Genomic DNA, 72,089 nt, shown 5'->3' with positions numbered 1-72,089 from the left:
CACTTAAGAGGAATTTAATAAACTCATTTTTAATCAACAAAATCCTTAATTCCCTCATAATCTTGATCATAATCAAATTTTAAAACCCCATTGTAGATCATCCTACTTGCTAATCTTCTCATTCTTGATAGTTAATCCACACCCACCATCTATTAGCTGCCCAAGATGTCACTTATGGTCCTTCAAAGTTTGATCAACCTCTCAATCTTTCCTTTGAAAATTAAAATGTTCTTCACCCTATTCCTCCACATGTCCACTCTTCGCCCCATCACACCACATCTTCATAAGTTTTGCTGCCTACTTCTAAGCATGTTAAATCCTTTCCCACTCCTCTAATGACATGGGTACTCAAAAAAGGACAAATTGAAGACCGTGAAAAAGGATGATGGATTTCTTACTAACATAAAGTTTCCTTGAAACCCATATGAAATTTATTTTATTTTTTGATACTAGTCTCTATAGGCACCTATTTTTTTCCTAATACAAACTTATTATTGTTGACATGGCTAAAATCGCAGAACTACGACTCTCTCTAGCCAACGTAGAATAGAATGCTAAGTATCCTATCCTCTTTTGAGATAAGGAAATCCCTAATGTTGTTTCAATTGATCAATGGGGACAACCTCAAGGTTTCGATTCTCAGGTCTTGACTGCAGGATTACTCAGTGATTGATATGATTTACTGGGAGCACAAGGGGTCTTACATTTTGCAACAAGCTAGTCTGTTGCAATTCTTGGACTACAAAATAAAATCAAAAGGGAAGGGTTCAGAAAACCTAAGGACAAGGATGATAATAGTTGATGCAACGGGTAGACAGGTTTTGATAAACCAGTTCTTGTTTTTGCCAGAGACACCCTCACAATTAGACAAGAACGATGCAAGCTCCAAGGGATGAAGTATTTTAAGACCGGAGACACTCGTTTTAGGCACCCAATTCTAACGCAGCCTAAGACAAACACCTGTAGTTGAACTAAGCACAGTTTGGGTTCAGACTAACCATTCACGGTGACCTACAATCAGCAGACCCCCAATGGTATGAACCAGAAATGCATCAAATACCCCTCCACACTTCACCATTAAAATACCTGCACTCTAAAATTAATGAGATGAAAGAAAACATGCAAACAGACTTAAAAAAAGACAACAAACACCATATTTCAATGTTCATATATTTTCTTCAACTACCATTACAATAATTTCTGCAGCATCTCTATGTTATTCCTAAAATCTAACCTATTCTAACTTCTAAAATGTAACTACAAAATTCTAACCCTTTACAAAAGAAAGGCCTCTACCCTTTTATAGATTTTACATGTCGAACTGGTGGCCAGGATTGACTGCATCCAAGGGCTACAATTTGCCTTCCAGAAGGTGGCAGTCTTAACCCATGCCCACTCAATTCTTAGCTATCAATTCAACCACCTTCTCAACTGCCTACAACTATTTGGCATTAATGTGGGTCTATCCAGTAGTTGAAAATAACTGACCTGTGTCCCTTTGTTTTAAAATACCTTGAGTGGGGCCCACAGGCAGTCTTACACTAAACAATTTTAGTTTTTAAAACTGAATTTCTGGAATTAATCCAACTGTGCATTATTCTAGAATGCATAATTGTTGCATTCTGAATGTTCTTCGGTCTTTGATCTTGCTGGTGGATTTCAACTTTGTCTTCCAGCAGCATGCTTCCCAATGCTCGGTTCCAATCCCGTGCTCCTGCATCTTTGCTCCTGGCTTTGATCGCAATCCTTCTTCGATTTGCATTTCAAGCTTTCTCTTGGTTCTTCTCGATGATGCCTTCGACCTGCAAACAATCAATTTCACTTTTAATCAATCAATTTGAAAAATTAATTAAATTAATTTGACAAATATTTTATTTTCCTTTAAATGTCCCCTTGTTGAAGAAAACTTTGCTTTATGAGCAAAAAATGCAAACTTTGCATCTTAATTTAAAATGCCCTGGTAGATTTCGGCCTTTGAAGGAACTTTGGAAACTCAGCTTCTTTTACGAAATGCACACCAAACTTTATGTTATTTTGATGCACCCCTAGCCTGATCAAATTCGTGACTTAGAGGAAAATGGTCAATTTAATGCTTTGAATGTCTCCCTCTTTATTGGTAAAATTCGACCGTTGAAGGAAAAGTGCAAACCTTGTTTATCTTGCCAAACTTCGGGCTTTTAAAGGAAATGCGAGAATCACTCCTTTTGCACAAAATATGCGATTTTGTTCCTCTTGGCCTTAAGCCTCCAAATTTCAGGCTAGAAGGAGATTTGGCGAACTTAACATCCTTTGGAGTTCTTGGCTTATTGGACCCTTTGGCAAGTTTATCTTATTTGACATTTTGGCCTTCTAGGTCGAATTTGTCTTGATGTCTCTTATGTCTTCAACTTTGGGCTTGGTTCACTTTGTGAGTTTTAGGAATTTTCGGCCTGAATGCCGATTTCACGAGTTTTTCTTATTTTTGGCTATAAAGCCTATTCTACACGATTCTGAACACCATTTTTCAGTTTCAAGCGATTTAACTTTGCAATGAATATGTGCTTATATCATTTTTTGGCCCACTTAGCCAATTTATGAGTTTGAAGTGGTTTTCGGCCTGAATGGCCTTACTGTGAGTTTTGTTCATTTGTCATTTTCGGGCTATTTGATTATTTGGTTGCATCGCCTTCTTTGCAAATTTTGGGTGATTTAGCTATTTTGTGAGATTTGCATTGAAGAGTGATGTTACAAACTGTAATTGCTTTCTTCCTTTTCGGCTTGAAAGCAGACTTTGAGAACTCGGGCGATCTTGTATTTCAATCTTAGAGGCCGATTTGAGGGTCTTCTATCATTTCGGCCAAATGACCCAAAATGTGACTTGGTTTGCAGCCAATTTCAGCCTGGAAGGTGACTTTGAGAGGCTTAAGTTTATTCGGCCTATTGGGTGCTTTTGCATGATATTAGACTCCTAAAGTTTTCACAAATTTGAAGACTTTGAACTTTTCTCCTTACTCGCACGATTTAGTCTTCATGACAATATGGCGATTTTCCTCTTTGATGATTCTCATTTTAGATCATATATCGCGCGATTTAACCTTCTTTCATGACTCTCGGCTTGGAGGCCTCTTTTGCAAGTTTGGTTGTTACTTTTCAGGCCAAAAGGTGATTTTGATTGATTTTTAGAGGGCATGAAAAATTCAAAACTTTATCCTTTGCTCATTCCGCTAAGCGAAATTGGGTTTATAAGGCAACTCATGTGAGGTTTACTTCAAAGCATTGAATGCTTCATTCATTCCTCTCCTACTACACAGACATACCAAACTCCAAATGGGGGTCCTTGCCAATGATGGGGTGGGGTGTGCAATATGCACAACAAATGGCGAATCGACTGGGAAATGTTCCTAAACATTTCAAGGATGACCATCTGGATCGAACCCCAGAATCTCTAATATATACCCCACAAAACAACCCAAATGACAAAAAAATAGATTCAAAGAAAAATGAGGTCGCAAACTGAATCAAGTCACTCACCTTGAGAATCAAGTGTGTGTATTGAAATTTATTCCATCTTAAATAAAGTTGAGATATCATAGTTCAATCAAGACAAGTTATGTGGGACGAGTCTAACTTCAAAAGCAACCTAGATATTGCCTCGCTGCCAGCGAGCGTCCATATCCCCGACAAGGTTATCGCCTGTAAACTCAAAGATTGCTTTGTTTCTGATAAATTTTCTTTTTGAATACCGACAGAGGTGCCTGCATTCCCAAAGCCAAACAATTTGATATTTGTTTTCTTTTGATTTGCTTCTATTTTTTTTTTCTTTCTTTTCACTTTTTCACATTGGCTCGTAAGCAATGAAGCCTACGTGGGATTGAGCATTATAGTGGTCGCTGAAGTAGAGCTTCAAATTTTCACTTGCAATGACTTCTCTTTGATAAAACAACAAACTCGGGCGATTTTAAATGTTAAATGTGCAGTGATCACAATTTTGGCGACAAAATGCAATAAGCAACTAAATTTTTAGAATGACTAAGCCTTAAACCAAATGAGATGAATACGGAGGCAACCATCAATTAGGTGCTCTACCAAAGTCGACATCCAAGAAATGAGCCGAAAAAAATTCCTGACTTCGCACACCAAAGCTGAGAAAAGCAAATAGACCCCTACAAAAATGACAGGGAGACAACCCATTCCGAAAGGACACCTACACCACGGAAAGCAAACTAAACTAAAGCAGAAAAACATGAAAACTAAACTAAAAATAGAAAAAAAAACTACTACTCTAAAATAGAAAAGAAAAGCCTAAACTAACTATATACAAGAAGAGACCGATTGTACAAAATGTGGACCATATGAATGCGTTCCCGACCCAGGGTGATTTCTCAATATGTGCAGCAGTAACAGGGCAGTGGGAACAGTTCTCAGTTTGGCTTGTTTGTCTTTATATTATGAAAAGAAAATTTTTTAGTTGGCCACTATTGGATTTAACCAGGACATCAGGTAGAGTTATTAGTTGAGGAAGTTCATTTGGTCTGTGGTTAATCCATTTACAGGTTGTTTTCCCAAAATATTCAAAATTAAACTGAATTTTTTTCAAAATTAACAGCAGAAAGGAAAGAAACAACCTAGCAAGTTTCTGAGTCATACGGGGTGTTGTGTGGCGAGAGATCTTCAGAAGCCTCAGGAGGTCACAATTGGTGGTATAGCACCTCACTCGCGTCTGGTATGTGCAAATCATCAGTGAACTCCAGAGGTTACACGGGCTGAAAATTGATCTCAAAAGCGAATTCAAACTCAGGAAAGAGGGGTGCATCATCTATCGGTGTATATTCATATTGTGTGAACAATGTGGCCTTAGGAACCTCTGTCAGCATGTCTTCAAACAACAGGGACTCCTTGATAGCCTGATTCTCAAAAATGTCTTCAACGGGTTCCTGGACTGCATCCTCCATTGGTGGGGTTGCTGCAAATTGCTCTTTATCTTGAGGCTACTCCACGAAGTGCACTTCCATATCCTTTTGAGAAACATCCTCTTTAGGTGCAAGGATAACACGATCATCTTTTGTCACAGTTCAATTGACTGTTTCATCTTGTTCAACACTTGATAGCTCCATCTTAGCATTGTCAGAAGGTGTGGTGCTATGTTGATTTTGTGATCTTCGGTATTCATCTGCAGCAAGGTAGGCACTCCACACTTTGCCAGTGATGGGCTCTCTTGGTTCTTCTGGCAGTCCATATTGGGCTTTAACTTGATTGACTGTCCCCATACATAGCGAGCAGGTGAATTCTGAATGTGGGGTGCGGTGAATTATGCACCACCAAGGTGACAACACATTCTCCAAACACAACTCCTCTTTGAGACCAAAATGGTTCTCAATCCGATCCTTAAATCTTGTAAACTCATCAGTGCTGGATAGAGGATTGGGGATATCCAACTATGCTATTTCCTCTGGTTTGGGGATATCCGAGAAAAATATCTACCCCTGCAATGCCAACTAAACTCTTGACAGAAATGTCAAGCAACTCAACCCACCATGCTCAGTCGTGCCATGAATACTGTAATGCCCTACATATACAAATTTAGACAGTTGCTTGGGATATAGATGAAAACTCAGCCTTTGCTGGATTTGGAAAATGTCAAGTTGTAGACAGTTTTCATGAAGCGGCTGACTCAACATTTTGACTCTGAAATATTTTTGGTACTTTTTAGATTTTCTAATTTTTTTGGGGGGGGGTTTAACAACGATCTTGCATATCCCAAATATAGCATTTAAATTGGTCTATTAGATAAACTTACTACAAGGAACCTGACAAGGGGTACCTTCTTTTATTGAGCATGGAGAAGGGTAAAAAATCTATAAGGTTACTCTTCACAAATATGGATTGATATGATCTGGGTTTAGCTGTTCAAACATTCTCAAATCGTAGCGCCAATTCCGTTGACATGGCTAAAATTGCAGAACTACGACTCTCTCTGGCCAACACAGAATAGAATGCTAAGTATCCTATCCTCTCTCGAGATAAGGAAATCCCTAATGTTGTTTCAATTGATCAATGGGGATGACCTCAAGGTTTTGATTGCCAGGTCTTGACTACAGGATTACTCAATGATTGATGTGATTTGCTAGGGGCACAAGGGGTCTTACATTTTGCAACAAGCTGGTCTGCTATGATTCTCGGACTAAGAAATAAAATCAAAAGGGAAGGGTTCAGGAAACCTAAGGACAAGGATAATAATAGTTGATGCATCGGGTACACAGATTTTGATAAACCAATTCTTATTTTTGCCAAAGACACCCTCACAACTAGACAAGAACGGTGCAAGCTCCAAGGGATGAAGGATTTTCAGACCAAAGACACTCATTTTAGGCACCCAAATTTGGTGCAGTCTAAGACGAACACCTACAGTTGAACTTAGCACAGTTTGGGTTCAGACTAACCATGCACGGTGACCTACAATCAACAGACCCCCAATGGTATGAACATGAAATGCATCAAATACCCCTCCACACGTCACCATTAAAATCCTTACACTCTAAAATTAACAAGCTAAAAGAAAACATGCAAATAGACTAAAACAAAGACAACAAATGCCATATTTCAATGTTCATATATTTGCTTCAACTGTCGTTACAATAATTTTTGCAGCATCTCTATGCTATTCTTAAAATCTAACCTATTCTAACTTCTAAAATCTAACTACAAAATTCTAACCCTTTACAAAAGAAAGGCCTGTGCCTTTTATAGATTTTACATGTCAAACCAGTGGCCAGGATTGACTGCATCCAAGGGCTGCAATCTGCCTTCCAGAAGCTGGCAACCTTAACCCATTTCCACTCAATTTTGAGCTATATGTTCAACCACCTTCTCAACTGCCTACAACTGTTTGGCATTAATTTGGGTCTATCTGGTAGTTGAATATAACTGACCTGTGTCCCTTTGTTTTAAAATACCTTGAGTGGGGCCCATAGGCAGTCTTACACTAAACAATTTCAGTTTTTAAAATTGAATTGCTGGAATTAATCCAACTGTGCATCATTCTAGAATGCATAATTGTTGCATTCTGAATGTTCTTCGGTCTGTTATCTCGCAGGTGGATTTAAACTTTGTCTTCCAGCGGGATGCTTCCCAATACTCGGTTCCGATCTCGTGCTCCTACATCTTTAATCCTGGCTTTGATCGTGATCCTTCTTCAATTTGCATTTCAAGCTTTCTCCTGGTTCTTCTCAACGATGCCTTCGACCCACAAACAATCAATTTCACTTTTAATCAATCAATTTGACAAATATTTTATTTTTCTTTAAATGTTCTCTTGTTGAAGAAAACTTTTCTTTATGAGTGAAAATGCAAACTTTGCATCTTAATTTAAAATGCCCTGGCAGATTTCGGCCTTTGAAGGAACTTTGGAAACTTGGCTTCTTTTACGAAATGCACACCAAACTTTATGTTATTTTGACGCACCTCTAGCCTGATAAAATTTGTGACTTAAAGGAAAATGGTCAATTTAATGCTTTGAATGTCTCCCTCTTTGTTGGTAAAATTCAACCTTTGAAGGAAAAGTGTGAACCTTGTTTATCTTGCCAAACTTTGGGCTTTTGAAGGAAATGCGAGAATCGCTCCTTTTGCACAAAATACATGATTTTGTTCTTGTTGGACTTAAGCCTCCAAATTTCGGGCTAGAAGGAGATTTGGCAAACTTAACGTCCTTTGGAGTTCTCGGCTTATTGGGCCCTTTGGCGAGTTTATCTTATTTGACATTTTGGCCTTCTAGGCCAAATTTGTCTTGATATCTCTTATTTCTTACACTTCGGGCTTGGTTTACTTTGTGAGTTGTAAGAATTTTTGGCCTAAATGTCGATTTCATGAGTTTTGCTTTTTTTCGGCTATAAAGCCTATTCTGCACGATTCTGAACACCATTTTTCATTTTCGGGCGATTTAGCTTTGAAATGAATATGTGCTTTTATCATTTTTCGGCCCACTTAGCCGATTAATGAGCTTGAAGTGGTTTTCGGCCTGAGTGGCCTTTCTGTAAGTTTTGTTCATTTGTCATTTTCGGGCATATTGAAGGAAATGCATGATTTTTATTTTCATGCCCCCCCATTATAAAATTAGGGCTATTTGATTCTTTGGTTGCATCGCCTTCTTTGCAAATTTTGGGCGATTTAACTATTTTGCAAGATTTGCATTGAAGAGCGATGTTACAAACTGTAATTGCTTTCTTCCTTTTCGGCTTGAAAGCCGACTTTGAGAACTCAGGCAATCTTGTATTTCGGCCTTAGAGGCCAATTTGAGGGTCTTCTATCATTTTGGCCAAATGATCCGAAATGTGACTTGGTTTGCAACCAATTTCGGCCTGGATGGTGACTTTGAGAAGCTTAAGTTTATTCGACCTATTGGGTGCTTTCGCGCGATATTAGACTCCTGAAGTTTTCGCAAATTTGAAGACTTTGAACTTTTCTCCTTACTCGCACGATTTAGTCTTCATGACAATATGGCAATTTTCCTCTTTGATGATTCTCATTTTAGATCATATATCGTGCGATTTAACCTTCTTTCATGACTCTCGGCTTGGAGGCCTCTTTTGCAAGTTTGGTTCTTACTTTTCGGGCCAAAAGGTGATTTTGACTAATTTTTAGAGGGCACGAAACTTCTGAACTTTATCCGTTTCTCATTCTGCTAAGCGAAATTGGGTTTCTAAGGCAACTCATGCGAGGTTTACTTCAAAGCATTGAATGCTTCATTCATTCCTCTCCCACTACGCGGACAAACCAGACTCAAAACGGGGGTCCCTGTCAATGACAAGGTGGGGTGTGCAATATGCACAACAATTATGAATTAACTAAATGGTTGAAATATTTAATTAATATAACTCTCCTATCATGTGCCCTACCTAATTAAATAATCCTATTATTTAATCAACCATTTCTATCTCACTTATAATTGAATAATTTTATTATTTAAGTATATTGTTTTCTTCTTCACATGACTAAAATAATTAAATGTTTACTAATTAATTAAGGTTATATTCCCTCCACAATTTCCAAGAACAAAGGAGTCACTAAATGTATGTCTTCCATAATCGTATGGTTGAAATAAATTTATGATTTCTGTAAATGCAATCCAAGACTTTCATTTTCAAATAAACTCAATCATGATTCTTCATCCTCTCCTTAATCCTAGTAAAATCGTCTCATTCATTCTCCACCATTCATCTTCTAATATTATCTCCACCATACAACATTCCTCCTAAAAATATATAAATTAATAGAAGACAATCATGTAAACATGATCAAAGGGGCCTTGAAGACCCACACACAATATATGATCTAAGGGCCATAAATATGACGTGCCTAACATGACATAGACCTAATAAAAATGAATCCTATAGCCTGTGGTTAGTAGTTCATAGAGGTATGAAGGAATTTTAGGAAAACAAAAGGCATAAATATTATAGGGTTTCATGAGGTGAATAGTCATTAGGGATCAAAATCCAAAAAGGAGAAGACAAAATTTTGGCAAGATAGTTTGAAAAGGTAGTTATCAAGAGCATAGCACAGTCAAAATCTCACAAATGGGTAGAAAAAAAGACATTTAAAGAATACAATATCAATGGATAGTACCTTAGGGAGACACCAAAACCAAGTGCATGCTTATTGTAGTAATGTATGGTAAAAGTAGCCATGATCACTCAGATGTCAAGGACATAGACATGAAGCATGAGAAGGTATGCTTGTTTTGATAAGCTTAGGGAAAAAGATACAAAGGATCTTAGGGAGGCCATGGGCATATTAAGCGACAGGTCGAAGACATGAAAAAACACAATCCTTGATGTCCTCAATAAAAGTTCAAGCACAATTTGTAGAGAATGATAGAACTAGACATGAATGAAGTCGTCAAAAGACACATGGGCACAATCATGTTAGGCCTAAACACAACTAGATAATCCTTATGAAGGTGAATAGAAAACCATATGAAGGAAATTTTTATATGAACAAGAGAATGATTTTTCACTAAGATAGGTCAAGGAAAAAGGGATTTAAAGGTAGTCAAGTGGGTTGAAATGGTGAATAGTAAAAGTATAGTTTAGTGAACATGTTTAAGGATTACTGAGAGATGATGTGTTATAGGTTTTGAATAGGGAAATATTGATCAAATGATATTGCTTATGATAGTGTAAATAATAAGAAGTAATAGTAGTGTTGATAAGGTTCATATATGACCATGCTAGCCACTTGGTTTGAAGACATTCTATCAGGGTTTGAGGATATTTTGTCATGCATAAGAAGAATAAGAGAAATCATACCAACAAAAATTCATTTTGAGGGCATAAAATTAGTCATGGTAGGGAAATGAATGTAGAGACAAAGTAAAACGTGGATTAGAAAGAACACAAACACAATAGGCCTAATGACAAATTAGGAACCTAATGGCAGGTTGAGAGATGACAAAGGTAGCTACATGTCTTGTTATGATAATGTTTTATACTAGGCAAAAATATGAGTGAAACCTTAACAATTATAAACCCTAGAAGAATTCCTATGCTTTTCCTCTAGAAAAACATACCTTATAAACATGCAAGAGGGAGGTGTAATGGTGTAAATTAGGAATTAGGGTTTCACTAATTAAGATAGTAAAACCATTAAATAACCAAATTAACCCCAATACATTGAAAGAGGAGGGAACCCAATAGATCTAGCCTCAATCCAAATAAGGAAAGGGCTGAAATTCTATTTGGATTCACTATATTATCCTCTTTCTTAGTTGAATTTGGAATTGTTGTGAGATTAGGGCAAAATCAAGGATAATTGAAGTAAATTGATGAATGCTACAGATGTCCCATAGAGCCATAGCTTGTGATCTAGGAAAGAGAATAGATTCGAATCTTGTTCCCAGAAGTTTGAACTAATTTTTTGAGACCAAGTAGCACAGATTCGCCCTAACCCTCCAAATTTTCCTTCGTCAAAAGCTAAACCCGTTCATCACAATTGACTTTGTTGGAATTCCCGAGTACAACTCTTGCACCTATTTATTGCACATAGAAAGAGAGGGAAATATGTTGTGGATATGGATTTGACTAAGTCAAACCTTAGTTTAGAAATTAACCTCAAATGAAATAATGCAAATACTGAAATAAATGGTAAGGGGATATACCTCAAATTTGTATTTGTTGATAATGATGCAATGCTCTTTGAATGTAATCACAAATGTTGAATGTAATGGCACAACAAACACACGGACATGAAAACCCCTAATCGCACACACATGCTTGCATGAAGATTGATGTAACTTTGCTCCACAATGCTTGAATGATGAATATGCAGCCTTGAATTTTTTAAGATGCTTGATGATGAATGCTTCATGAATGCACAAATATTATACATAGGTTGTTGATGGAGTCTTAGATCTAAAATGAATTAATCTGATGACTTTATATAGGGTTCACCATGTAAATTACCTATTAGGCCTACCTCCAACAGTCATGTGTAGCCACAAGGATTGGAAGCTATTGGGGAGATAAAGGGCCTACCACATTTCAAATTAAGGCATGCTTGAGGGGGACCAAGGTATTTTGGGGCACCCTGGTCCATACCAAAGCACTTCATGCCTTGGTCCTCCTACAAAAAGGACCAACATAAAGGGAAATGTGGAAGATACCTCCAGGATGGTGTCTACTAGGTGGTGTTCATGATATCAGGGTTGGATAATAGAACCAAAATGGACCTAGAGAGGGGATGGAGATAGGACACGCTAAAGTAGGAGCATAAACATGAGGTATAAATTGGATCGGCTATTATTTAGGATGCTACATCTAGCCCCCACTTTAACGAGAGTATGATCCTATGCAATTACTTGTGGTAAAGTAGAGAGATGAGAGAGAGGAGCAACTAGGAGCAAGATCACAAGGAGATAAGACACCACTACTTACCAAGCCCCCAATACTAGGATCTTAACTCACATAATCATATGCAAGGACAAAAACAACAAGACAAAGATAAAAAGTCAAACAAAGACAAAAGAAACACAACACAAAAAGGCTCCAAGTCAACTAGTTGAAGAGACCTCAATAATCAAATTGTCTCAACCACTAATATCATTCTTGGAATGATATCACAAGAACACAAGTGATCACATAAAAATAGAAAGAGCATGCATAAAATGAACCATGATCCACAAATAGAAGAGCTATGAGCTCATGGGGAAGAGAAAAGAGAGGACATAGATGCCACAGGCTAGCAAGCTATGTTATGCTAGGTGATCCATATTGGGGAGGAGAGTCAAAATAGTCTAGTTGTGTTTTTTCTAGTTCCACTCATCATTTTGCATATGTTGTTGTCTGGTTTCAAGAGTTAAGCATCTCGTATAAGACTTGATGGTCTGGTTTCGAGCACGCAACAACCTATATAAGACATGAAATAAAATGTCTAGTTTTGGGAACATCTCCTATAAGACTTTGTTGATTTGGTTTCAAGAAATTATACAACGTATAAGAAAAATATATGTCTGGTTTCAGGAACATATCATATAAGACTTTATTAATATGGTTTCAATAATGTACACCATGTATAAGACATAAAAATGTTGTGTCTAGTTTCGGGCATGAAGCATCTCATATAAGACTTTGTTGGTCTGGTTTCAAGATTTACATCACGTATAAGACATGCAAAATATAGTACAAAGAGGACGATATGTAATGCCCCCCCTTTAAGATGTTAATGCGGTCCTATGTTGATGTCTTATGTAAGCTAGAGACAAGGATACACACCTTCAACACCAAGGCGATATCCTTTTAGGCAATCATGTTTGTAAGTCCAACATAAAGAGGAATTACTCTTACAATAAAGGACAAGATAGTTGAAAAAGAGATATCTTGCAACAAGTATAAAGGGAATCCTTGGAGGAGAAGATGTCTTTTATCAAAGACATCTACCTCCAAGAGGAGATTTTTGAAAAAAAAAAATATAATCGGCCAAAAGAGAGGAAGGAGAACAAGAATGCATACCTTCTCCCTATTGCTAAGTGAAAGGGATTATTGATGAATAATGACACACTTTTGACCAAAAGTGAAGGGTTTGTTTATAATAGACACACATGGCCAAGTGGAGAAGAGGTTTTAGACAGGGATACATAACTCTTGCATAAGAGAGAATCCTTGAGCAAACAAACAACTTCACACAAGGAATGCCATTGTATTGTAAGAAAAAACCACTCAACAAAGGAAAAGTGGATCCTTTGAAAGGATAAGAGAAATATCAATGTCCCCCAATCATTAGGTACAAAGAGAAGAATTACACAACCTCCAAAGAGAGATTATACATAGGAAGATGTAGCACTTCAAGCAAAGAAAAAGGTCCTAAAAAGGAACACACATGTACTCACATGAAGAACAATTACATGAGAGAAAATATATCTAGATATGCACATTGTAACTCAAAAGAAGAGGTGATCTTTGAAAAGGAGAGAGAGAATTTAATATACCATCCTTGCCCCACCAAGCGCGAAGACAAGGAAGAGTTATGTTGTTGCCCCAAGATGATTTTCATTGACAAGCATCACCAATCATGATAAAGAGCCCTCAATGAATTTAAAATACTAGTGTCATAGGGTGAGGAGCAACATGATAGGGTGAATGGAGTGCTAAGGCACTACCTCTTCACCAAGAAAAAGTGCAAGATCAATTGTAAGAGCTATGCAAGCTCGATTATATTAGTCTTGAACAAATGTTGTAAAGGCTTTACAATTTACAAGAGAATGAGAATAACAATTATGAAAAAAGGAAATTCTCACCACTTTCCTTATTCTTTTAATTGTAATCAAGTCTAATGAAGGGAAAAACAACATTCTTATCATACTTCAATCTCCAAAAGATTCTTGTAGCTATTTTTTGTTGACCTTTAGTAGGGGTTGGTTACCTCTCTTGACATGTAGGATAAGGTGTAATAATAGAAGGAGAAGTATTGTTTTCTATTATTTTGATAGTTTCATTATCAACGAGTCCTTGCATTCCCTTTTTAAAATCAAGACATTCATTGGCATGATGATCATGGGTTTGATGATATGAGAAAAAAAGATTATTTGAGGGAGAAGCACCTTTAGATGGACGATAGAGTTTGAGTTTTGCAAAATTATCCTTAATCTTTTGCACCCTAAGGAGATCATCCATGGGTAAATTATGAGGATGTCCGAGACCTTTTATACTAGCTTGTGAAGGAGGGTTTATAGGGACTTTGATTCGTTGTTCATATTTTTCCAAGTCCTTGTCCACTATAACTTTGTTTCAAGATTATGTTATAACCACTCCTATAAGAACTTTTTAATTGTGAAGAAGAAGGACCATTATCATGAATCTCTTTAAAATTTGTAGTGTAAGGGAACATGGAATGATCAAAGGGAGAATTAGAGGAATACCCTTTGTAGGAATATTCTCCTTTCTATCACCATTATGCATATCCTCTTTGATAGGTTGGGAAGGAGGGTCCTTATCCTCTAATGCTTCATCTTTTCTTAATTTTATGTGAGGAGATAGATCATGAATAAAATGCATAACATCATTTTCTCTACAAATATATTGATGATTAAGATAAGCTCTTAGAGAATAAGGAGGATCTAGAGAGATTGATACACCAATATTTTGATCTTGCCCCACTTTCACAAGGGTATGTGTATGAGAAGAAGATGGTGCTATGTTTTGTTGAAGTATGTGTTGATGTGGTTGTCATTGATGTCAAACTTCTTGTTCTAGATAGCTGTTGGTTTTAAATGTCTATGGTGCAGAGATATCTTGTTGTGTAGGGGTTGCAATTGCTCTATTGGTTGTTATAGAAGTGTTCGAGTCTAGAAAGTGTTGTTGATGTTTTTATGTTCTTTGGTTATGTTTTTGGCATTATGGATGAGTTAGTTTTGTGGTCCAAAAATATCTTTGTGTTCTCTGAAAGTTGTGGTATATTTCGTAGCAGGTTGTGATATTCTATGTTAAACCTATCTTTGGGTTTGGATATGATTTATGGAAGGTTATTTGATATGTTATGGGTCTCACCATAGCATGTGGAGATCCAGATGAGAGTAATTTGCATTGGAGAGTTTGTTTTGACTGTTAATTGTCTATATGGATGCATTGTGTGTTGGTATGATGAAGTTTTTGTTTTGGTAATTATGGATCGGTGGATTGATCTTTGGAAGATGTGTTTTGGTGTTCTCTTTCTCCTGGAGTGGATCAACATGCATATTTTTCATCTGGAAGGTGTATTATGCTTCAAGTCGACTTGGTTCAAGCTTTGATGATCTATCTTGTATATAAAGGATGTATGTGATTAAGTTGTACAAACATAGGAAAGTAAGAGGATGAGAGGAAGTATGTGATGTGAAGATAATCAATAAAATTCAGAGAAAAGAGGAAGAGTTGTGTTTGAATGATATGAGATTTGTTTGAGATTGTGGCAGAAGTATGAGACAAAGTGTTGGCAGATGAGGTTTGCATTGTGTGTGTTGATGTTGGCTTCATGATCAGGAGATCCTTCTTTTCGAATTATTTTTGTATCTTGCCATGTTGCAGTTGGCTTTAGGTTTGCAAGTCCTCTTTTGTATCTTGACCTAAGAGTAGTTAGCCTTGGTTTGCAAGTCCGAAGTAGTGATCTCATTCATTGTATATGTAGTGGATATATTTTATGGGCAAGTGCTCACCATGGTTTTTCCTTGTTTGGATTTTTCACATAGAAAATCTTGGTGTTCATGTGTTGGATATGTGTTGTAGATTAATTGTTTATGCACTGCATTGATTTTGTTTGTGTGTAATATTGAAACCTTAGAGAATGTGATTTCACCTATTTTGGTGGCAAACTCAGATGCCCACCTTGGAGATTCTTTGTCTATTGATTATTATTTTTATTAATTACTAGTGGCATGATGGTTTGGGAAGCTTTGAATAAGTTTTACTCTTATTGTTTTTCTATTGCCTATAAATAAGAGGTTTATGATGTTGTTATTCACCATAGGATCATATTGTACTTGATTATTTTGAGTGGATCTTGTTATAAGTATATCCATGTTTGAGTTTCTTGAAGAGGAAACCTTGAGCAACATGGAGTGGTACATATGGCTCTCATTGATTCTTTGATTTGTCTTATTAGAATAATAACAATGGTTTCTCGTTTCTATAGAAGAAGGCCACATATATTGCATGGTTTCCTCCTTAGGTAAGAGTGTTGGATTCCATGTTAAGGCTTAGATTTTGATATTTTATTATAATTATTTTATAGTTAGAAATACACTAGTTTTTTTACTTTGAGGACGGCATAAATTACTTGAAGGGGTTTTCCTAGGGTATGTTGCTCTCTCTCTCTACACACACACACACACAAAGATGTATATGCATATATATAGGCCAAGGAGATCCATGAAACTAATAACGGTTTTTCAAAACCATGAACAAAAAATAAGTCAAAGTGGTCCACTTTCAACCCATGCAACCTACCCCTATGAGTTATTCCTCCACAATTAGAATGCCACTTTTGATTGACTAGTTTCTCCTTTGTGACCAAGGGGTGATCCCACAATAATGGGTGACGCTTTTTGGCCAAACTTGACATTGAAATCAACATTTTGCGCTATAACTTCACTTTGTAACACTTATAACAACTAAACCATTAAGAATTTGAAGATGAAGTAAACTACTAATTTATGAGAAGTGATGTTTATGTCGTCATGCATAACATTTTTTATAGAAACAATAAAATTCTATCACACTAGTATCTAGTGTAAGAATATTTTTCTTTGTTGCATTTATATTTTTAGGTAATTTTTTAAGTCAAAGAAGTTGTAATTTGGAAAGAGGTGTATGCAATTTTTTTCATGCAATTGAATTAACTTCTTCTTTTTGTGTTGAAATGAGGATATCAATACTTGGAGGAAAAATATTTCTTACAATTTTTTCCCTAATTTTGTTATTCTACACATGCGTGAAACAATGACCTTAGTGTTCAATGAAAAACCTACATTCACAAGAAATTAAAAATAAATAATCAGTGAAATTAAATATATTTAAAATTATACTTTTTGGAAAGTTTATAATAAGGACTACAAGTCATATTTCTTCTTTACCGTCACACATGTTGAGATCTCCGAGTCACCGGTCAACACAGTTGACAATCAACAGACATTGAGATACTGACAGAAGCTGAAAAAGAACCAGAAAAGACACAATCTGAACCGACAGGGAATGCAAATAAGAATGAAAACAAGAATGAGAATAAGGAAGGAAAAGTGGATAAAGAAGAGGTTAAAGATGGAAGCAAGGATAAAGAAGTGGTTAAGGTAACTGGATAGGTATCTGGAGAAGAGAAGAAAATTATTGCAGTACCTAGCACTTCTCCCAGTACATCAACTGCAGATTATAGACTGACAAATGTCACTGATGTATTACTAGATTCAATTAAGAAGATAATTGAATGCAATGCCTTAGCATTTAAGGCTATTGATGATTCTTTACCAATTTTGCAGATGATTGCACTGACGTGCAAGGTTGATCACATTGTTAGGTCTATAGGTAAATTGGACACATTGTCCAAATTCATTTCTTCTAATATTCAAACTATAGATAAGATAAATGAGGAGACCATTTAGGAAAGGGTAAATAAGGAGAATGATAATTTCTTTGACAAAACAATAAAGGACTGTACATGACAGATTGATTCTTTTTTACTGGCACTTAATTCCACCGTTCTGGAATACAAGGAATTGTATAGGGAAGAATGCAAACCTCACCATCTAATAGAAGATATTGATGAACAAATAAGGGAAACACAGAAAGAGATTGATGACATTGCTGGAAATTTGATTGGTTCTTCAGAACTCACATCAGTTTTGGATCAAGAGATGGCAATTTATGAAGAGAAGATTGAGAAGTTGGAAAGAGAAAAGGCAAGGTTGCGAATGAAAACCTGAGAGTTAAAGAACAAACTTGGTCCTAAATTGGATAACTTGTTAACGCACTAGAATGAGCTATCTAAGGCATCTATTCAAGGAGAAAGACCACTAGAGCAACAAATGCATTATCTCACTGGGATGATTTGACAGACAGAGACTATAATTTCTGACAACACTAAGTTTCTGCAAGGTCTTAACTTAGTTTTGGCATAGATTTTCCAGATTGTACATAACCGGCTACATGATTCTAGGTAAATTTTGAATTTTTGACATCCTTTGTCATTGATGTCAAAGGGGGAGTTGGTGTAATGAGAAAAATATACAAAAGGAGATCATTTGCTCAGGGGGAGCACTCTCAGTTTTTGGATTTTTCTCATGAGTGTTGCCATCAATGCCAAAGGGGGAGATTGTTGACATTATACATTCGTATGAGAAAGGTTGATGTTGTCATTGATGGCAACCAACTAGTAACATGGTTCACTGGCTATACCGGCAATATATTTCACCTACCAGCACCGACAATTACAACAAGGGTTACTCACACCGACATCTACTTACACCAGCAACAGATCATACCGGCACTCTAAGCCGACACATAAATAATATTGTTTTGTATTGTAAATATATTTGTATAGCCAACATGATGTATTGTAAAGACTCATATATGTATGAGATCTTGTAGGTCATTTTGAAGTGTAATTAGGTAATGTAAAAAAGGCGATATATGAGATGTTATAGGTTATGATACCGGATAGTTGTTTATGCACTTTGATATATTTATTTTGAAAGTGGATAAGAGGCAAAGCAAGGTTTATGGCAGAGGTATTAGATAGAGCTTAAACCGATACTAAATCCAACATTGCATATGCTATTTTGAGCAGTACATTGTTATTGGATTTAACCATCCAATTGTGTAGTCAGTGTGACTCCATTTTTGTTGTCGAGCACTGAGCTCTAGGCAGTTGGCATTCCTGCATGTGTAGGCCCCTATTGTACTAAGTAATATTTATTCATATTGGCCAGTGAGTAAATATTGTGGGTCACAAATCCCACTAAGGCTTTTCCCCTACCTGGTTTCCTCGCTAAAAATATCTATGTTATGGTGTGCATTGATGCTTATTCTTTTGTTTCTCTTTACTGCATTATTATTTGCTTACTGGTATATTAATTTGGGTTATAAAGTTGCAAACAAGCTTAGTGTCTTTGGGACTAACCAAGTATCTAACAAACTACATACTCGCAAAACATAGCTTCTAAATAAATTCATTTAACTCCCCCAAAAGGTAAAGTAAAAGTGTTTTTTTTGTCAATATTTTGATAGGTGTAAAGGAGACTCCATTGCAGGTATGACTTAAGATTAGAGGGGTTCTATCTAAGGGGGTTTGATCTAACACTCTTCAATTAACTCCTTCAAATGAGACTTTACACATTACTTCCAATTACTCATTACACTTACAAACCTCTTATGCATGGCTAGATATAATTGGTCAAAGATGCTAGTCATAGTCCAACTAGTAATCCCTATTTAATGTCATTTATTACAACAACCATTGGACTAATAGAAAGGGTGGGGTGCCAAACATGCAATCTTAAGATTCCATCCAAGCGGGGTACTCTTATCCATGTTGGCACATTATATATAATATTATAAAATAGTAAATAATTACAACTAAACATATGATATGTAAGGTGTATAATAATGCCTAGTTTGTAGCGTAAATTAAATTCAACTATCTATTCCCTATTGATCTAGATATAGTCTTTAATCCTACTACATTAATTCCTAGGTTGAGACCACTTGGGCAACCTTGATCTTGAATTAAGATCTCCAAGGTATCCTTAACCTCGTTTTCCAGATATAAATTTAATCATGTGCTTGAGATACCTTCATCCCAACTAGCAATGACTTGCTAACTCACATGCAAAGCATTTGAGTTTGAATTTTAGTTAGTTATATAAAAAGGACAAAGCCTTAGAGCATTTGATTTGTGCATCCATCATCTATAAAAAAAATCACTAGAGAGCATATTGGTAGATCACAAGAACATTGCATCAACATCTAAATGCATAAAGACAAATATGTAAGCATTTTGCACTTTTCTTAGCATGTCTTTGATTGTATTCAAACATTTTTGAATTTATACACATGGCTTGCTTGTGAATAAGACAAGTTGTAGATTTCCCGACTTGGTAGCAAGTTTTATTGATGCTTTTAAGCACCATCCAATCGATATTTACATAGAGGAATACATTTATGAAGAATCAAGTCAAGGAATTCATGACAACCATTTAGGATCACAATTGCATAGAGGTTTAGGTTGTAAGTCTCAATATTTAGGCTGCTTGTATGCTTTTGACCCTTGGTTATGCATAACTTATATTTATTTTTTGAATCACAAAGTGTGTATTACAATAGAAAATTTCTCCTCTCATACAAAGCTAAGAAAATCTTTCCCTTTGATCAGTTTCAACATTTATCTTATGTATTTATTTATTTCTTGAATTTAATATTGCAATCAATTAATCTTTTCTCTCTTCCCACCCACCATGTCACCCTTCTTTGCGATTTTAACTTTTTATCTAAATAAATTAAAATACTTAATCAACTTTAATGTAAAATATAAAAAATATGATCTATTATTTTAAAACGAGACACCAATTTAACTTTTTATCCAAATTAATTAAAATACTTAATCAACTTTAATACAAAATATAAAAAATATGACTTATTATTTTCGAAGGAATCACCAATTTAATTATAAATCTTTAAAGACATGGTCCACATTAAACCTATAGAAACCCTTCACTATTATACCCACTTCACCCACTTGCACCATTAAGCCACTCAAATTACAGTCTTAAACTTTGATAATATCCAAAATAAAAAAAAGTTCGTTCTAAAGGTAAAGGTCACCAAACCAGTTTGCATAGTCTTCCCCAAAGTGTGGGGGAAGATCATGCAAAAAAAGACAACACAGCTTTAAGACATTCAAAAAAACAAGCTGACCGAAGAAATGATAATATAATTGTTTGGTTGGTTGTATAGTGGACTGAGAAGCCATAGCACGTGGGCTTCTTGAGATTCTGACTTCTCTCGCTTAACTAATTTAGATTATATTCAAATTCATGCTTTTCATTTATGTTTGATTTCACAGTCAAGCAACAGTGTTCAACGGATTTGAAATCGTAAATTGTAGCGAAATTTTGCAACCGTTCGTTTGGTCGAATTTAAATCAAAATTCCTTTACTTTGAGGAAATTCTGCTGACCCACTTATGGATTGGCACAAACTCAAGCATCTTTTCCGCTAGCATTCAATGCTATAGTCGAGTAATCGGATTGACTCGTCGGTAAGGTTGTTAGAAGATAAGTAACTTGTCGACTGTTTCTTACCAGAGGTAACAATGGGTGCCTCATTAATGGAGGTATGCATTTTTGTTGTTTGAAAATTTCTCTAATTTGTAGGTTTTATTCATATCATTTCAATTAAGGCATCAATCTTGCAGGCAAATATATATATGCTCGCATAAAAATATATATATAGGAAAATCTTATTTCCTTCTTTTTGGGTGTGCGCATGTTGTTATGTTCAGATTAGTTCCCAACAAAATTCAATCATTCATTTTGTATACTATATATGAGTTTCAGAACTCCACTTTTAGTTCTTTGATTTGTGTATAGAGATCCTGACTATGTGGGCCTGCATGTTGGTTTTCTGCAGGCGTTTACGAAGTCACTTGCTATGACAATTCTTTCAGAGATAGGGGACAAGACTTTTTTCGTGGCCGCAGTAAGTCTATAACCAAAAATTAGGTTGCACACATGAGGTCAATTTTACAGAGCAATTGGAATCGTTCTGTGCAGGAGTTTCAAGGATAGTTAACTGTTTGCTTGGATCTTTTTTGTTGTACCTGTAGGACTAACCCTTTTTTTTGTATTGTTATCATGCATAGTGTCTTTCCTTTGTGTTAATGTGAATACTTGATTTATTGTTTGGATATCAGTCTTCTTGTGCTCTTACAGTTTTCAATTGACCCTCTAGTGGGCAAAGAAAAAAACTGTTTGCTAAATACAATGAGGTACTATTTTTTTTTTTTTAAGGAAACATTCCATAATGTAAGGAATGCAATTTTTTGTGTGCCTAAGTCAATGAAACCTTTTGCGTTTGGAGATTGCATCTAGTTTTGTCCTGGAAATACGTCATCTTTTAATTCAATTATGTGAGTAAGTATCATTTGCCAATTTTGCAAAATTACAATGCAATTTTCTAGTCCTGATGAATTTTCTGGTTCATGCTAGGTTTTTTGATTGGATAATTCAAGGGGAACATTTCCAGCTTGATATTTTGATATGGCTGTGGTTGGTTCTGCAATTTACTTTTATACAGCAACTCAACTTTTTTGGTGCCGGAAACCTGTCATTTTATGGTTCTGATATGACCTGTTGATTTATGAGGATGCATTAGGGGCTAGTACTGAGCACTTTTATAATGGTGGATCTGGCAGGGGGGTATGTATACCTTATTTGTAGCACTTTTAGGTACCTCTTGCATGAAGTACGGGGTAGTCCCATGTTACTATAAGTTATCTGTAAATCCAAAAACAGATCGCCTTGTATTGTGGACTATAAAGGATCCATTTCCATAAGTCTGGAGGATTTTTTAATTATACAGCAATTTGACTTGTTTGGTACTCGAAACCCTTATGGTTCCATTATGTGCCGTTGATTTATGAGGATGCATTCACAGCCAGTATTTCAGTTTTTTCATGTTTCTCGAGGGATTTTCTGGTTTAGCTTGTAATTTCAATGGATGGTTCTAGGGAACTGCCAAATCTGAATGCAAGATGTATCTCCTGTTCTAACATTTGCTATAATCATGAAAAGAATATGCTTTAAAATTGCATCGTTCTTGATGTTCTCTTGTCATGATCAACCATTATTTTCCTCCTGCTTGCTATTTGGCTACATAAAACTGCAATCCGTATATGAATAGATGGGTATGTCTGATTTCAAACTCAGATAAGCTACAAACATGTTGCAAGGCTAAACCCAACATTAAATTTCGTGATTCTTTTTGCCTTTCAGATCTGTGGTTAGCTACCAGATCAGAGAAGATTGTGGCTAGAAACTCATTAAATCATATGGTTATTTCTTTTACATTTCTAATCTGAGATTAGCTATGCTACCACTCTAGATTTTGGCTGTGAGCTTGTAGTAGGATTGATGCTGTTTCCTTCCTTATTAAATTACCATTTATGTACTATTTGTTTTAGCCCAGAAGACTCCATTCTCACCCTTCATAGCTCACGTATTTTTGCCCTTTTTCACATTCACTTCAAATTGATGTGTCTGCTACTGAGGTTGGAACAAATCCCCACTGCCCTGTCCCTCTCTATTGATCTTTTCATTGTTCCAGCATGGGGACAAGCACCGTCAAAATGCTAGATAAGGTCACTGAGTAATTTTTTTTTGTTTGATAAAATTGTGATTGGAATAGAACAGACATCTCTAAAAGGAACAAAATCTGGCCAGATAAGGCACACAACGAAGACATGATGCTAAAAATTTCTAAACTTGATAGGTATTTGGGATCTCAGGCCAAACCCATATGCAGATAACTACCACAGAAACCAGCCCTCTCTTCAAACACATTGAAGGCCTTACTGCAAGTTTTCTGTCATATATTCTTGCACCAAAGGTGCTAAATAAAAAATTCTGCTCTATCCTAACATCAAATTGCCCTTAAAAGTCAAACACTGCAAACTTGGACGGTCAAATTCTATAAAGATTTCATCCAAGGAGCACAAAAAGCGAGCATTATACTGGGTTTCCATATAATTCAAGCCTCTGCTGGGGAAGGAGAGTGACTAACATCTTCATGCTAAATTTCAACATAATGAAAGCTGGGTTTTCAATGAAACATTTACCAGAAAACCACAGAGATTAGAAAGCAGATTTGCTCTCATAAATCCATTCAAGCTATATACATCTACATGGGGAGATCAGTTTGCTGCTTAGCCAACAACCCCTATCTGCAGGCATCAACAATAACATCGCACTATAAAGAGACCATGAACATCAACTCCCCCAAATTTTTTATTTCCACTGAAAACATAAGACTCCTCTGTATCGTTATATTTGTTTGGTATTAAGTCCGTAAACCAAACCATGAGTATGAGTAGGAAAAACTTGGGTTTAAATCAAGAGAACTTGGGACTAAATAAAAAAACCTTGAAAAAAAGTATATATAACAGCAAAAAACACCTGCCAGGCAATTTAAGTGCATTTTAATCACTTTTTGAGATTTGTGCTCAGTTTTGCAGAAAAAACCCTCAACCTGTATTCAAAGTGGATCAGCTTGCTGTCCAGTCAGTGGTTAATTGCAATTAATTTGTTATTTATGCTTCTGTGAGGGCATGGAATAAAATCAGAAAAGACTTTGCCTTTACAAAATCTTCCAGAGAATTAGAAGATAGTCCTGCACCTTCAACGCAAAGGGGCACAAACTTAAAAATTCAAAAGAGGGAGTTTTGTACATGTGGATTTGCTTAAAGATAGGAATTAGCCATGAAGCCGATGCCTATCCTCTATCAAATCCACTTATCAAATGAAATCCACATGGTGCGCTGTCATGGCTTCTGCTCTATTGTGAACCATTTAAATTTCCTCCTGCAAAGCACCAAATTCCTCTGTAATCAGTGATTTTGCATCAGTGTTGTATTGCAGCTCAGCCCGTGAAGGAAATTCTGGAGCTCTTGATATGTGTTTCATAGTCCAATAAAAGACAGTGTCATATTTGACTGTGCCCACTTGTTTACAGGTAAAATCCTCTTTAGTTGTCCATGAAGCAAATCCACAGCTATCATGGCCTCTAGTCTACTGTGCACTTTCTAATTTAAAAATTAACTCCTGCGAAGGAGTAACTTCCTTTCCAATTTCCGGTTACTTTAATCTTAGTGTTGTCTTGCAGCTCAGCCAATAAAGGAATTGTGGAGCCATAGTAAATCTATAAAGCACAGTGTCATTTTCGACCACACACGCTAGTTGGCCATGAAGCTGATATCTATCCTTAAGCAAATCCAAATATTGAATGAAATTCACATAGAGCACTGTGTTAATCCTATGAGGATCCGGTTAATACTGAGAGGGGGGGTGAATCAGTATTAAGACCAATTCAAACTTTAACTCAAAATCAAACTTATTTCAGCTTATCTCAGATCTGCAACTATATAACAAATATCTCAACTTCTGTAATCAGATTTAATAACCTCTTTATCAGATTTGCTTAACACATTAATCAAATCATTTACCAATACTTTCACCACCAAAGTAATCATATAAACTTGATCAATTACCAACTCATTAACCTTATTGATAAGATCAAATACTTTCTCAAACAACTTCTTATCAGTACTGGTAACCTCTGATAAACTTCTGATAAAACATCATAACCGGTTTCTCAGAAATAATGCATGAAATGAAATATAAACAAGAACATCACATGAAAAACATTTCACATATGAACGGCATAAGTTTTTGACGTGGAAACCCAAATAGGGAAAGAACCACGGTGGGAGTTGGCACCCACAAATATTTGTACTCTTTCGAAGTACGCCCTGTTAGGAGCTTAGCCTTGTTAGAAGCTTACAATACGCCCGGTTAAGAGAAAACCTTGTTAGGAGTCACCTGGTTAGGGGATTTGCCTTGCAACTCGATTAGGAGCCTGATGATCTGTTAGGATCAACCTCGTGAGAGGATTTAACACTTTTTTGAGAGCTGTCCTGTTAGGGGACTTAAATGTTTAAGGCCTGTTAGAACCTACCCGGTCAAGGGATTCAACCTGCTGCAACTGTTAGGGAACAATAGTAAAAGAATGATCTGTTTTCTTGCACTTCTTTGCTTGCTTGATCGGATCCAGTTATACTCAACACTTTACAACTCTCAGGTAGATTACACACTTTACTTGGACGGCTTAACACATTCTCTTAGACCACCAACGCAATAAACATCAACTGTGTCAACATAAATAGCCATCTCAACTAGGTCGGCCACAAAATCTAATTACAACATGAATTTACAATAAGATCACAAAAGATCATCTTAGATCGCTATCCAGATCATAACAACAAATTACAATGCAATATCAATCGTTGATTGATCATAACTCATCATGGAAATCCGTTCTGTATCCTCAAAACGCTCTCCAAAGCATTTTGCTGATTTCCAAGAAAATCTTCCTTGAATCGTGCTAAAACAGCCATTAAATCTTTTACGTGGGTTGTGCCGTGTTACCAACTTTAAGTAGACTCGCTGTCGATTGCCGTCATAACATAAATCATTACCGGTTTGATGATTTCTTCACCGGTCCTTAAACCCTACTAAAACCTTAGCAAAACTTCATCAAAAATTGAAACACGCCTTCCGGTAATCATCACAAGTTCCTGTTCGGGTCACATACACCTTTCCATGATACAAGTTTACCATCCAAACCACAAATCACCAATCATCGCCAATCGACCGATCCAATCAAAACAATTCTGCTTTACCGGTTAAAGTCCTATTTCATAGGCTTTAGTTCACTACCGGTAAACCCTGTCTTCCGGTAAACCAAATCACTTAGATGATAAAACAAAACATCAGGAACATCATTTGCCAGCAATGACAACACAAATAACTGATCATGTCATCTATTCATAGAATCTCAATTTCTTCATCACAAATAGACTTCTATCCTTTATCGGTGCAGTCATCTAACTTCAACTGCATGACCTGATCTGCATCAGTTATGCCAAATGCCAACACACTGTCAGGGCTTTTGGTCTATCATGCACTATTTAAGTTTCCTCTAGAGAAGTAAATCACTCCCTAGTCTCTAGTTTCACCTTATTGTTGTCTTACAGATTGGTACACAAGGAAATTCTAGAGCCCTAGGTAGATGTTTTAAATCCAATAAAAGGCAATCTCATCTTTTATATCATTACACCAGGAGTGCTCACTAATGTACAACTAAAATATCTAAGTTGGTCATGAAGCCAAAGCTTGTCCTTAAGAAAATAAATATTTTGAATGAAATCCACATAATGCACTGTCATGGCTTGTAGTCTGTTATGCAATGTCCTAATTTCTACAGTGAATTCGCTGAAGGAAAGCTATGAGCTTCACAGCTTTGATGGCCATGAAGCTGACTCCTGTCCTCAAGCAAATTCACATATTGAATGAAAGTGAAACCCGCATAATAGCTTATTGTGGCTTCTGGTCTATTGCACAGTTTCTAAATTTCCTTCTGTGAGGAAGGAGCTTCCTCTCTTATTTCTGGTTTCACCTTGATGTTGTTTTGCGGCTCATCCAATGAAGGAAATCTTGGGTCCCTAGATGCATGTTAAAAAATCCAATATAAGACAATGCCATATTTGAACATGCCCACTAGTTTACAGTTGAAATCCTCTTTAGTTGGTGTCTCAGGTTCTTTTGTTATTTGAATTACTCAGGCCATCATTGCCCAAAACAGCCTTATTTATGGCCATAGTTCCAAGGTCCACCATTCTAAATGTATTTGTGAGACAATGATTAGAAACAGCACTAGAATAAGGAGCATCCTTCCAATCACCATTTGTGATTTATGAGAGATTGTATTCCATACAAAACCACCAACTCTACTGTTCACAGTTAAAATCCTCATGGAATAGCTACATAAGTCATGCTGCTGCTGCCAACAAAAATGAAATATTTGCTATAATAATGATGAGAGAATGGGAAGAATTATGTGAAACTTTTGTATGGGAGTGTAGAAACAAGCTACCTGAGGTGGCCATTCAACGACTGCTACAATAACATTTGATGTAGGAGGTATTGGGTAATTAAGAGATTTAGTAAGAAAGCATGAAGTTGTAGCTTGCCTCGAGGAAATTTAGAATGTAGAAGTGAACCCTTAATGGAAATGGCACATCAACGGGAGACATATACAAAACAAATATGTCTTTAACTAGATTGATGAGTTCATACCATTCTTTAAGGATGCAACTAACAATTTATTAGATTTTGGTTGAACTCTGTGTTTCCAGGAGATTTGTTGGTACATTTATCTCTCTTAAGTTATGTTGTTGGTCTTGAGTATGGGTATGCTGATATGGCAAATTTTTTTTCTTGGGTATGAGTATGGGTTTGTGTACATACCTATTAAAAGTTTAAAAACTATAAAAACAATAATACTCGTAATTGCCAATAAATGAAATATTTAAATAACTTATATTTTGCAAAACAGAAAATTCATAAATTATAATTCAATGATTTGTCAAATATTAATTCTAAATGAAAATTGCAATCAATATTTAATAATTTTCATATTGCTCTTCATTTAGAGCATCAAAGTCAACATTTGGCTCAATTTCATTTGAACAACAATCAACTAAATTGCCACTCCCACTAGCCATGCCATATTTAGAAGCTGCCTCATCTATAGAGATTTTGGCAAGTTGCGCAACAACAGCCTTTAAGTCGGCAAACTTAGGAGTTAGATCTCAATTTCTTGTCAACCCCTCATTGTAATCAGGTATCCTATGTGATGAGAGACAAAAGCTGAAGTGCACAAAGACCGAATCTTTAGCCTTTTTTGCACCCAATTGGTTGTGCTTAACTCAGTGGATAAATGAGTATGTACTCCAATTTTGTTTGTTTGAAGAACTTGCAACCTGTTGAATTTGCATACAATTTTTATATTTATAAAGCAAAAATTATGATATCTAGCAGCCAAAAGAAAACTGAGGAATCTAAAAATAAAAAAGATGCATACTTGAGATTGAACTTTTATTGCAAGAGGCTGTAGATAAATAGAGCCTTGGCCGTGTAGATACCACCATTCTCAAGTCCCTTTCTTATACTTGTCTTGAAAAGAACAAACATCATGATTCTTTGGAGATATGAATTGGCCAAACTTGTCATGCCCCCACCCTGATACCTTCTTAAATCTGATATACATATCTGATTAGAAAATTGTCTCATTTATAAGACATCACAATTTTCTAATATCTAGCCGACTCTCTTATGTAAGTACTTGAGTTTGATAAAAAATAGGTAAAAGGCTGGCTGACCTTTATGAGAACAAATAAAAATGGTTAAAGTGACTAAGGGCCGACCTAGCCTTGAGATAAAATATTTAAGGAGGCAAAGTAGTTTGAAAGCAAGATAAAATCATTTAAATAAGGGCCGACTCATATGCTGGCTGTTTCCATACTATAACCCTAAACAAAAGCATATATGAGGCCGATGCATAGGACAATCTAGAAACAAGAAGCACTATACAAAAAGGTACCTTTAATTATTGCAGAGCAGTGATGGTTCCTAAACCGGAACCAGTATACAGCAATCCATATACAGGTTAACTGGGCAGCAAATAAATTAAGAAAGTTAAGGATTGTGTTTACAGTAATATGTATCACTAATAACCCTTGATGAGGTGCAATCATGTCAGCATTATTAGTAAAAAAGGGGAAGGACATATTATCAAGAGGTGCTACTCTCTGCAAGGGTGATGTTTGTGGGAAGAGACATAACCATCCGTCCAAATAAAGGGTTATATAAACAACAGATGTATCACTCCAAAGGTGATCAAATTAGAACTACGTCTGTATCTACCAAAGGTGAAAATCAGTAATTAAGAAGGAATCGAACAAGAAAGAATTAAGCGTTTAGATCAGAACCAAGCAAGTTGAATCGAATAAGAAGACAAAGGCAGATTGATGAATCAAGGTAGCTCAATCAGCATCGGTGCTCATAAGAGCAGATCAATTCCTAATATATCAGCAATCAGGCAAACAGATCAGATCAGAAATAATTATTTACTGCAGGCAATGGTAATCTTACTCCATTTGTGGTATGTAGCATACCAGTACTCTTATGAATAATAATTCTCATATAGACATAGATAATAATATGCAATACAATATTATACTTGATGTATAACCTCTCATATATTGGAAAGGAGCAATAATATTGAATGTCTGGACTCTTAAATTGCTGCAATCAATCATCAGGGGGTTAATTGGTGAATACAAGGAGGGGAAAGTGTGATGAGATTCTCTTTGAAGTACGCCACCCCATGGTGGATGACTGATTTGTCTGCCACATGTGGGCCAAGGGGGCAAAGGTGTATCCTGCCCTTGGGCTTAGATGGGAAGGATGCTCCAGACATCCTATTGTGGTTTCCCCACTAACCTCTACCATGGTTAATTGTCTGAATGAGATTAAAGAGGTCTCAATCATAGAAGGGTGGATAAGGCAGCATGGATAGGGAGCGCAAATACAAGCTTAACTACTAAGCACACCACCTCATATGGATGACAGATTGCCACATGGGGCCAAGAAGGATGGTATATCTGCTCTTGGGCTTAGCGTGGGAGCTGCTTCAGGTGCCCTATCATGTTTCTCATCCAAGCCCTATTATGGTTGAACTCCAATTATGCATTACAGATATTGTATAGTTTATCTAGATTTGAAATAGTTATGAATATATGCTATCTAACCCTATTTGAAATGATTTCTCTATGAATTATGCTTTTGATACTTGTCTAACATGATTGCAGGATCTGAACCAGGTTTTATCTTGGTGAAGACATTTTATTGGTAAAAATATGATTCTAACTGTTAAGTTTTATTAATTTATTGGACTTGTGATTCTAGGGCAAGAATTATGATCATTCCAAAAGGGGACATTACAAAACTCCCTAAAGACAACACTCTATATATCTATATTTGAGAATATTTTTTTGAATGCATTGTTGTACCTAGTAGCAACCTCTTCATCTCTATATGGTGCCACCTTCTTAGGCAAGGAAAATATATATTTGCTATAATACTTGGGGAGAAAGCAATTGTTAGGAGATGTGAGGATGTGGTCATTTTGTTTCAATGGTCAACAATGATCTTTTGCACTCCCTTGAAAAATGCTTTTGCGTGATCGTGCTTTTTGCTTCTATTATCGTCCTTATTTTTCAACCATGGAGTCCATGCCATCATGAATTTCACCCAAGCATGGCTGATCTGTATCAACAAACCTAAACAAACTCGTGATGGGCTTAGCGAAACCCAAAACACATTCCATGCAAGCACACCACTCATCATCTAGGACCAATTCATTTGCTTTTGGGGCATTTTTTGTATTTGATTGCCTCCATATAGTCCGAAGAGTTGATGATCATGGTGCTCAATGCCTCTCACACCTTCACAAGTCATCTCAAGATGATTGTGTGTGACAATCTAACATGGTGTAAAAAATTAAACAAATTTAAAAATTAAATAGTAGACAACACATCAAAAATTTAAAATTTAAAATATATTCTAAAAAGTAAAATTGCCTTTAACAACTCCAAGTTGGAGGTGGTCTTAAAACTGACTTGTGACATATGATTGGTTGTCTCAAACATTTGAATCTCCTTGGCTTGCATGTATGACCCACTCAATTTTTGTGCTAGTCTTTTGCAATATCAAGTTAAGTGAGTCGATGACACATGGAATTGAAAAAAATTCCCATATGTACCCTCCATGATTGAACCACTTGCCCTACAATTTTTAGCATTGTCCATTATGACTTGGACAATGTTTTTAGGGCCCACCATCTCAATGTATTGTATGAAAATTGGCAATAAAGGTTGCATCCTTTACTTGCTCCTCACAATCTATTACTTTCAAAATCTTTGCCCTTTAAGGGACATTGCAATGATATTAATTAGTGGTATATTTTTGCAATCCTTCCATTCATTAGAAATGATGGATACTCGTCTTTTGGCCCATGTATTCTTACTTGCTATTAGTGATGCCTCTACAAAAGCTTTCTCCTTGGCCAATAATGTGGTGCACACATTTTTATACCCAAGACTAATGAAATGAGCAAGTGCATTGGCAATTGTTGTCACCATATCCTGTCAATGTGGTGATCTAACAAGGTTGAAAGGAAGCCTGTTTCCATAAATGCAACAAATAGTTCTCTTATTTGCAACCTCCTTCACCTCATTCTTGAAGGCCTTTTCGAATGGGCCTCTTTTATGGGAAAGAAAGGGGGTATTCTCTTCTTGGGATGATGATGGTGACATGAAATGATGTGGGCCAATCAATTGTGTTAAGCAACTAAGACGTTTATGTGATTCTTCTTGGAAAGAGGATGTATGTTTTCCATTTCTTTTCTGCTTACCATGTCGGCATTCTCTTCTTTTTTGATATATCCCATTATTTGTTGCTTTGGCAACCGTTTTTTATTCTGCCTTGGACAGACTTTTATTCCTGAGCGTATAAAAACACACAGGTGAGCTTTCGCTTGATTGTATGAGCTCTTAAACTCACCCATTTTGTCTTCACTGCCAAAAAAACCCCCACTACCAGAAAGTTGTTCAATCATAGTTGTATGTTGCCAAAGAGGTCACATGTCAAATTTAAATGAACTCCTTACATGTGGGACAACTGAACTAAAACTATTAGACATTCCATATGAATATAAGAAAACAAAAAAAATGTTACAAATTTACAACCCTCCAATTTAAAAAATGACATTCTAACCCCTCTATTATCTATAAAATATTAAAATTATTAAAAAATAATTCAAAACATGTTACAATTAAACTTGAAAAACCTCAAAAAAAATTACAAGATTCACTCACCTTTCATAGATAAATCTTCCTTGTGCAACTCTTTCTCTCTTGTTGGCGTATGTCTTTCTCTCTCATAGTCGTCACCTTCAAAGAAAAATGCAACAATCTTCAAAAATCAACAATTGTAGCTTGGAGTTCAAAATGTTTGTTTTACTTTCTCATGTTTGTGAAATGAGGCAAAAGAGGTTAAGATCCCTCACTTTAGGGAAAAATTTAGTGTTGAGGCGCTTTTTTGTTTTTAAAAATGTTAAAAAAATGCTCTATTTTGTTTCTTGTGATTGGGTGGCCATAGGTATGCTTGGCTTCTCTTAGGTCTAGCTTAGGCTAGCCAAGGGGATTCACTTTGGGCACCTAGGTTCCTTGTGGGTGCTTTTGGGTGAATCCTAGGCTGTCCTAGCCCCAAACCGGATCCATATGGGTAAGGAGGGATGGGGGGCCAGGGGGGTTGAGGTCTTGCTAAACCTTGCATCATAGCTCTTAAGCAATGTTGAAATCTTTCCTTTGCAAATCTCAGAACCAGGGCTTTAACACCTTTTAGGGTGCTGTTAATTTTTGAACTAAGGGTTGTTCCTTTCAGCATTACATTAATTTGTCACATTGAATCTTCTTCCATGGTTAGTGATTGTATCAATATGCCTATTGTAGCAACCAGTTTTAAGGTTTTCAAGAAGTGTCATAGCTTGTGCTTCTTTATCAATGCCATGGGGGATGAAAAAAGGAATCGATTTCAAGAGTTCCCCATTCTTATCCTGAACTAGACTCATTGCTCTGGCGAGTCCTAGATTGCTCTTCAAGGCACCATTGAAGATCACTTTTGCAAACCCTAATGGCATTGTTTCTGTTTCGCATTTTGGTGTGTCCCTTTTTAGTCTTTATCCTTTAAGGGATTATCAGACAAGTTAATTATTATGGTTGACATTTGACCTTTTAATAAAACTATTAGAAGTGGTTCCTACTTTATCACTTATTTATTTTAGTTTCTATATAACCAAACATTCGTTGTGGCTTATTCATCTGAATTGACTTATCTACAATGTATTGCAAATTATAATGTTTAATCGCTGACATGCCAAAGTGCTATATGAATCCTTTGCTGGTATTCAAAAATATCTTAATAATGCAAGGTTGGTAATGGTGAGGCTATGTAATCCATGTTTGTAGTCTCATGTTCTGTAGATGTTGTTAAATCCTTCACAATAACCATTAATAGGCTGCTGTCATTAGGGTTAAAATTTCAGATGTGCTGCTCATTTGGCTTCTTATCGATGGCATTCAATGACATTTCTTCAATCCATAGACTACCCCAGTGGTCTACTGCTTCCTATTAGTAATTGTATATTTATAAACTCTAAAATGGGCTCTCTAATAATCTCTTGGACTGCTTATCTAGATAAGTCCTATCTTTGGAGTCCCAACGCATTTTAAGGTTAAGTTTCAATCTATGCTTGTTCAGATTTAAGAGATGCAAGTGGTTCTTTGAAATTCTTCTCAATATTGGTGAAAATTACAAATCTAAATAGAGTAGGTGAGACTTTTCTTTTCCTTTATTTCAGCTTACATTTTCTCTTATCATGTATTCAAGATCATGGCAATGCGACATCCTAGAAGATTGGTTTTAGCTGGATGCCTTGGGGCTCTCACTGTAAGTGCAGTTATTTTCTGTCTTGTTTGGTTTAGCAACTAGTTCTCTCTGTTTATCAAATGATGATTACCATTGTCATGTGAGTTTAGTTTCTGATCTATATCATAGCAGACTTATTGGTGAAATTATCTTATTGTTTTCCTACAATGCAGGTAATGACTATTATCTCTGTAGTTTTTGGCTGGGCTGCACCAAACTTAGTAAGTTTGAGTTGGTCATTTTCTATTTGAGTTCCGTTTATTGTTTTTTTGTTTTGATTCTTGCACAATCTGCATCATGAATATGGGCACATAGAAAGCAGAATTATTGACTATTTTAGTCACTAAGCCTGTTAAGATGACATCCTTTGGGAGATACTTAATTTAGTTACATTTAATTGATAATAATTCTGCCTTTCTAATGCATGGACTTTGAAATATTAAGTCTTGATTTGGCATGTTTTGATCTAGAGATCAATGCCTTCGGTTGCATTTAGTAGTTTATCTTTATATACGTTAGGCCTAACATCATGGCTATTGCTGGAGGCTTTTCAACCCAAGACACTGTTTCATGCCATGAAAGGAAGGGTGTATTCTTTGTAATAACATCAATCTAATATCTTGAAGATATTTGCTAATGATGTGGATCATGTAATTGTATAGATGTTGGAGTGGTACACTCATCAAGTTATCTATATAGTGTAGTGGATGAATGGATGTGCCAAATTTGTCTAAGAAAATGGTCAGATGATGACGAGGCAAAATGGAATGTTCAAAGTTGGTATTAGAATTGTAAATATAAATCAAAATGTCCAAAAACAAATGGCATACAAATATTGTTGGGGAAAAGAGGAAAAAAGTTATGTTTAGTTCAAAACATCAGCCATATTGCACCAGAAATGTTGTCAAAATTCTCGAAATCCCAATTCTTCCTTTGATATCATGAAATTTTAGATGAGAAGGATTTCTATGAATTACGTAAGTAAAATATATTATACAAATGGTTTGCACACCAAAGCCTATAGGCCATATTAATATTTGCAGCCCAGCTCTTAGATAATGAAGAGCATGGACCGACCATGACTTGAACCAAGGAGCTCCCAGGGGCTCTGCCTTTTGACCTTCCAATGCCACTCGCAATGTATACATAATTCAGATCACCTTGTCTGTCTTTGATGCCATGTTGAAAAGCACCTAGGATCCCTTGGCAGTTGGCACCTTTAACTGCTCTGTCATTTGGGCTGCTGGTTCTGTACAGTTTCAGATTATATATGGTGTAGTTTTACCTTCCAACCTCTATCTCCCTCTAAGCTACATACAACTTGACCTCACCTAGCTTAGTACAGATAGGACATTCCAAGTACGCCTTTGGGTGCTCTGCCATTTGGGATTTCAGTTCTATACAGTATTATATGGAGTGTTGATTGACCTTCCACATGCTTCACTAGTAGGACAATTATTGATCACATCCAAACTGACTTAGCATCTAATTTGCCAAAGTTTACTATTAAAACATAAATAGCAAAAAAAATTGTATCATTTACTTATGTTGAATCCAACGCACAAAGATATATCTAAAAATGATGCCTAAAGTTTAACTGACAGTATATTCTGATAGTGCTGTGTAGCATCTTGCTTCTTGCCATTTGTTCAGTTTCAAACTTGAATAACATCAAGTTTTTTACCCCAGCTCTCTAGCAGTTGTGATTTTTTCAGAAAAAATCTTATTATTCCATTTAGAAAGAACAAGTTAATGTTCAAGAGAGAACCACTGAACAGGGAAAGCAAACACTGGGTCACAGATAATAACCTGTGGATATTGTAATGCAACAGTTGCTCGGTTTCTGTCTTCCAGTGACATGGAATCTATTGTTAGGTCTAATCTCAACTTCCTTTGCGCTTGTTCTCAGCCATACATGTAACCTAACATTTTGCATCAGGTTGCATGTTCATACTGTAGCACTGTTTGTGTTTACGGCCTTAATAATCCAGTGTATTGCCTATTAGTAAAATACCCATTAAGATATAATCCAAATTTGAGTTTATTAATTACTATATTAGTTCTGGTTACACGCATGGCTAAACTAACCTTAAACATTGGAACAAATGCAAAGTAGAAAATTGACATGCTTGCTGCAAATTCCACAGCATAAAATCAGTCCTCTTGCTCAGGGATGCACCTCTCTAGTCAAAGGGCTCAGGTGATTTGGATGTTTAAGCTTTAGTTTACACCGAACAATTAACAATCAACCTTCTCAGAGATACCATTAAGGCAGCCATTGCTTTAATGTTAACAAAACATGAAAAGTGGAAGGGAATAATTCCTGTGTTCCATGGCATTTCAGGGATGAGGACAGCAGGACAGCAGGGAATGACTTTCAAAATGACTGTTTGAGGGCCATTTTTTGGGGTATATATATACTGATACATATGTATATATAGATATATACACTCAAATTTCTACAAGTTTAATGATATGTGACATCAAACTTTAAGTTTATGAAAAACCCAATAGCTGATCTAGTTGGCAGGTTTATTTACAGAGCTATATATAGCAGTTCAGCCATTCCCAAAGTTACTTAAAGTTGACTACTAAAAATCATGTTTTGGGATTTCATAATAAAATCTGTCTCTCACGCTCAATTTCAATAATGGATATCTAATTTGAACAAGAAGGTGACTGACTGGAGAATATGCAATCATAAGGGTGACTTATTATGCATTATACAGACTTAAATTTGACAAAATATTTAAATGCTGGACAGTATGGATGTGATAGTTATTATGGATGAAATCAGTCTTGATCATTAAAAAACTAAAATCAATTAAATTTATAAAACATCAAATTTATAAATTTGCTGAGTTTACAATCTTTAGTGTAAATTCTGAGCAGTATAATATCCATTGAACAATGTACAGTCATTTATTTATTTGCCAGGAAAAGAGTGTTTTTAACAATAATTATAAATTTGACTGATCATAAATTCTTTCAATATCTATTCAGTCCCTGAGAAATATAATATATGCCAAACAAAATCCATTAAATGAAACAATTGATTATTCTATGTAACTTGGACACAGACTTGTTGCTACAGTATAACACCCATTGAACAATATACAGTTATTTATTCAAGAAAATAATTTTTTGAACAATAATCGTAAACTTGACTGGTTATTAATTCTTTCAATACCTATTCAGTCTCTGAGCAATATAATATATGCCAAACAAAATCCATTAAATGAAACAATTGATTACTCTACGCAATATGGACATAGACTTGTTGAACAAACTCTCAAACAGTAAACAAGCCTTAAAAAAGTCACCATCAAACAACAAACTTGAAAAATGTCAAAAGGAAATGTTTTTAATTGCCTAAAATTACACAGGCTGACAAGACAGTCCAATGAAGATTTGGCAGTCCAACTCATGACCCATGTGGTGTGAATTATACATCCTCTCAGAATTTTTCAACTTGATGACAATGCCTTGTACTTCTTAGCCTCTTATGCACCTTGTTTAGCCATCGAACCAAGTTTTTGGTACTTGTGCAACACAAAATCTTTTGCAGACCTTTAATTGAAGGATTCCTTGAGAGATTGTATGGTTGCTCAAGTGACTTGACTTGTCAAAAGGGACAACCTTGACCCCCGAAAGGGTCAATCATGCTGTGTTTGGTAGATGTGTAATTGCTTCAGCTTTGGCCATTTTGCCACCAATTTTTCTCATGATAAGAGTTCAATCTAATCTTGACAGAGCCATCTCTCCCCTTGATTGATTGTCTTCTCTCCACTACTCTCAATTAGCTCTTCAATCATCTCTCCATCAACTCACCAGTCTTTTCCCAATTAATTCCCCATGATAAAGAAGCTTAAAGCTTATGAATTCTCCTTTTGCCTTTGGCAGCTAGGAGTTTGAATTTTCTGCATTTTTTGCAAACTCTTGCTCAAAGCTCTGAATCACCTATTCCCTTGATTTGGTACAAGGATAGTGAATCACCTTAGAGGATTAAGCCTTTTGCATTGCAGCCTCCACTTCCATCATTCTTATACTCAGCACAGGACTCTCTGTGCCTTTTTATTTATGTGTTGAAGCTTCAAACCTCCTTATGTCTTCCAAGTAATTTCCAATTCCCACATCTAGAGCTTCCTCATCCCTATTGTCATCAAGAGGAGGTTCCAATTGTTGCAGAGGAGTAACCAAAAGTAGTTGGGCTCTTTGAGGACACCAAGCCACCATCATGGCACCAAAAGCTTTATTTATTTTCAAAATATTCCAATTAGAAATTACAAAATTCAAAATTGCTCAAGACCAGTAACTTTGTGTTGCCATTTCTTGGTTATAGTAGGAATATTTGTTTATTTATTGGAATAAGATTAAATTTGTTTTTCTTAGATAAAGTTGATTTTGTTTACTTGTTTCTTGTAAAAGCCCTTGATCACAACACAAGGTATTTGAAATTAAACCCTCAATCCCAACATGAGGCAATTCTTTACATTCAAATGCAAAGCTTGAAAATGGGAGATCCCAACACTATCACCAAAATCAAAAACAAAATTGCATCAGCTCATTTAGCTTATTTGAGAAATTGCAATTTTTTTTTTCTGCATGAAACGATAAAATAGTTTGTTTCTGTATGCATTTAGCCTCATCAAAAACATTGGAAAAAAAATTAAAAAATAGAAGCCCTTGACCTTTCCATGAAGCATTCAACAAATTTGCTAATAAAAACACGCTTGCCTTTCTCTTCAATTTCTCTTCCTCACTTGGCTCTTATGATTGATGTGTCCTAGAGTAAAAGAAGATTGAATAGAAGAAATCCTAAACAAAATGAGGAAGAATTTGCCTATTTAGGTAACTCCAATTGAAGAACAAGCCCAAGAGAAAACTGAAATTTTGAGCCCAATTTAATAAGAAAACAAGCAAAACAAAATCCGAACATAATTAGGATTATTCAAGTGCAAGGCCAACTCATAAATTTCTTCCACATAGAAATTAGACATGAAATAAACATCATGCAAGAAACTGAAAACACCAACCTTAACTTTTTACATGAGTTGACTGCTTATTTGCATCAAATAAACTTCAAAAACAATAACCAAACCATCCACAACCACCCCATTTAAATTCCTCAAGAAAATCCCATAGACCACAACAACAATTCCGTTGCCATCCATGACATTCTACTTGTGCATGAATGGAACAACCCTTGGTCCAACACCCGCTCGACTGAATCTTGCCATGAGAATAGGAGTGACTCAATGAGTGCCTCTTAGCAAGGATCCAATGCATATGTTGTCTAGAGTTCAACTCACTTGAGTGGTGTTTAAGTCGATCCTAACCATTATATTCTCAGACATCCCCATCTATCTCAAGGATGACCAAACATCCCCTTGATTTTTTGGCTTTTTGTACATGTTTGAGGGACATTTTGACATTTTGTTAAAAAATGGGGATGACCAAGGGATGTCCCCTATTGTCCTTTCGTTTTGGAAAAATAGTTAGGGATAGAAATGCAAGTTTTAAAGGTTGAGACGCGTCCCCATATAATATAGGATAATTGCAAGTCTAGAAAAATGGTAGGAAGCCATAAAACTAAGCTTGGTCTAAGTCATATCCATTTGATGTTTGAACTTTCAATATTATAAAAGCACTTGTATTAAAAAGTGTTACAATCATTCTTGGAAAACAATTCACTAGTTAGGCCCTAGGGAACTACAATATCAAACTATTAACTTAGAGTTCTAGTTGATCGAACACGTTCCCAAGAAATTGGTACTCAAATAAAACAAGATTCCAATGTTCAACTGCTTCCCACCTCTTAGAGCACCTTCTCTATAACAAGATAAATCTTAGGGTTTTAGTTGAAATCTCATGTCTCTTATCCATACTTGTCATTACTAAAAGCATAGTTCACATGCCTAGACTCGACTGAGACTTGACAAATAAAAAATTTCTAACTCAACAAAAATCTAACAACTTAAAAAAATACATAAATATATTGAAAACACAAATTTTATGCAAAATACAGCTACAAAATGTATAAATGAGTCTCTAAAATGTTGGGTTTTTTCTATCAGATGTGAATACAAATAGTGTACAAAACTATATGATCATGCAAATGCAACTAGCTGATACTATTATGAATTTATTATGATTGTCTTTAAACAACATCATCATAAATTGAACATCTTGGCAAGTTAGAATTCACAAGAGTTGACAATTTCTTCTTGTTTTAGTGAATAATTAGGGAGAGAGTTGAGTCCTTACAGTTAGTTGCAGTTCCTTGCTTGACTTAGAAGGCTACTACTATGCCTCCATCTTGCTAATATATGGCAATGAATCCTTAGCCTTATGTTCAAAATCATCTACATTGATGTAATCCAATACAATCGTTCCAACTTTTGTTGCATTTACTGTTAAATGGTAGTGCTCGATTAAGCATAGGCAAACCATCAGATCTGTTGCCTCCCTAACCATAGATGATAAACTCCTATCGTCATCCCCGAGCACAACTTGATTATTGACCTGCCAAGTAATGTATTCGCTCTTCCAAGGAATGAATTCACTTGCTGTATACATGAATTCACTGATAGATCATCCTACAAAGAATGAAATTGAACTTCATATATATGAGGGAGAAGCACCCTTTCACAAAGGGTCGGCCCTCAAAGCAATGTGACTTTTCATAGGGTGGCGGACTTAATGAGTTGGCCCTTATGAACTTTGTATTTTATATTTAATCTTGCTCATTTAAATGACTAAGGCCGATAGGCTAATTAGGCATTTATTCGCTAGGTGGGCCTTAGAAGGAATCCGACCTAGCTACAAACATCAACACTCCCTCTTAGCTAGGGAGTAATCTTGACGTCCACCATGGCTACTCGCAGAGGGTGGGTCCATCATGGCTACTCTCATGAATGGAAATGCAAATGAACACAACCACCATGGCTACTCCCAGAGGGTGGGTCCATCATGGCTACTCCCATGAGTGGAAATGCAAATGAACACAAGTGTCCATCACGGAATCCTCAATGTGATGTCGTAATCTCATCATGACGTTCACCATGGCTACTCCCAGAGGGTGAATAAACACAAGTGTTAAGTCATGGAGTCTCTCACATGACATCCACCATGGCTACTCCCAAAGGCATCATGGCTACTCTCATGAATGGAAATGCAAATGAACACAACCACCATGGCTACTCCCAGAGGGTGGGTCCATCATGGCTACTCCCATGAGTGGAAATGCAAATGAACACAAGTGTCCATCACGGAATCCTCAATGTGATGTCGTCATCTCATCATGACGTTCACCATGGCTACTCCCAGAGGGTGAATAAACACAAGTGTTAAGTCATGGAGTCTCTCACATGACATCCACCATGGCTACTCCCAAAGGCATCATGGCTACTCCCACGAGTGGAAATGCAAATGAACACAAGTGTCCATCACGGAATCCTCAACGTGATGTCGTCATCTCATCATGACGTTCACCATGGCTACTCCCAGAGGGTGAATAAACACAAGTGTTAAGCCATGGAGTCTCTCACATGACATCCACCATGGCTACTCCCAGAGGGTGGAACAAGGGCTTTCACCTCAAACTTCTCTCGCAGAGAAGAATGCACTAACAAGGGCTTTCACCTCAAACTTCTCTCGTAGAGAAGAATGCATTAACAAGGGCTTTCACCTCAAACTTCTGTCGCAGAGAAGAATGCATTAACAAGGGCTTTCACCTCAAACTTCTCTTGCAGAGAAGAATGCATTAAGCAAATCTTCATGATGATGTGGCTCCCTCTGAAACAGATATCAACCTTCTGACCTCCCCGTCCAAGGTTGCTTCTGATGAAGTGTCAGACTTCCTCTGAATCTGATATCAATCTTCTGACCTCCTCACCCACGGTTGCCTTTGATGGATTGTCAGACTTCCTCTAAATGTTGATTCCTCCCCTTCGAAGAAATGTCTTCAGCCACCAACTCAATCTCATGGCAGCAAGCATCAAGTTTTTCCTTCATTGAATGCAATCTCTTATGCTTCTTGGTCTGTCCTGAAAGCATTTCAAAGAGATTAATAATAATTCATCTAATGAAGCATACATGATTCATTATCAAAGTCATAACATGAAATACTTATCTCATTTAATCAAAATCTCTTCAAGTGCTAATACCCATTGAGTTCGTCTTGTAGCTGAGTCTCATTTTCTCATCTACACAAACGGCCCTGACTGCTAGTTAACCCTTTGCCACATAATTTTCCTTCCCGCAGTATGTCTGTGTTGTGTTTCCACTTCTCAAGGGCATTTGCAAAAGCCCTTAATACATTATTATATTCACCGTGCACTCTGAGAGTACGTGTGAGGGTTCCTCACAACACCCACATGATCGTTTCTAAGAAAATGAGACTCCAAACCAATGCAGAAAACAGATAAAATAGTGATGCCAAGGGTGAACTCAATGCACATCAATCTGCTTATTTTTTTGGATTGTTTTAAACACGAAAATCCGTCTCAAAAATATCCATCTGCCCTACAAACTCTAATGCGTACAACAGACAAACAAGAAATGTTCATTTCAATCTGTACAAATTCTTTATCTCCAGCAACCATCTTCACAACCGCCAATCCCAGAATATTTGCAATCATTGCCACCGCCCCTCCATGCAATTTATCATATAAATTCGTGATGGATGGTTTGACTTTGAGTGTCGAAATGACAAGACCAAGCTCCAAACGATCGACTGTCAAATGACAGAGAAGTGCAGTCGAAGGCATATGATTGAGAATGGTCAATAGAGACAAAGGAGAATAGGGAATCCATTCCCGCTGCTTTTCCACTTCCTTATTCATTAAAATCGTAATGTATTTGAGATCCCCTGTCATTTCATAGAGACTTTCATGTTCTTCACAGTTGGAGAAGATCCTAAGATAAGGGTTCCGCAGATCATTTCCAAGCTAGTGCGCGACAAAATAGTCTATTGCATAGATTGGTCAGAATTTGACACCAACGTTTTAGTCTCACGAAGTGCATGATGAATTTTAACTCGTACTGGGATGAACTATGCTTTGAGATTTTACGACGCAATTTTATACATAGGAAACTCATAGATCCAAAGGGCAAAATCTTAATGAAGCATCAAGGCATACCATCAGGTAGCTTTTATTCAATGCTAGTTGACACAATTGTTAACGCTAGACGCATTTTGTATATATTTCACTCCTTAGTTGGAGAGATGTCGGAGATTAAGTGCCAATGAGATGATTGGTTAACAGGAGTGAGTTCGGAGTATCAAATCTCCAAAGGTCACATTGCAATGATCCGCGACAAGCAAAATTGGACCATCAATCCCAGAGAGAGGCAGGAAGTCATATGACTAGCGATATTCACTGAATATCTAGTAACTTCATATTAGATCTCAGCAGCAAGAGCACACGCAGTGTGCGACGACAATAGCTATCGGATCCACAAACTTGTTCAAGCATGGGAGTCTTTAACTAGACTATATGGAGAGATTCCTCCAGAACAACTGGACATGAGACTCAAACCGTATGATCCCACTAAGTTCTTATGCGCCTAAACCAGAAGATCCTAGGGTTGACCACACAAATTGACCAACTGTCCAAGCTGAAGTCACGGGTCACGATAAAAAAATAGAGATGTAAAAGAGCGATAAGATTGATGGCAGACTCAACGTCGCCTTCTCCTTGTGTGGCCTTTGTGAATGACTCCTTTCATGCCCTCTTCAAGCTTGCAATGTACGCCCTACATTAAATGCACCCTCGAGCTAGATTGGAATTTGGTGCATAGTCTTATGTCTCCAAGATGTTCACAACCTCTATTGCCATCTTAAACGCATAGGCACGAGACTTTTATAATAGCTCTAATACCATGTTAAATGGTAGTGCTCGATTAACCACAGGCAAACCATCAAATCTATTGCCTTCCCAACCATAGATGATAAACTCCTATCGTCACCCCCAAGCACAACTTATTTATTGACCCGCCAAGTAATGTATTCGCTCTTCCAAAGAATGAATTCGCTTACTTGTATGTATGAATTCACTGATAGATCATCCTACAAAGAATATGCAAGCCACACAACTACATACTCATATCCCAAACCAATGGGTGGGCAAGCCACACAACTGCATACTCATATCCCAAACTAATACAACAAGAAAACTCACCATCACATTAGTAATATGCAAACTAAGATAAGAAACAAGATGACTAGTACCTCAAGACTCAAACACCAAATCACTTGCAAAATTGATTTGCCAAACAAATCTACAAACAAGTAACCATAGTCAAGGAAACAAACAAGTATTCAGGAGGTAAGCAACAACCTTCAAGCATTGGACCGCACCACCACCTGTAATCATGAATCAATATAATACAATAATCCAATCTTATCAATCACACATATGACACCATGGCATCATGATAACCATCTCCTAAATGAAGGTCGCCATGGTCCACACACACTCAACTACAATACCACCAACTCCAAAGAATAAAGTAGAATGAAGATCTCCAAGACAAGAAGATAAACCACCACTATCAAAAGCTCCCATTGAACAATGTAACCAAGCTATCCATGGCATAATGATAAACAATCATGCTACTAGTGTCAATAACCGGCTATCTAGGCACTCTAATCATTCATCCTCTTATCCCGAAGCAACATACCAATGCATTAATGACACAAACAATGCCAATTGACTAAATTTACATCAACACTAAAAAGATGTGTGGACAGATAGTCCTCATCTAAGTCATCACTGCAACTGATGGGTGGCCAAGCCACACAACTGCATAATCATATCCCAAACCAATACAACAAGAAAACTCACCATCACATTAGTAATATTCAAACTAAGAAAACAAACAAGATGATCTGTACCTCAAGACTCGAACACTAAATCTCTTGCAAATTTGATTTACCAAACAAATCCACAAACAAGTAACCATAGTCAATGAACCAAACAAACATTTAGGAGGTAAGCAACAACCTTCAAGCACTGGACCACACCACCACCTGTAATCATAATTCAATCTAATATAATTACCCAATCTTATCAATCACATTTATGATAATGTCATGTCAATGTTCAAAAGTAATGGATATCCATTACACCATAATCATTGCCATCGCTGTACTTGTACACTCTTAGTCTCACACATATCAATCATGTCTTTGAATTAGAAGACAACTTGTGTACCTGTCTCCATAAAAGTCAACACTCTAAAAATACTTGTAAACTTGTATCAAGAAGCATCAAATTGATAATCTGCTATACCAGCACATTGGTTGCATAAAAACATGTACTCCCACAAGTTTTTTGTCCAGAATTCATATGGATGCTCACACAATCATACCCTAAATCTCAACCTCTTACAAGTGTTTAAACAAGTATAAAACCATTAGAATATTCCTTGCCAGCCCCACAATGGTGGGGAAATCTGCTGGGAGGTTTGTTATGCCCTTCATTGTTGTAGTGTCATTCTAAGGTATGCCCCACCTGGAGTTTTAGGGACGGGGAATCCCTTGGCCTCCCTCAAGCATCTTGGGGACCTTATGTTTATTCATTGGCACAAACCTTTTTTAAAATGGTGGTTTTGCAGTGCTCCTTTTACTCATCTGTAGTTGAAAGAGTAAAGAGAGCTGTTTTAATCTCATACATTCAAGGAAAGTGACCGGTGGAGATATTTAGCTGCGAAGTATCCTACAAAGTGTTCATGTATTAAGATTCTCAATCTTAAATAATGAGTGGCAACCAGTAGTTTTCATAAGTGTTTCAAGGATTGTTTTGCAGCTTTGCGTGAATTTACAGTTTTGCCGCAAAGAATGAATACAACTATAATTATCTTGGAGAACCGATAAATTACTGGAAGGATAAATCAAGCTGACATTGATTCATAAGTAATTTGCTAACAAAATTGATTTAAATAATTGATTGAAATTAGCCAAGATTCCAATTAGAATACTTCCCCTGGGTCGAAAGAGGTTAAATGTAGACATAATCATCAACACTCTTGTGTCTGGCTCACCAGTAGAGGTTTAACTTCAAAGATGCTGTAGTCTTGTCAATTTCAATGTGCCTGTTCTTTTGAGCAAAAGCTCAAGATCAGTTCAAACTAGTAGACATCTGATTTCAACTTGTTATGTTCTTTTTGTAATGCACTAGTAGCTTAGCCCACTAGCCTTTTACTCACAGAAAGATCTTGCTGATGAATTGATACAGTCATAGATGGAGAGCCTAATGAAAGACTGTTTGTTCATGCAGCACAATTCTCAAAAGTTGCAAACTGGAATGGAACTAAATTCTTATAGTCAGTGGATGTGTGAGTATACAACAAAAGCTTAGTTCTTTAGAAAAGAATCCAAAACAAGTACAATAAGATGGCACAGAACAACAGAATATATGTATTTTATATGAAAATTGATTACAAAAACTTGTATACGAAGTTTACAATAACAAGTCCATGCCAAGATTCTCAGTCCTCTAATGAATCCACTTTGAGCTCTGACATTCAATCTGCTCTTCTCCCTAGCTTGTTTTAACAATAGATCTACCAACTTCTTACAGAGAACCTTGAGGAGTAAAGCAGCACCGACCAAAAATGTGGTTTCATGCCCCATGAACATGAAATAGGGACCATGGGACCAATATTAAATGATTTCAGCTCTTATCCTTCATTGAACTGGGTGCATCCCATGATTACTTGACCCCTTCTTAAATAAGTGTGTCAAGATATAAGCAATGGGACTTGGTGCTGCTTCCACCATGAACCTCCTTGGAACCAATATTCAAATAGGTAACCTTGCATTTGGCATGATGTTCAAATACATTAGTGCATAGCCCAATTAGGCTCTGTTTTACAATAATAATGTGTCACATCAACAACAGGGCAACAAACTATCATTTGGACACATGGACATGTTCCCGGTAACCAAAAGATACTCCGATTATAATTCACAAAGAATATGTGATACTGCCCAGTAGAATTATTGACTTTAACTTTGTGTCCTCTGTCATAAGACTGGAAAGAAAGAATTTGCGGCAAGAACTGAACATCTGCGACAGCTAAGAAAAACCTGCAAAAGAATTTGTGGCAAGAACTGAACATGTGCGACAGCTAAGAAAAACCTGCAAAAGACAAACAAAAAATAAAGAAGATATTTTTGGGTGATGCAAGATTGTTTGACTCTTGAGATGCTCGTGCATCATGAATGAATATATTCAGAAGCATACATTTGAAATATTAGTCTAACTCTGAAACTTGCTTCCAAAAAGTTCCAAGGATGGTTATCACACCTGAAACAAGGCTGTTGACCTTTCTCCAAGCTCAATTTCTGCTTATGGAGACTCCATTGCCTCGTGATGCCCTATTGTCTTATCCTTTATTTGCTGCTCTGCAAAATCTACACATAATGGAAAAGATTTGGGGTTTTATTAGGTCAGGAGTGTGTACAGTTTTGGGATGGAGAGAAGATATTTATAAGTGCTTGATCCCCATGGGCACTTACAGACATTATCAAAATGCTTGGAATAACCTGAAATTGGCCCTCCTGTTTCAGGAATATACAAGGGAGGCTGGGTACTTGTTTACCAAAGCTAGAGATATCTCCAGGATGATTAGAAACAGAAATTGTTTCCTGTGGAGATATATTCCAAGACAAGTGATCTTGAGACCTTTATAAAAAGTAAGGATTGTTTTTCAAATTTTTCTGTTTTGTATTTATCGTCTGGCCTGTAAGTTGAAATGATCTAGATTCTTGTCTTTCACTTTTGGCCTTTCCATTGCCTTGTTTTTTTTGGAAAATATGATCTTTCTATTGTAGAACTTGGAATGTTGTAATCATGAATTTCCTTTTATGTTATTTATAAAGAAGCAGTTTTTTGAGATTTCATGTTGTATTTTTAATATTGCATAAACTACAATTGAATGTGCATATTCATTTGTAAAATGGTACAGTTATCTCGGAAATGGACTCATGTTATAACAACAGTTTTATTCTTTGGATTTGGATTTTGGTCATTATGGGAAGGCATCACAGAAGAAGGGTGCGTTTATCTCACAACTCCTCAATTTACCTAGCTCGTACTCTGTGTTTATCATTCTGCTATTGTGTCTTAATTAGAGTTATATGGGAATAAGGGCATTGCTTTTCCTGCAGAGAGTCCGAAGAGTTGGCTGAGGTGGAAGCTAAGCTGGTCAGTTATGAATTTATCACCCTATGGATTGGCCAATCATTTAACTTTTAATTAATAAGCTGCCAGTAAAATACCATGTTGCTTTTAAGTCATAGATGATGTAAATGAAGGGGATTTTTAAATTTGACTGGAATATTCTTTTTGGTGCATTTTTCAGTCCACTGATTGGAAGGATAATGCACCTTCTAAGCAAGCAACAATAAAAGGGAGTAAGGTATGCAAGTAACTAATTTATCTGAAATGTGAACCTATGAATTTGTTTTTGCAATTTAATCTGTTGTTTACCATGGTGATTTCGGGTGTTTTTATTCGAGCTTGTGTTTGCATTACTTTGCAACTATGAAATGTTGGTGTTTTGGGGGTTTGTTGCAAGGATCTAGCAAGGATTGAGTGTGATAGCAGTTCTGCCCCCAAAAATATATGGTAGTTTCTTTATAAGTAACAAGTCTGGTTTATGTTAGGTTGAAGATGATAACAAAAAACAGCAGAGACCATTCTTCACTCAATTCTTTTCACCAATTCTCCTTGAGGTAAGTAATCTGCTTTTAACTAAAACTTAGGAGTAATCAAATACTGCAAACTTTCAAATTTGGGTGCCTATAGAGAAGTCCTGTTTTTTCATGGTGAAAGGTTTCTCATCTCACATTTGCAGGCATTTTCCCTGACATTTTTTGGAGAGTGGGGTGATAAGAGCCAGGTATGCGATGCCTCTCATTGTAATGAGTTTGGAAAGAGAATTTTCTATTGAATGCTATGTTAATGATGTGAAAAACTTAGAAGTTGATAATCGATTATCATTTTGCAGATTGCTACTATTGGACTAGCTGCAGATATAAATCCATTTGGTGTGGTTCTCGGGGGCATTTTGTATGTTTCTTCCTGGATATTTAAGTTATTAAAGGCCTCTCATTTTGTTTAAAAAAGTTGTAACAAACTTTAAACTTAGATTAGTGAGAGACTAGTTATTTTTCCTTTTTATTTGTGTTTCAGATGCAGAATCTGTTTTTAGTATTCAATTCTGATCCAGTTACATATCTTGTGATACTGAGTAATATTGTGACAGACAATTAGGAATTACAAAAGGTTTCTGTCAATGACTAGTCACAAACCTGATGGACATTAATTTGGAAGAAGTAAGAATGTTTAAATGTTTTGTCATTGTAGAGGGCAGGCTTTGTGTACTTCTGCAGCTGTGTTTGGTGGCAAGAGTTTAGCATCTCGTATATCTGAAAAGATGGTAAATTATCTGTACTGTATCCTTTTCCTGCTAGCTGAACTTATGTTCTCATTGCACTGATTATCTTCTTTCTTTCCTTTTTGCCAAACAGGTTGCAATTTCTGGTGGAATTCTGTTTGTTGTTTTTGGGATTCAGTGTCTAATGATGAAAGCTGAGAATGCTTGAAGTATCCACTCATTTGTGGATGTTGACTAGGGTTGACTTTTTTTGGTCATTTCCTCTGGTCATATATGTCCTTAAAGAGTTTATTTGCCGGGACTTCAATGCTGCATTTTCATGGCTAAATTTTTCATCATATGGGATGATACCAGTTAGAATGCTGCAATTCTTGCAAAGTATGATCTTTGGAAAAATAAACACTTAATGTTGCTATTATTCTCTCTTGGGCAACCCCTCTCCATTTCATTAATTGCTACGCTATTCATGTAATCCAATTTCCATTGGCAGCTAAGCACATTATTTGTTGCTTGAGATTGAATGGATTCAACACTTTTCCAGCAAGAGTTTTATTAATGGGCAATGAATTTATGAGTGTTTTTACTCCGTTTATGAGGCCAAGCAACCTATGGGACCTACTGGTAGCCAGCAAACAAAAGCATGCACAGCCTAAAACACTGTGCTTAAATCTCCTTTTCCTTCTGCATCTTGCATTTTCTACTGTGTATCTTGACCAAGAAATCTGCTACTCTTATTATGTTCTCTTCTTCAAACAAATTACTCAAGTCGTTCACCTTTAATGTCTTAATCAAGTTAATCCAGATATCCTTGTAAGCTGAACACTCCATGATGTAATGCCATTCTGTCTCCACCACTTTTTGAGTGCAATAAATACACCTTATGTCTACCCACTCCTCTTTAGGTATCATCCATCTTCTAGTATCACATCTAAGTTGGTGTGAACTAGTTCTTATTTGAGTGATTAATATTTTTGTTTTCCATTTTATTTCCATTCTTATGTAGGTCTTTTGTGTATGGCCATATATAGGATTGAAGACTTTGATATAGTATTCCTTCTTCCTCCCAAGCAACTCTTTCCACATGCTTTCTTTGAATTTTCCTTGCACATACTTTTTTATTTCCTTGTTGTTTGGACATTCACTCATGCTAATACCCTACTTATTCCATCCATTTGATGTTTTGTTTCATCCACATGCTCTTCCTTCTATCTAATTTCTCTCCAACTACCATTGTTGGTCAGCGATGAGTCTCCATGCTATCTAATCTTCTTAGATAACTTAACAACCAGAATATAGCTGATGCTTCAATGAGGAAAGCCCCGACCTCTGCCAAGACAATCTCATATGGAATAGTTGATTTAATCTTGAGGCTATTTGTGATTAAATTTTTTGGTAATCTCTCTATTTGTCTCCACTTTCTTGTTGAAGTGTTGTTACCCCATACTTCACATCCGTATAGTACCACTGAAACCACTAGAAGTCCAAAAAGAGTTTTCTTAGTCTTTGAGTTCCATAGCTCTACTCTTTTGCAACTATTTTGCAATGGGCATAAAGCTTTCCACCCCCCTTTAATCCGTTTTGCTCTACATATTTTCTAGTTGAGTTTGTTGTGGAAATCAAGGCCAAGGTACTTATATTCATTAACCACCTTTCAAAAACAAATTCTCTATGAACCTTCTTTCTCTTCAAGGTAAAAATCACGACCTTAGTTTTGCTAGTGTTCCCCTGCATCCCACCCTCATGACAAAATAGCTCTAGAGCTTTTAAGTGTTCCATCAAATCTTGTGTTGTTTTTGCCATTAAAATAAGATCATTTGCACAAAGAAGCAATTTTATAACATAATTGTTCAAGTAAACTCCCCCACCACCAAACTTGTCTATCCACTCCTCTAGTTTGTCAATGTATATTTCAAATAAAGTAGGTGATAATGGGCATCCCTGTTTGACCCCAGTGCCACTTCCAAAACATATTGAAAATCCCTAGTTGGTTTGAATTTTGGCCCAGACTTAGTCATATAGCCTATGGACAACAACACTATCATGTTTTGGAATTTCCAATTCTCCAATTCTACTCCACAATTCGCTTCTAGGTACCATATCAAAAGCTTTCTTGTAGTCAACAAAGTAGCAAAAGACCTCCCCTCCCTGTTTATCCGAAGCCTTCTCAATCAAGTATATAAGTGCAATCCAATGGTCAATGGTAGAATGCTTTGGCCTAAAAATCGCTTGCTCTTTCGTCCTATTTCCCTCCTTTTTAACCCAAACATTGATCTGTTTTTCTATCATATTGCCAAAAATTTTACCGAAAAAAGGATTGATCATTATAGTGTGGTAGTTTGAAGGGTTGTTGGTGTTGCCACTTTTGAGCAAGGTGATGACAACACTAGTCCAATTTGTTGAAAACCCATTTTGAATAATCCCATTGAATGTTCTTTTTATGTAAGGTGTGAGGGCCTCCAAGCTCCATTTTAAATTTTCTGCCTATAGACCATCTATGTTTCGAGTTTTATCCATTGCAATCTTCTTTATTCTTTCTTTAATGTTTTTTTGATGACAAGAGTTCAGCTCTTGAATTGATTATCAGAGGGTTGTCTTTATCTTGCACTCTCTCATATAGCTGCTTTGCATACTCTAACCATTCAAGATCTGGATATTATTCTCTTTACATGTGTCTTTTTGTTGGTAAACTTTTTCAAAAGCTTCTTGGTTTGTGCCTCCCAAGCGAAATCAACTCCTTTCTTCTTGTTTGCATATGGGTTTTTTTTTTCAATATGAGTAGCTTTGCATATTCTTTGTTATTACCCCATATTCTGACCATTTTCTTTGTTGCCTTATAGTCCTCATCATACCATGGTTTTGTTAGAAAGCTAATTTTGTTTTTGATTAAGATAAATGGGTTTTACAGGGACCCAAAACCCAAATCCAACATCAACAAATAAAACCAGTAGCGAACAAGAGTCTATACAACTGCCAACCGACAACAAAAATAGGGGATACACCCAACTCCTAAACCAAAAACCAACAAAAACAAAGCAAAACAACAAATAGAAAAACCAAAGCTAGTCAAGAGATTTCATGAGCTCCATATTTTTCTGGATCATATTCTTATTATCTTTGAGTTCCTCCATGATAAATCTCGAGCTGCTCCTCTCTTGGTTCTTGCTTCTCGTCCTGGTTGAGGGTCCAATAAAGATCTGCATATCAACATCCTGTGTGTTTATTTCCGAACTCTTCTTGTCAGTCTTGGTTGATGATGGTTGGGTTCTTTGAAAAACAATTCTCTCATTAACCTTTTTGAGGCCTTCCACACTACTATTCATAGCTTCTTTGCTGATTTCCACCAGTCCCTTGAGATTACCCTTTAACTCTTCCATGCCTTTTTCCAGATGGGCAATTCTTGACTCGTGTTCAGTTTTCATAACCTTAACATCTTCCGTTAATTTTTGAGTAATCCTCAGAAGCTTGTCGGTTTTGTCTAGCATAAGATTCTCCATGAATGTATTGATAATATCATTAATGCCCTATTTTAAGAAAGCAATTTCATGGTTCATCCAGTGAAAACACTTCTCCTGGTTACTGGAAGAATTAGCAAGGAGCACTTCAAAGTCGTTCTCATCCTTTTTATATTCTCTCGAGTCCACATTAAGGAGGATATCCAGTTTAATTTCTTCATCCCCTTTACCCTTTATCTCCACCCCTTTCCCTATTTTAAACTGTTTCAAGCTTTGAGGGCCCAAAATAGGGGGTTTAGAATGTAGGGTTTTCAACCTTTTTACCTACTTGTCTAGGAAAGAATTTGCTTTTCTTGCTACTATTTGTAGGGGGGGGTGGCTTTTTGCGGGGGACCCTCATCCTCCGACGATCGATAATCAGAATCATCAAACACATGGATGTCATTCTAGTCCATGGCCATATCACCCACCTCATTCTCATTAAACTCGGTATTTGAAGGAAAGCTATTTTTGTTGCTTCTTTTAGGCCTGAACCATTTGCAAGAATTGAGAGCCTTGAGGATAATAGAGGTCAACATGATGTTGCCTATTGTTATCTCATTTGAATTGACCATCCCATTGATTCCCACTTTGTGTAACTATTTTTCGAGTGTTGTTCGAAAGGTTTCTTGGTTTTCAAGCATCAAAAGGATTATAGTTTGACTAGCCTCTTTTCTTTTCATTTTGTTGCATCTCCTCTTGGTGTTGATTATCTTTTTGTATGTTAATCTTTACATATACTGGATTGTGATTTGATTTCATTTCTATGAGACAATCTTTCACCTCTATGTCTATTAAACTTGTCATGAATTTCATTGAGCTTATAAGATAGTCCACCATGATTTGACCATTGTAGGTACAACACATAATGTCCTTCGAGTTTGGCCAAATGTCATGCCCAAACTTTTTGGGCAAAAACACAAACAACAATTTTTTTTAAAACAACCTAATAAAACTAAGCTAAAATAAAGACGCAATAATAAAGTCTTGTCTTAACTATGATTTAACTTGGAAATTAAAGAGTTGTTTACTAAAGTCAAACTAATTAACTAAATCAAGCATGCAAAAATATTTAAATAAATGTGGAAATAGATTCTCCAAAAGTGCCATTATTATATCATTAATTAATAAATTAAATTAAACAATAATTATTAACTAACTTGACAAGAGATGTTATTAATCTCAAATTATCTTTTAATTGCTCTAGGGATTAATTAAATTAATTCTAGCACTTAGATTCATTAAAATTTAATAATCCTTCTAGCAATAAATATAATGTGTTCCAAATTTGACTTAAGGGTTAAGTAAATTCATAATGTAAATTGCCCTATAAAATTTAATCTCGAAAAGCCAAAATTAAGGTGGACTAAAAATAACCCCCTATCCCTAAATAACTTACAAAAGTCGTTATTAATTCTTAGAAACAAAAATACAACTCCAAAAAGAATTAAAATTTAAACATCCATAAATGTTTATTAACAAACATATATATATTAGAATTTAGAACTAATTGATGTAAAATAAATGGAGTAATAAAACAATATACCTATTTCAAATTAAACCAATAACCCTAACTAAAACTACACATACACAATTTTATACACATATATAAATATATAAACTTTTAACTATATATAAATACATATATAAGAAAAATTAAAACTAATTGATTTAAAATTAATAAAATCAAATGATAAATAACATGGGATACCCTATTCAAATTTCGATTAGGGTTTCCCCCTTTTTTTCTTTTACTCAAACTTAAACATTAAAATAACATGTGAAAACCTAAATTTAAAAGTTATAAAGTAACTACCATACTTTATTTTAAAAACTAACTCATTTTTGCCCTAACCCGGCTCGTGTTATGCAGGTTGGAAAATGCAATGGTGGAGGGCGAACTAAAATAGCAGAGGCCATGGATGATGATGGTGGCGGCGGTTACACTACGCAGGGGTTTCCCACAGGAATAGCCACAACCATGCCTGTGGGTCGCGGCCCACAACGCGGCTACGACCGCTACTGTGGGGTGTCACCCACCGGGAACGGCCGAAGTTGCCCCCCCCGTGGGTTGCGACCCACAACACAACAACAACCGCCACTGTGGGTCGCGGCCCACAGGGAACGACTGAAGCCGGCCCCCTGTGGGTTGCGGCCCACAGCGCGGGTCGGCCACCCTGCGGGTCTTCCCGCAGGGAGCCGAAGAGCATCCTCCCAAATTTTTATTAATATTTTTTTGTTATTAAGTTTTAGAAACAACAAAATAATATATAAAAATATATATTATATATATACATATATACATGAATAATGTGTATATATATATGTGTGTGTGTATTTTTCTTTTCTAATATAAAGTATTGACTGTCATAATAAATAAACCAACAACATAACATAGGTAAATATTTCATTTCTCATAGATAAAACATTTAAGACAAATGGATGCTTACAATAGATTTTTTTAAATTTTTTATACAAGCATTTAAAACTAATTACATTTTTTTTTTGTTTAAATCTATTAAAATATTTAGATCTCTCCTCTATATTTAAATCCATAATCCATTTTTTTTTTGTTTAACTATAAGAAAAGATTAATTTATCTACCTTTATTTATTGCATTTTTTTTTGAATAAATGACAGAAATAAATAAATTACAACAACATTAATATAGTCTAGAAATCACTAAAAACATTACCATCATGTAAAATGCATTTTTATTATTTATACTAAAAGGTGTTTATCTCTATTTTGCATTTGGGAATAAATAAATAGAACTATTTGTTTATTTCTCTCTACTATCATTCATGCTTTACTACATTTATTTCCATTGTCTTTCCAATATGCTTAAAAAGATAGAAGAGACTTTTATTTCCAAAAACATAAATACAATAAATTTTAATTCAAGAACTATAGAGAGCTTATTCCATAAATATATTTCATTTCTTTCTTGCAATAACAAACTTGAAAAAAAATGCATTTCATAAAAAGAATACTTTTAATACAATATGTCAACTTTACAAATGGGTGAAATACCCAACTTAGCCTCTCATTTCTACTAAATGAGGGTTTTCAAATTAAATACATTATTCTTTTGCAACTTAGACAAATAATATAGTAACAACTCCTAGCTTTTCTTTTCCTTCCTTTCCAAGCAAACTTGCATTTACAAAATCTTATGGTTGTGACCATGGAGGCTCACCTCCCAACCTAGGCTTACTAGAAGCCACCCCCGAGCTTGGAGAACCACGACCTAGACGGGTTACACTTGAGTAATACACAAACAAGCATGGAAAACTCACAACAAACGCATTCCCATCCCAAGGCTAAACATCATCACATAATGTGATTTTTTACATGGGTGGAAGTGTACTAAGTACCTTGAGGAGAAACTGCAAAATAGTAGAACACAAGCTATCACATGGCAACCAATAACACATCACAAGTTTCAGCCTTGTCCCAATATCCTTATGACCCCCAAGGCATAAAAGCCATAATTTTTGCCCCTTATGACCCCCAAAATGCATAAACATTAACTATGCAGCAAGGGTCATAAAAAATCCCTTGAGATCACTCTCTTCCAAAGAGAGCCTCTCACTCTAAGGTTGTCAAACAACCCTCCACCCCAAAGCCACTCTATCCTACCAAGGGTGAGTTGGCCTTGAATACTCCCAAAACACAATAAAAATGCTAAACCAAAAAAACAAGGGAAAGAACACACATCTTTCTTTACAATATAAAAACACAAAGGAAGAAAACAACTAAATACATACAATCATTCAAACAATTTTCCAACATACATAGAAAGGGATTAAACCAACCTTAAATCTGCCAAGGGTTTGCAAGGGATAGTTTGGAGTAGAGCTGCCCAAATCCACACTTCTTTTTCTTCCAACACTTAGCCAAAATTCCTATACTACACTTTTCAAAAACTTCAAGATCTAGTCTCCAAAGATGGAGAGTGAGTGATTACCATCCTAAGTCTCTAACTCTTGCTTAAGAAGGCTTCTCTCACTCCTTCCAACCTCTTGGATAAAGTGAGAGCTCACATTGGTTGGTCTTCCCAACCTCTTGCAAGTTACTAAAACTGGAAAACTGAAAAGGTAAGAGAAAGTGGGGAAGAGAAACTGACACATGAAAGGAAAGTTATCTAACCTAGGAGGAATCCTCCAAGTTGGATTTTCGCTCATCTTGGGAAAACCAATTTTTGAGGTGTCAAATCAGTCACATGGGAGTGGTTACATGCTTGAAAATACCCCTAACCCATAGGTATACCCTATGGACCTTTGGAAAAACCCCTAAACTAACCCTGGGAGTCCATTTGACCCCTTAGAAATCCATCTGAAGTTAATCTATAGGTCAAACTTGAGTTGACCACTCCAAGGACTCTCTACCTAAGGCAAATCTGAGACCACACTCAAATATTTGAAAAAGGCTTTGGTTGAAACAATCTCCCTCCATGAGACATGTCATATTCAAAACACTATTCAGCACATGTGTCAAGTGACACAATAAAATACATTACTTAATCACACATAGTAATTGTGTCTTGTTGGATTAAACAAATTAATAAATACAATTTAACACACATGCAAACATTTACGTTTACGAATAAAATACGATACACATGGGGTGTTGTCTTTCCAAATAGACAACCCCTGGTTGTACAAACGCACAAAGGTCTAGGCTTGATTCTCCATATTGTTTCCATGGTCACATGGATAATTTTCCCGTGCATCTCAATTACACATTAGTAGTTCCCAAATAACCACATAAATTTAACATATAAAAAGAAATACAAATCAATCACTCTGCATACAATTGCCATCATACAAATCAATTTACCATATATCCAATGCAATCCACATAAAGCAATTCCCTTAGCGACATTATCACAATCCTCATAAATTTCAACCATTCATAAGACATACATCATATTTCTAACATCATAATAAAGTTCTACAAATTCAGATATAGCTGACATATGTCAAATCAAGATTATCCAACCAGTGGATCATATAAGATTTCAAATCCATAACACATCAAAATGTACACCGCAAGGTGAAATGATTCCGTAACTTGGTTCAATTACTTTTCTCACCAAATCTATCCGTCTAACATAGCCCATCCTATTGAATTATAACATTTATTAATAAGCTCAACCATGGTCAACTAAGTTAACCAAAGCTTGATCGGGGAGGGGCTCTACACCAAACTCTTAAACCGTTACATATAATTAGATTGTACAAGTTGTAAACTCGCAACAATTCCACCCCATATTGTGTGATAGCTCATTTTTCATCATGAGATACTCTTTCCCACTTTTGGCTCCCTTTATCTTCCAACCATAAAGGGTCGTCCACTTTCCCTCTTCATGACTGAGCCAAAGAGACTGGTTGTTTGGAGTTCTAGCATTAAAGTCTCCAATTAAGATGATTTCGACTTTGTGGTTGTATGTTGATATATCCTCTTTCAAGGTTGCATATGGGCCCTCTTTGTCTAGTTTCTTCATCTTATAGAATTTTGAACCATGGAAGCAAAGTAACATTCTACAAGATAAATTATGAGCTCCTTAACCTCCATTTTTATCCATATGCACTACTTATTTGGGTCTTCCTTTTCCACTTGTATAATTTTTTTTGAGGATTCTCTTACTAAAATTGGCACCCCTTCATAGCCCTTTCCACATTTGGTTAGCTTATTCCATACTTATATCTTCGTGTAACCCTCATAATTCAAAACCTTGCAGCCCTCATGCTCGTATGTTTCAAGGAGGACAATTATGTTCATCCCCTCAGCTATTAGCTCTAAATCAAACCCTCTCCTCCAAGGATAACCCCTACAATTCCAGCTTACCATTGTGAGGTTCGCCTAGGGCCCCCAACTTCCTATTTAGTATGTGTTGCTTTATTGTTGAATGGAGCTTTCCCTCTATACATCCATGCCTCATTGCCTACATTTCTTGCTTTTACGACTTTTACCCTTTCCTTTCTTCTTTTTTTTCTAATTTTAATGGGATTAAATCTTCATTTGTTTGTAATTGTTGTTTGGAAATTATCTAACTTCAAATTTTGTTGTTAGAAATTTGGTAATAAGCATTGAGCTCATTAGATTATTATTTGGGTGTGCTTTCATTCCATTTGTTGAAAAAAATTACCCTTTCAAAAGGAGATGACTAATAAAATTGCAAAATAACATTTCCAAAAACAAAATTTTCTAGTATAAGAAAGTTGCAATGAAATAATACCATACCAAGGCTATATGCTTTTAACTTCATAACTTTTAAGATGGGTATGAAGATTGATGAACTAAAAACCCTTTTGAAGGGTTTTTTCATCTTTTTGTTTGCATCGTTGAGGGTGCTTTGGATTCTGAAAAAAAAATGTTACGTGGAGTTGGGCTATACGCACGCGCACGCGCGCACACACACACACACACTTGTGTGTAAATATATACATATATACATACGTATGTACATAAATGTATACACACACACACATCATTTTTTAAAGTTTAGTTGATTCTTAAATTTGTGGATTCAATGAAGGTTTTTAATAATGTTTGTCAAATGAATGCTTCTAATAATGTTCATGACTCAGACCATCAGTAAATCAACCACACTATCAAGGATGAAAGTTTAAACAAGCAGGTTGTTCACACAATGTCTACTTGATCTCCCTTTCTTTTTGGAACCTATATCTTATACAATAGATGTTTGATCAAATAATTTACAATTTTTGTTATCCTTCTTCAAAGGTTATTCAAGGAGGTGACATTTAAAATATTTATATAATTGGCTTGAATCTCCATTTAAGTTGGACACTCCATGATATAGTGCTATATTGTTTTCACTATCTCCAAAGTAGAGAAACAATATATTCTCTCTACCCACTCTTCTTTATGTATTGTCCACCTTTCGGTTTTTCACCTTAAATTTTGCAAATTAGTCCTTAGTTGAGCTATTAACATTTTTACTTTCCACTTTAATCTTTTTCCTATATAGATTTTTTGTGCATGGTCATATGAAAGATTGGAATGTTTGACATAGTATTATCTTTTCCTTCCAAGTTGTTTTGACATCATGTTTACTTTCTTTTTCTTGGATGTGCATTTTGATTTCACAAGAAACACTTCAATGCATTTGTGTACAAGGTTAGAGTGTAATGACTACTTTTTATGATGGTTATATTTTCTCCACACTTACAATAAAGATTTGGAGGTCTATTTACTTTTTAAAATTAAAATAAAATTGAGAGTTGAAATTTGACTAATTGAGACAACAAATTCTAAGATATTAACAACGGATATGGTTTTTTTTGGTTTTGAGTGACATTGATTTTGACATGTTTGACTAATTGATATTATATGACAAAATATTGACAATTAAAATTTGGTAATAAAATAGAGATTGAAAATATAGAAAATGTTTAAATATTTTTGTTGCTTGGCATTAGGTCATGCCTAAGATTTTGTACCCATGTAAATATGTCCTTTGTAGATTTTAGCTTCATTATTCGTTGGCTTGTGCTTATATTTGGATTTGAAACTTGGTGTTGAAAAGCACAATTAAGTGTTTATTATAGGGAAGATTATATTTACTTGGTAGTAGTCAAGCCTTGTGGTTAATTTAGAAATATAAAAATATGAATGTTTATACGATTAGGGTAACCAAGAGTAAGACTGATGCAATTGCAATTAAGTCATTTTTGAATTGCTTGCCCTAAAAATTGATGATTTTAAATAATCTAGGGCAATGTCCTTAAATACAAGTCCTAGACATGTAAGTTAATATTTTTAGTGCAAGAAGTAGGATGTTTGGAATTTTAATTGGGAGGAATAAATCACATCCTTGGAGGCAAAACCCTAATAAAGTCTATTACTAATGTTTGAAGTGATGGGTATAGTACCTATGAGTGATGGATTTAGGGTTAGAGTTGGTTAGATTGTCAAATGAGTCAAATTAAGTACTAAGACCCTGCATATATGACATCCACAATAAATTGTGTAAAGGAAATAGCTACACACTTTTATTTCTTAACGTTTCTATTTGTTACCATGTATTATATATATATGAAATAAAATTATATAGTAGGACTGGTTGTTTATATATTGTAATCTACTCTAGCAAGTTTTATACCTAATGCAACATCAACCTTAATCATATGTTACTCTAGCATTGTGACAAGTTATATATTAGACACTCAAATAATTATATTCAAATACCTTCAAAGACGGGGACTAGGCCCCTTGATTATGACTCTTCATATTAATCAATACAAAAAAAATTCAATGAATTTATGCATGTAGTTCGTTGAATGGGCTTCCTCTATTTGCAATTTTTATCTTTTCTTGGATGACAAAATTCATTGTGGAAATGTGCCTCTTCTCAACATTATACGGTATTCAAGAGCTCTTCTCAGACGGTTGGGCAGGATCTTCCCATCAATGGCTCTAAAGTGCCTATGGTAGATTCTGCTGGATCTGTCCCCTTGGTCCCTGGGACGGGATCTGATACTCCTTCAGTGGCTATTGTTGAAGGTGTTGTCCCTTCTACAGATGTTTCAAATTGTGTTCCTACTTTGATTCTTTCTAAGCCATCTGGTGGCCTTGATATATTACATGTTGCTGGATCTGCCGCTGCTGCTGGGTGTGATAGGATTCTGGATGGTATGTCTGCTGGAGCTACCCCTATACTTGTTCCTTCTTCTGATGCATGTGTTGGAGCTGTCACATTGTCTATTTCTTCTTCCAGGGATGTGTCTGGCCCTGGACCTGCTGGTCATGTTGGATCTTCAATGTTTGTTGGCCTCTCCTTGGGCGCTGGGTTTCCTCCATTGGATTCGCTAGATTGGAAAGCTAAGGTTGCTAAGGTTGAAGAAGGCTGGATTTCAATTAAAAGAAAACATTCTAAAAGGTCTTCACCTTCTTTTGACATGACCCTTAGATCCCAAAACAAGGGATCCAAAGGGAAATCCTAATGATGGTTGTTTGCTCTAGGTTGGGGGTGCATATGTTTTTATTTGTCAGGCAAATTTTCATTTTGGAGGGGTCAGTCTATTTCGATCCCCTTTCTTGGCTTTGTTTCGTCTCGCCTTAGTTTAGCTTCGTTTAGTAGTTATTCTTGAATATCTTTAGATGTGGTTTCAGGTCCCTTCAAAACCTATTTTTCCCTTAATCAAAAACTTTGCATGTTTACTTGGAAATGAAGATAGAACTTAAACACTACACTTATAGACAACAAAGAGACTTAATCAAATCTATGATAGTAAGTATTAATGAGGTGCCATTTTTAGGTACATCTACCACCATCTTTGATAGGGTGTTTGTAAGTTGCATAGTTAGGTGTTTATGAGTGGGTTTTAATGCCCAAGAATAATAAAATGAATTGATCGCTATAAGATTATGACTAGTTATAAGGGTTGCTAAAAGGTTAAAGAGTGATGCATACTTTTGGTTGTGCTTGCTTCGATCTAAACCAACATATGGCATCTTCTTTTCATGGCTTGTTATACTTGATATATGAAAGTAACAAGATTCCTTTAGGTGGGTTCATCCAGAGATGATGGTCATGGCTATAGTGGGCTATACATGGTCGACTAAGGTAGTAAAATTGTTAAAATAAATATGTATTGGAGAGTTCTTGAAAGCAATGAACATATTTTCTTTGACTATTTCTTCGCTAAAGAAGTTTGATCTTTATTTTTGTCTGGGATGGAATCTTAATATATATATATAGAGTTATGTAAGACCAAGATCTTATTTGGTTGCATTAAGGCTCATAACAAAGTTATAATCTTTTTTGGCTTGTATTAGCTATTGAGATTCTTTGGCTTTTGTGATAATACGGGAACAAAGATAGGTTTCAAGGCAAAAAGATAATGCTTACTCAGTCTTCTAGAAGGATCATATTCCATGTTGTTGTAGTGTAGATTACTATAACCTTGGAAAGTTCCTGGGAAAGGTTCCTAGAGTTGATAGATGCAAGGAAAACATTTTCAACAAGTCAAAGATCAAGTATGCCAAGCATTGGCCATAGACAAGGAAAGGCAATGAAGAATTTTGAGGAGCTACGTTGAATTTTAGAAGAAATACAATAAGAAGTACCAAGCTACACCCATGGAGGATCTTGGATTCAATGACAAGCACAAATACAATTAGATTGAGAATGATGAATTCATTCTAGAAGTTGTGAGATCCAAAGAGGAAATCTCTTTTATTGAGCCACTTGTAGGGTTGAATGTTATGGATGTGTACAATGAAAGCTATGCTTGATTATCTACATTGTCTTTGAGAAATTTGTGATATATAGTGACAATGATGCCTTATTTTGCTATGATTTCAATAGTGTTTTGATTACATCAGATATATATTGTGACAATAGTCTAAAATGTAATAGGACCTACTATATTTTTCTCTACAATGTAACATCTAAAATGTGATAGCAATAATACATATAGTCTAAAATGAAAACATATGATCTATACAACTTTGAACTTAAATACTTTGAGAATTTTGATATGTATCCTCTATGATCTCCTTTTATTAATATATTATCAATTAAAATAATAAAATATAATTTTGTAAACTATCATATTCTTGAGATAGATATAGATAGTGTGATAGTATACTAATAATATTATATTCAATAGAAATAGACATTCATAATATAGGGATACTATGAAGGTTTAAAATGTGAATTTGTGTGACAAGAAATGAGGAAAATACCTTCTAATTAATAATTTATTTGATTGGATAGTAATAACAATGCTGAATTTAGGTGTTGAGAAAAAAACATAAATATAAATAAAATAAAGATAAAGGAGTTTGACAATAGAATAGTTTAGTTTTTTAAGATAGTTGATTGCTCATCTTCTTATAGATATTTTATTTTATCTCCCATGGCTATATAGTGGAGATGTTGAAAATAGGATAAAAATTTTAAACCCTATTTTTTTTTCTAAACTTGTTTGTAACAATGTTTGATGTATTTCCTCACACTTATCTTCTAAGGTTAACACCATTCTTACATCCTAGTTCTAGGAAAATCATTAGCTATCAAGCATTTGCCTAGTTTTCTAATCACATGACTTCTCATTCTTAATCTTTTGATTGTCTTTTGTATACTTGTTTACTATACATGCTTACTTCCATTAAGAAAAAGAACATTATTTTTCTATCTCTATATCTCATGAATATTGGTAGTTTACTATTTTTTTTTACACATTTAATTATGTTAAAAATGTTGTCACAACATCAAAGGTTGATGTTATATTTGTCTGTTGGATATGGTGGCACTATTTTGATTAAGCAAGAGTGAGATTATTGAAATTAAGGTCATGTAGATGTCAAACTGAAAGACTGAATCAAGATTTGTCCCTTAAGAGTTCAATGTTCAATGTTTTGTTGGTAGAAGGTATTAGGTAGGTCCAACCATCGACCTTCAAAATGTACCTACTCATCTCGGAATTTGTATTTGACATTTAACACTTGAAAATTTCATGTGTATATGGTACGTGAAGGCCCAACCTTTGAACCCCAAAATTGTTGTCTTTGCTAATTAGACTTTGGTAAGTGGTATGATGAATTGCTGACTCCCAACACCCAATGTAGTTTATTCTCTCTGGTTTTTTTTGTAAGGTAGTTGGTCATCAGTGATTGGCCATGTAGTTTACTTTGTCATCATTTGGAAGGTGGTAAGGTCGAACTCTGATCCCCAATGGGCCAACAAGAAAATTTGTCTAGGTGTTTAAAGCTCCTTGTCTTCGATGATCGATGGTTGAAGGTTTGTCTTTCTTTTTACATGAAGCATGGGAAACCCTCAACCCTTGATTGGTTGACCTGTATGTGTCAAGTTTGCTTTTTTCAAGGTGAAAAAAGGACATGTTTGTCCTACTTGTTAATGATCATGTTTTTAAAAAGGAAGATTGTCCTATTTGTTTATTGCATTGAATTTTGGCACCCAAAAGGGATATCTAGAGAAGAATATTTTCAAAGACAAAGAGATGGGTGGAAAGTAAAAATGTTCTATGATTTTGAGAGAAAAGAAAAGAAAATCTATTTTTGATGCAAGTAAATGTTTGTGAATAAGATTGAAGTGCAAGATGTGAAGTAAAAGTTGATATTATTCCAATGAGTAGATGGTTGGAATAGAGATAAATTATCATCATTGATTGAATAATTAATTTTTAGAAAGTAGAAAAGGTTGGTGCCTGCAAAATATGTAAGTGGGGATTTGTGTTTTTGATGGGTTGGTGCCTATAAATGTTGTAAGATTCTTTTATCATTTTGTGAGATTGTATTTGGACAATATATCCAACCAATCATTATTTGTGTTTTTTTTCCTATAAGGGTTTCCATGTTTAAATATATGTTCTTTCTTGTGTATGCTTTGATGTTATTGCAGTTATAGCTATTATTTCTACTAGGACTATTAAGTTTTAAATTAAGTAAATTTTTTATCTTATAATGATTCACCACCCTCTCAATATAAGTGTGCTCTCATCAATTGGTATCATGCATGACATGTGAAGAAGGATTCTCCTCGAATAGAGCTCCGTTGTTTCATAGATCAAATTATTCTTTTTGGAGTATAGGGATGTGAACTTACCTGATGGCTTTAGGGTTTAACATTTGAAAATCTAGTATGACTTATAATCAAGATCCAACAATCCCATTGATAGATCCAACTAGAAGGAAGGCTAGTGAAAACAATGCAAAAGTCATTAATTATATCCTGTGTGGTCTAGCTAAATATGAGTTTGTTAAGATAATGCATTGTAACTCTATGCAAGAGATTTGGGATAAAATTTAGAACATATATGAAGGTGATGAAAAGGTTAAGAAGACTGGGCTCCAAACTCATATAAGACAATTTAAAATATTGATGATAAAAGATGAAGAAAATGTTGCAGCCTATCTCCTTCATGTGGATAAATTTGTCAACACCATTGGAGGACTTGGTGAAAAGGTTAATGATCCAATAATAGTAAAAAATGTGCTAAGGTCTCTCCCCTTAATGTTTGATACCAAAGTCTTTGCCATTGAAGAGATGAAGGGTCTAAATACATTAACTATGAAAGAATTACATGGGATCCTCATTCTCTATGACACGAGGACTGAAAATGAGAAGCTATCCAAGAGAGAGGCAACCTTCAAAGATTCAAAGAATGTGAAGAATGAAGAACATGGAACAAGCTATGATTTAGATGCAGAAGAAACACATTTGTGAATAAATTGAAGAAAGGACCAAACAAGTACAAAGGCAAGTTACCATTTAAATATTTTAACATTGGTAAGATAGGGCATTTTTCTACTAAGAGCCCATATGCAAAAAATGATGTAGTGATAATGATGAAGATCATAACAAGAATATACAGATAAAAAATTATCAAGACAGAAAGAAGAACTTCATAAAAACCTAAGAGAAGTCTCTATTCCAAAGGGACATTATCTCATTTGAGATGAGAATGATAGTAGAGACAAAAAATGATGTCTTGGAAGATGAGGATAGCGAGAAGCAAGAAGATTTTTTTAACTTAGAAAAATAATAAGGAAAACAAGGATTTTATAAGATAATTTCTTTCATGACAGTCTCATATGACCAAGTTCCAATATAGTAAACTATAGGGTAAATGTAAATGTATTGGACAATAACATAAATTCTATGGGATTTTTAAATAGGAACTATAATTCATTTGAAATTTGTTGGATTACAATGGCATATGCTACAAATTCAAGAACCTTGGTTATATAGTACATTTTGTAGAAGTGGTCTCCTAAAATCTTCTAGATAGGACATAAAACTATATATCCCTACTAAATAGAAGGAAGAATCTACAGAAGTTTGGAAAGGGAACTAGGAGAAAGAGAAGAGTTGAAAAAGAAGTCTATACTTGTGCAAGTATAATTTCACACTCAAGATGAAGGAAATTAATGGTACATTGATAGTGGATACACATTTCACATGAAAGGGGATAAGAGAAATTTTCTCTTCATGAAGGAAGTAAATGGAGGTCTTCTAAAATTTGGCAATAATGCTACAAAAAGGATAGTTGGTATAGGTATTCTTAGCCTTGATAATGGAAAGACAAAAATAAAAAATGTCTTGTATGTTGAAGGTTTCAAGTATAATCTTCTTAGTGTTAGTCAAATGTGTGATCCAGGACATACTTTTACATTTCATGCTTAAGGTTGTGATAGTAGAAAGGCAAGTATGTACAAAACTTAATTGCAGAGGAAAATAGAACAACAAATAATCTATACAACCTCAATGAGGTCAAGGGAGAAAAATTCTTTATGAGAAAAACAAATGAAAGATGGTTATGGTATATAAGAATGGGTCATATGAATTTTGGTAATCTAGAGAAAATCAACACTAAACAAATTAGAAGAGATATACCAAAGATTGCTAAATCCTCAAACACTCTCCACAAGCAATGTTAGCGTGAGAAACAAAGAAGATAAAGATTCAAGAAAAAAGATTACTCAACAAAAAATTAATTGGAACATATCCATACATACCTCTATGGGCGTACAAGAATGAAGAGTTTGCAAGGTGAAAGGTGCTTTATGTTTCTTATTGATGATTACTATAGAATAACTTGGGTTACTTTCTTGAAATAAAAATTAGAATCATTTGAGAAATTTAAAAGGTTTTCAAACATTAGTTAAAAATGAATTTGGTCTAAACATTAAGTGTTTGAGATCAAATATAGGAGGTGAGTTTTCCTCTAATGATTTTGAAAAATTCTATTAGTATCATGGTATTCAGAGGCATTATTCAACTACAAGAATGTCATAATGGAAATAAGTTGTAGAAAGAAAAATAAGGACTATCCAAGAGATGGCAAAAGCTATGTTGAATGAATTAAAGTTATTAGACCTATTTTGGAGAAAAGTTATTTATACAATAGTATACGTTCTAAACAAAGGATAAATCAAAGTCAGCAATAGCAAGACACCTTATGAATTATTAAAGGGAATACCAATTGTATGAAATACTTCAATGTTTCTAGAAGCAAGTGCTACATAAGAAGAGATTATGAGGATTTGGGAAAATTTGACTTCAAATCCAACAAAGGCATCTTGCTTAGTTATTCTTCAAGAAGCAAGGCTTATAGATGTTATAATAAAAGTGAAAAATATTGTGGAAAGTGCCAATGCAAAAGTGGATGAAGAGAGACATAAATGGGAGAAAAGGACAAACAAATGATCACCTAGAATACTCAAGTTGCAAGGAAAAAGAACATGAAGAATCAATTTGCAAGGAAGAAGAAGAAGTTGGAAAAGAAGTAGGAAAAGAAGTAGGACAAATAGATTCAAAGACACAATCTAGATTTGTTTTGAATCATTATTCAAAAAATCTAATTCTTGGTGATAAAGATACTAGGATATAGACTAGAAGAAGATTAGAAAGTGCATTAGAACATGCAAATCTCTCCTTACTATCTAAAATAGAGCCTAAGGATTTTGCAAAACCTAGAGAAGACAAACATTGGATTAATGCTATGTAAGAAGAGCTCAATCAAATTCAAAAGAATGAAACATGAGAATTTTATTCCAAGACCAAAATATAAGAACGTGATTGGTACCAAGAGTATCTTTAGGAATAATATATATGTGAAGGGAAAAAAGGTGCGAAACAAAGCTTCCAACACTAATTTAGTAGGGAAATATGCAAATTTTATTACAAATATTAATTGTTATAATATAAAAAAATACATAGAGAAGGAGGTATTCAACATTAATAAATATTAGCACAATAAACACATGATATATGTGGGAAAAACTCTTTTAGGTAAAAATCCCCACACTTCAAAAGCACATATCTTTGTATTCCAATAAATTGGTGAAATTACAATACAATTCCAAAGCTAGGCTCATTAATAGAAGTCTCAAACAATCAAACCACAAAATTGGATAGAATTTCAATATCATAATATTACCTATAGAAACTTCAACATAACAAATTCTCTCCAAGACATCCACTACATATAGAGAGATAAAAGTAAAGATGTAGCTTATAGAGGAAGTGCCCCTAAAACCACTTGGCACATTTTTGAACCCCCTCCAAACATGCAAATGATACTTGTATAATATTCTTTGATTCCTCATACCAACCTCCAAACTTGGGCACCCCTTTTTTCCCCTAAATAAGTATGAAAAATTATTTTACACACCTTACAACTATCATAGAATTTGTCATGACTAACATCAATTATAAATTGTAAGATAATACATCATAAATAACTATAAATGGCTGATTCTATAGCTTTACATTACCCAACATGAGTTCCCACCTTCTCCATGCAAATATGCCCCTTGACAAGTTTTTCCAACATATCATAGAATCTAGTTCTTATGTGTCATAACTTGTCATAGGAATACGTCTTTTGTTATAATTTATTGTAAGATCTTAAACATTTCTCAATATGTCGATACATGAAAATGAATCTCTAACACAAAGTGTGATGGAAAAATTCTTGGCACCTCCCAACATGATGACAACCACCAAAAGACAAAATAAGTTGTGCAATAAAATACAACATAGGCATGAATAAATACATCAATTAAATAAATTAATGCTAGGAAATGCTAAGGTCTATACACCTTAATTCTCAATCTTCTCCCACTTGTCAAATGTCTAAGTAGAACTAATCTTATTATGATTTAATTATTAGGAGTTGTGAGGCCCATAAACTTCAAACACCATCTAAACTTCTTTGTGCTCAATTTTTTTGTTAATGCATTGAAACATTCATCAAAATGTCAATCTTTTCCACTTTTACCTTACCATCCTCCAACATAACATGAACAAAATAAAACTAAACATCAATGTGCTTTTTTTTGGCATGGATTGTAGGATATTTATTAAGAAAATGACACTTTGACTATCACAATAAATAGTAATTCTTCCATCAAACCCAATGTTATAACACAATTTTATAAGGAAAAATGATTCCTTACAATCATGAGTAGCTACCAAATACTTTTCTTCTTTTGCGGACAAAGCAACTACAACTTGTCACCTACTCGTCCAACTTATAGCACCACCAAGCATAGTATAAACATAACCATTTTTGACCTCCTACTATTAATGCCACATGCCCAATCCAATCTACATTTCCATGAATACTTACAAAATAATGAGGTACAATATGATAGCCATGAATACACAAGGAATACTTGAAAGTACACCTCAGATATTTGAACACTCTCTTAATTGCATCCCAATGCACCCATCTAGGATTATCAATACATTCTGATTTGGGACTCTCACTACTTGGGCAATGTCTAGTCTATTATAGATCATTGTATACATAAGACCAGAAAAAGCACTTGCATATGGTACAATAGCCATGTCCTCCATCTCACTAGAATATTTCAGAAAATCCTCCATTGATATCTTTGTTTCTTGTACAACAAAAATTACCTTGGATCTACAATGTGACATACTAAACCTCTCCAACATTAAATTCACATACTTTATTTGGCTTAACAAACGATTTCTATTAGCTTTGTCTCTTTTGATCTCCATTCCCAAAATGTACCTAGCTACATCTAAATATTTCATTTCCAACTATGATAACTATGTGCCGGAAAAGCAAGTCGATGAAACTCAAAATGTGAAAATGTGGTCTCAAAGAGGTTTGTTCACACACCCACAAGACTTCTTGGTGCAAGTTATGGAGTCATGAAGAATGACTCAACTTTCCAAGGTTGGTTCCATGGTTCTCTATCTCACAAGGTCCCTCAAGCCAATGCCTTTGCTCTTAGATCACTGAGCAAAGTGGCTTAGGGATGGCAAATGCAAGAACGAGGGATGCTTTAGATTAATTTTACCATGAAATGCATCCTATCTATGCATGATTCTACAAATGAAGCAAACTAGATTATAAGATGACAAGGTTAGTAGCAATACTATCCTAACATGATATAATAGTTAATGATCTAAGCTATTTGTAAAGGAAATACTCTAAAATGCTTATTAGATTAATTCCTATTACAACAAGAGGTTAGACGTATTGATAAATTTGAGCATAAATTAGATACTAAAAACTTGCATGGATCCTTGAAATGGAGGAATGAGAGCTCTATTTATAGTGAAAATAGGGCAATGGATGGTCAAGATTGAAGGAGTTAATCAAGGGTTGGGATTGAAAGTTATCAATCCATGTTTACAATTTTTACCAATGAAATGGTGACAATTGTCAACATAAGATTGCTTGAGAAGACCTCATGGTTACCCTAGAAGGTAAGAGTGAAGGTTAGGTTAGGGTTATCCAATGGATAAAGCTTTTACCCAAGGGATAAATTCTTGTGCAAGGGTTAAAGGAATAACCATGGTCAAAGCAATGAATGCTTGATGAGACCCCTGGGTTAGATGGAGGTTAAATTAGGCAAAAAGTCTCTAACCATGCCACTAAGGGTTAGTTAACCATTAATGGTTTGAAGACTTTGGGGACAAATTTGTAAGAGTCCTTCCAAATTTGGGGTTATTCAACAAGTTAGCTTGTTGAATGGATAAAGGCTTTAATGCTTTTAGGAGACTCTACTCCAAATTTGAGAAGTGACCTCCTCAAATTTAGGGAAAGGGGATAATGAATAGATTTGGGTTAATTGATTAGGATTAGATGGATTCTAGAAGAAATTAGGAATAGGTTTAGGAGGCAAGTGGGAGATGTAGGACTTTGCAAGTGGATGAGAGATAATAGGATTAATTATAATAAATTATTTTATTTCAATTTGGTTACAAATTGGGAAATTAAATAAATTAGATTTATTCAATTTGGGGTAAACTATTAATTAAATGTAAATTTAATTAAAAAGTAAGAAGGGATTTAATTAAATAAAATGATTTATTTAATTAAATGATGTAAAAGACTTAAGTGAATTTAACTAAATAAATTGAATAATTTATTTAATTAGATAGAAGAATGTGGGTGATTTAATTAAATTAGATTTAACTAAATAGAGGAATGAGAATAAAATGAATATTGAACATTCATTTAGGAATATGGTCATTTTTATACGTCT

The 72,089-nt window shown here is 35.4% G+C and overlaps 1 protein-coding gene across 1 annotated transcript; it reads left to right on the top strand.

Annotated features, from left to right (window-relative positions):
* Positions 1 to 20,896: 20,896 nt before the first annotated feature.
* On the top strand, positions 20,897 to 50,158 carry LOC131029891 (GDT1-like protein 5). Its single transcript, XM_057960551.2, has 12 exons — positions 20,897 to 21,323; positions 21,620 to 21,688; positions 34,117 to 34,176; positions 34,329 to 34,376; positions 48,133 to 48,221; positions 48,335 to 48,371; positions 48,529 to 48,585; positions 48,833 to 48,901; positions 49,024 to 49,068; positions 49,177 to 49,238; positions 49,536 to 49,608; positions 49,700 to 50,158. Exons 1-12 carry the CDS (start codon positions 21,303 to 21,305, stop codon positions 49,772 to 49,774), a joined length of 705 nt encoding a protein of 234 aa, XP_057816534.1. The 5' UTR covers positions 20,897 to 21,302; the 3' UTR covers positions 49,775 to 50,158.
* The last annotated feature ends 21,931 nt before the right edge of the window (positions 50,159 to 72,089 follow it).

This window comes from Cryptomeria japonica, chromosome 3, assembly GCF_030272615.1.
Source record: "Cryptomeria japonica chromosome 3, Sugi_1.0, whole genome shotgun sequence".
NCBI lineage: Eukaryota > Viridiplantae > Streptophyta > Pinopsida > Cupressales > Cupressaceae > Cryptomeria > Cryptomeria japonica.
Note: the sequence above shows the minus strand (reverse complement) of the source record. Positions and strands in the feature narration are given on the sequence as shown.

Bases quoted from the DNA above. Each gene is read 5' to 3' on its own strand.
- LOC131029891 (XM_057960551.2), top strand. From the start codon at position 21,303: ATGGGTGCCTCATTAATGGAG. The intron at 48,586-48,832 runs GTATGCAAGTAA...GGTTTATGTTAG, and splicing joins CAACAATAAAAGGGAGTAAG to GTTGAAGATGATAACAAAAA. The intron at 48,902-49,023 runs GTAAGTAATCTG...TCACATTTGCAG, and splicing joins TTTCACCAATTCTCCTTGAG to GCATTTTCCCTGACATTTTT.